Source organism: Bufo bufo, chromosome 1 (assembly GCF_905171765.1).
Source record: "Bufo bufo chromosome 1, aBufBuf1.1, whole genome shotgun sequence".
Lineage (NCBI taxonomy): Eukaryota > Metazoa > Chordata > Amphibia > Anura > Bufonidae > Bufo > Bufo bufo.
The window spans coordinates 71,899,614-71,971,702 of record NC_053389.1 but is presented as its reverse complement, the minus strand read 5'-3'; positions in this window follow the sequence as shown (position 1 = coordinate 71,971,702).

The window sequence follows — 72,089 nt, the reverse complement described above, 5'->3', positions numbered from 1 at the left end:
TTGGTGACTAGCATCTGATTATTACAATATATTTTGAGTCATGCACACCTGACCAGTCAATCTGTCCTGGAGGCTGGTTTTAAAGTCAGTATAAAACTGAGTCTGCTTATATAGAACCTACCAGTAGCCATTTGGCTCCAGGAGAAGTATATGTGGGCTCAGCATGCATGTTGGTACTTGCATCCCTGGATCCGATGAAAGCTGTAATGGCACCGGACGGGGTTAAAAGCAGAGTGTGCTTGGCTTGCATGCTGACCTGCATTTCCTGGACTTTGTGTGGCTGTCATGGCCCATAAACAGGTAGGCACTAGCGTTAGGGACCACTCAAATGAGACGACCTTGACGCGGTGAGTGGCTTATTACGCTTTGGCCAAAATGTACACTAATGTCTCATCCAGCATGGAGGCAGGGCAGAGTGCTGGATGTAGTGTGCGATCACATTTGCATTTTCCGTTTACAATATATTTTTCCCTGACTCCTGGTGTGCTGACCTCCCAGCCCCTCCTTGGGTCCTATTCCTCTCCCTTGTGTTCCACCTTTATGCTGCCTTTTTTATCTTCATGTATGTATTTTACATTGTCAATAAAGTTTATTTATATTTACTATGCAAAGATTTTTGTGCAATTTCTTTGGTGATACAAGTAGTGATGAGCGGCAAATGCTATATTAAAATTTGCGATATTTAACGAATATTTCGGTGATTATTCGTCATATATTCACGAATTTGCGAATTCAAGATTATTTTCTTGATTCCAAAAAATCGGCAATGTAATATTCACGTAATGCGCGTGAAATACAGGCGCGGGTCACTTTTGCTACATTTTCCGGGCCCAGCGGGTGCATCAGTGGGGGTTCAACCCGGCTAAGCCTGCAAGACCCCAGAATTATAACTTACTTCACCTATTGCAAAAATGGCTACAGCCTAACGTGCCGAGTCCCACTGCTATGCTGGATCGTCTGTTAGCCGACATGTTCTGGAGAGCTTTGCCATACTCTCTCCAGCACTGGATCGGTCAGGTGTCTCCTGGCAATGCCCTTATGATGGTGGACCTGGTGGAACGCTTTGAAGGTACCAGGAATCTAAAGGAGGGTTCTGTCAGGAGGGGGGTCGGCAAACCCCTGATCTTGGGGCTCTGCACGGTTTATTGTACCTGACGCTAACATCAACCTGTAAGGCTGAGTTCACACTTGAGTTATTTGGTCAGTTTTGGCCCCGTAACTGCCCAAAGAAGTGAAGTGTGCAGTGATTTTAAGAGCGATGCCTGTCATCTGCATGTCGTACGGACTCACAGTATTGTTTCACTACCACAGCAGACTCAGTATGCGTGTTGCTGCAAGGCACAGTTTTCTACACCACTATACAGTACAGATTCTCTTCAGCCAGGAAATAGCTGTTTTTAACGCAATTCACCACAAATTAATTTGGATCAAATTATTTCGGAAAATTTGGTGAACCGACCGAATCGAACATTTGAGAAATTCACTAATTCTAATTGTTATGTACCCAGCCAGCGGCTGTGAGTTGGGCTCAGACGGCTTCCTGATTTTAGCCCACTGAGAAATTTCCCTGTAGGTTCTATGGCGAGTTCATACCACATTGGAAACTGCATGCCAACTGCACCAAAAACTGCTCTCAAAAACACATGTCATTTTTTGGAGTGGTTTTAACAACACCCAAGCATACCATCTGAATACGTCCTCCCCGCAAGTTATTTGCTCACCATCCTGTTGAAATTGTAAGGAAATTAAATGTGATGTGATGTAGTGGTAGCCATAATTATATCTTTCCAGATCCACTCTAACATGACCCGATCTTTCAGCTACTGTCTTAATCTGAACTTTTGCCATCAGTAATTTTACCAGCTCAGGTTGTACCTGTCATTGCTGTGATGCAGGTCAATTACTGTTTCATATTCCCTGACAGTTCATCTCCAGGGCTGATGGACAAATTGTATTCAGGCTAGTACAACAACCCGAGAAAGGGTATAGAAACTGTGGGAATGGTGCAGAATGAAAATGTATTCAATTTCACAAAAATGCTAAGTTACTTTTTCTGTTGTGCAAACCATATTATGCTATACTATGCCCCAGTAGGGAGAATAGGAAATGACTGGCATTAGTCTGTATAGGGCTCACAATGCTCTATCTAGGCTTATTTAAAGAGACAATCTTCAATTATATGAATGGTAAAAAGTATAAATCTGAAGGTGTTACAGAGTGATGAAGGGGGAGTTTCAGACAGCGATGAGGAGAAAGAAAAGCTATTAAATATTTTTTTCTCCACTGTATTCACTGAGAAAAATACATTGTCAGATGAAATGCAGAATGTAAAAGTAAATTCCCTATTAAAAATGTGCTGTCTGACCCAAAAAGATGTACAGCGGCGTCCTAAAAAGATTAAAATAGACAAATCGCCGGGACCAGATGGCTTACACCTCAGTAACCTAAGAGAATTAAGTAATGTCATAGCCAGACCCTTATTTCTGATATTTAAAGACTCTATATTGACAGGGAGTGTTTCATAGGATTGGCGTCTAGCAAATGTGGTGCCAATACTCAAAAAGGATCCAAAGACAGAGCACGGAAACTGCTTCAAGGTTTTCTAAGAGATGCTATCTTGGAGTACCTCAATGATGCTGTGCGCTTTGTGCCGCCGCCGCTGTACAGTAATACACTTATATACATCATACGAGTATATTACTGTACAGTGGCGGTAGCACAAAGCACACGGCGTCATAGCAACCAATGATGCTGTGCACTCAGCAGGATGGCAGGACGGGACTTCATGAACCGTGGTCTGTGAAAATCCACGTATGTGTGAATGTGGCCTGACAGGCTGAACTCATTGGACAGATGTCTTTTTCCAGCCTTATAAACTATGTTACTATGTTACTAATCCATCACCTCTCCTGAAATGTCTGTTTTAGTGACTACTTGCATTCCCCATGTTCCTTGCCCAGTCTGACACTATCCAAATTTTTAACCAAACATTTAAAAATATGTTGAAAAAGGTAGTGTCTAAAGATGGGAAGGACTGGGACCTCCTCCTGCCCTATCTCATGTTCGTAGTGCGAGAGGTACCCCAGGCCTCTACTGGGTTCTCACCCTTCAAACTGCTGTATGGAAGACACCATCACAGTCTCTTGTATGTGGCAAAAGAGGCGTAGGAACAACAACCCACTCCACATAAAAGTGTCATTGAGTACGTTACCCAGATGCAAGATCAGATAGAGACAGTGTTGCCTCTTGTTAGGGAGCATATGGAGGCAGCTCAGGGAGCCCAGATTCGGGTCTATAATCGGCAGCCTCGGGTCCGGATATTTAACCCGGGTGATCGGGTTTTGTTCTGGTGCCGACCGTGGACAGTTAGTTCCTGGATAGGTGGAAGCGGCCCTACGAGGTACTTGAGAAAATTTTAGATGTAAACTACAAGGTACACCAGCCAGGGCGGCGAAAGCCGGAGCTGGTTTACCATGTGAATTTACTCAAACCGTGAAAAGATAGGGAAACCTGTACAGAAGCCCGCGGCCGGGTTTTCTAGGTGAAGAGGTACTGGCCCCGATGTCTGATTCAAGAGAGGCGGCTGCCACAGTAAAAAATGCTGACAGCCTCTCCTCTAAACAGATTCAGGAGGCCAGGGAGTTCATGAGTCGGAACACGGATGTGTTCTCGGACCTCCCTGGACACGCTTCCATAATCCAGCATGACATTGTCACTGAGCCTCAGGCAAAAGTCCAATTAAAACCATATCGGGTACCCGAGGCTCGGCAACAAGCCATATCGGAGGAGGTGCAGCTAATGTTGCAGCTAGACGTCATTCAGGAGTCAAAAAGTGAGTGGGCCAGTCCTATAGTATTGATACCCAAACCAGATGGGACTTTGCGGTTTCGTAACGACTTTCGAAAACTTAACGAGGTTTCCAAATTTGATATGTATAACATGCCCTGGTTGGATGAGCTCATCGAGAGGTTAGGACAAGCCCGGTATTTTTTTGTTTTGGACCTTATGAAAGGGTGGCAGATGCCCTTAATGGAGGCTGCCAAAGGGAAAACTGCCTTCATCACGCCTGAGGGGCTGTATCAATATAAGGTCTTACCCTTTGGTCTGCATGGCGCCCCCGCCACTTTTCAGCGACTAATGGACATTGTGCTTCGTCCACATTGCCGATACGCTTCGGCTTACCTGGACAATTTTGTCATCCCCAGTGCCGACTGGGAAAGTCACCTACCCAAAGTGCAGGCTGTAGTGGACTCCCTTAGGAAAGCTGGCCTAACCGCTAACTCAAAAAAAGTCCAATATGGTTAAAAGAGACTACGTACCTGGGGTATGTCATTTGGCGCAGAGTCATCAAACCCCAAATGAACAAAATAGAGGCAATACGGAATTGGCCCCGACCTGTCACCACTAAGCAAGTAAAGTAATTTCTGGGAATGGTGGGCTATTACATTAAGTTTGTTTCCCACTTTACGACTCTAGCAGCGCCCTTGACTAGAGTTGAGCGAACCCGAACTGTAAAGTTCAGGTTCGTACCGCACTTTAGGGTTTTCGACACCTGGACGCGAACTCGAACATTTACGTAAAAGTTCGGGTTCGGTATTCGGCGATTTTTATGGAGCTTTTTGAAAGGCTGCAAAGCAGCCAATCAACAAGCGTCATACTACTTGCCCCAAAAGGCCATTACAGCCATGCCTACTATTGGCATGGCTGTGATTGGCCAACTGCAGCATGTAACCCAGCCTCTATTTAAGCTAAGAGTCACGTAGCGCCGCCCGTCACTCTGCTCGGATTAGTGTGGGGAGAGGCTGCAGCTGCTGTGAGAGAAAGATCAGGGAGAAATCTTATCAAGAACTGGTTTATGTACTCAGCGATCTACAGAAAAAGTGTTTTGTGGGTGCAGTGCACAATTTTTTTGAGCCTACCCTGAGCCAACTACTGCTGAAAACAAACTTTTTTTTCTTCAGTTAGTCAATATAAATACATGATCGGCAGCCATTTTATGCAACGATAGTGCACCAGCAGAGGCTATCTGCAAGTCCAGAAATACAGCTTTGGCATACTGGGGTGAAAAAAACCTTCTAATATAGTGCACATCTGGGAATAGACAAGCATAAGTGACTGTCGCATTTAGGACAAAAATACAGCTTTTTGGTTAGGGTGAAAAAACCCTCTAATATACTGCACATCTGGGATTACACATGCATAAGTCACTGTCACATTTAGGACAGAAATACAGCTTTTTGGTTACTGGGGTGAAAAAACCCTCTAATATACTGCACTTCTGTGATTACACGTGCATAAGTCACTGTCACATTTAGGACAGAAATAAAGCTTTTTGGTTAGGGTGAAAAAAGCCTCTAATATACTGCACATCTGTGATTACACGTGCATAAGTCGCTGTCACATTTAGGCCATAAATACAGCTTTGGCATACTGGGGTGAAAAAAGCCTCTAATATACTGCACATCTGTGATTACACGTGCATAAGTCACTGTCACATTTAGGACAGAAATACAACTTTTTGGTTACTGGGTTGAAAAAAACCCTCTAATATACTGCACATCTGGGATTACACATGCATAAGGCACTGTCACATTTTGGACAGAAATACAGCTTTTTAGTTAGGGTGAAAAAACCCTCTAATATACTACACATCTGGGATTACACATGCATAAGTCACATTTAGGCCATAAATACGGTCTTGGCATACTGGGGTGTAAAAAGCCTCTAATATACTGCACATCTGTGATTACACGTGCACAAGTCACTGTCACATTTAGGACAGAAATACAGCTTTTTGGTTACTGGGGTAAAAAAAAACCTCTAATATGCTTCACATCTGTGATTACACGTGCATAAGTCACTGTCACATTTAGGACAGAAATACAGCTTTTTGGTTACTGGGGTAAAAAAAAAACTCTAATATGCTTCACATCTGTGATTACACGTGCATAACTCACTGTCACATTAAGGACAGTAATGCAGCTTTTTAGTTAGGGTGAAAAAGCCTCTAATATATACTGCACATCTGTGATTACACGTGCATAAGTCACTGTAACATTTAGGACAGAAATACAGCTTTTTGGTTAGGGTGAAAAAAGCCTCTAATATACTGCACATCTGTGATTAAACGTGCATAAGTCACTGTCACATTAAGGACAGAAATACAGCTTTTTGGTTAGTGTGAAAAAACCCTCTAATATACTGCACATCTGGGATTACACGTGCATAAGTCACTGTCACATTTAGGCCATAAATACAGCTTTGGCATACTGGGGTGAAAAAAGCCTCTAATATACTGCACATCTGTGATTACATGTGCATAAGTCACTGTCAAATTTAGGACAGAAATACAGCTTTATGGTTAGGGTGAAAAAACCCTCTAATATACTGCACATCTGGGATTACACATGCATAAGTCACTGTCACATTTAGGCCATAAATACGGCTTTGGCATACTGGGGTGAAAAAAGCCTCTAATATACTGCACATCTGTAAATACACGTGCATAAGTCACTGTCACATTTAGGACAGAAATACAGCTTTTTGGTTACTGGGGTGAAAAAAGCCTCTAATATACTGCACATCTGTGATTACACGTGCATAAGTCACTGTCACATTTAGGACAGAAATAAAGCTTTTTGGTTAGGGTGAAAAAAGCCTCTAATATACTGCACATCTGTGATTACACGTGCATAAGTCACTGTCACATTTAGGCCATAAATACAGCTTTGGCATACTGGGGTGAAAAAAGCCTCTAATATACTGCACATCTGTGATTACACGTGCATAAGTCACTGTCACATTTAGGACAGAAATACAGCTTTTTGGTTACTGGGGTGAAGAAAAACCTCTAATATACTGCACATCTGGGATTACACGTGCATAAGTCACTGTCACATTTAGGACAGAAATACAGCGTTTTAGTTAGGGTGAAAAAACCCTCTAATATACTACACATCTGGGATTACACATGCATAAGTCACATTTAGGACATAAATACGGCCTTGGCATACTGGGGTGAAAAAAGCCTCTAATATACTGCACATCTGTGGTTACATGTGCATAAGTCACTGTCAAATTTAGGACAGAAATACAGCTTTTTGGTTACTGGGGTGAAAAAAGCCTCTAATATACTGCACATCTGGCATTACACGTGCATAAGTCACTGTCACATTTAGAACAGAAATACAGCTTTTTAGTTAGGGTGAAAAAACCCTCTAATATACTGCACATCTGGGAATACACGTGCATAAGTCACATTTAGGCCATAAATACGGCTTTGGCATACTGGGGAGAAAAAAGCCTCTAATATACTGCACATCTGTGGTTACATGTGCATAAGTCACTGTCACATTTAGGACAGAAATTCAGCTTTTTGGTTTCTGGGGTAAAAAAAACCTCTAATATGCTTCACATCTGTGATTACACATGCATAAGTCACTGTTACATTTAGGACAGAAATTCAGCTTTTTGGTTTCTGGGGTAAAAAAAAACCTCTAATATGCTTCACTTCTGTGATTACACGTGCATAAGTCACTGTCACATTTAGGACAGAAATACAGCTTTTTGGTTACTGTGGTCAAAAAAGCCTCTAATATACTGCACATCTGTGATTAAACGTGCATAAGTCACTGTCACATTTAGGACAGAAATACAGCTTTTTGGTTAGGGTGAAAAAACCCTCTAATATACTGCACATCTGGGATTACACGTGCATAAGTCACTGTCACATTTAGGCCATAAATACAGCTTTGGCATACTGGGGTGAAAAAAGCCTCTAATATACTGCACATCTGGGATTACACGTGCATAAGTCACTGTCACATTTAGGAAAGAAATACAGCTTTTTGGTTACTGGGTTGAAAAAAAACCTCTAATATACTGCACATCTGGGATTACACATGCATAAGGCACTGTCACATTTTGGACAGAAATACAGCTTTTTAGTTAGGGTGAAAAAACCCTCTAATATACTACACATCTGGGATTACACATGCATAAGTCACATTTAGGCCATAAATACGGCTTTGGCATACTGGGGTGAAAAAAGCCTCTAATATACTGCACATCTGTGATTACACGTGCATAAGTCACTGTCACATTTAGGCCATAAATACAGCTTTGGCATACTGGGGTGAAAAAAGCCTCTAATATACTGCACATCTGTGATTACACGTGCATAAGTCACTGTCACATTTAGGACAGAAATACAGCTTTTTGGTTACTGGGGTGAAGAAAAACCTCTAATATACTGCACATCTGGGATTACACGTGCATAAGTCACTGTCACATTTAGGACAGAAATACAGCGTTTTAGTTAGGGTGAAAAAACCCTCTAATATACTACACATCTGGGATTACACATGCATAAGTCACATTTAGGACATAAATACGGCCTTGGCATACTGGGGTGAAAAAAGCCTCTAATATACTGCACATCTGTGGTTACATGTGCATAAGTCACTGTCAAATTTAGGACAGAAATACAGCTTTTTGGTTACTGGGGTGAAAAAAGCCTCTAATATACTGCACATCTGGCATTACACGTGCATAAGTCACTGTCACATTTAGAACAGAAATACAGCTTTTTAGTTAGGGTGAAAAAACCCTCTAATATACTGCACATCTGGGAATACACATGCATAAGTCACATTTAGGCCATAAATACGGCTTTGGCATACTGGGGAGAAAAAAGCCTCTAATATACTGCACATCTGTGGTTACATGTGCATAAGTCACTGTCACATTTAGGACAGAAATTCAGCTTTTTGGTTTCTGGGGTAAAAAAAAACCTCTAATATGCTTCACATCTGTGATTACACATGCATAAGTCACTGTCACATTTAGGACAGAAATACAGCTTTTTGGTTACTGTGGTCAAAAAAGCCTCTAATATACTGCACATCTGTGATTAAACGTGCATAAGTCACTGTCACATTTAGGACAGAAATACAGCTTTTTGGTTAGGGTGAAAAAACCCTCTAATATACTGCACATCTGGGATTACACGTGCATAAGTCACTGTCACATTTAGGCCATAAATACAGCTTTGGCATACTGGGGTGAAAAAAGCCTCTAATATACTGCACATCTGGGATTACACGTGCATAAGTCACTGTCACATTTAGGAAAGAAATACAGCTTTTTGGTTACTGGGTTGAAAAAAAACCTCTAATATACTGCACATCTGGGATTACACATGCATAAGGCACTGTCACATTTTGGACAGAAATACAGCTTTTTAGTTAGGGTGAAAAAACCCTCTAATATATTACACATCTGTATTACACATGCATAAGTCACATTTAGGCCATAAATACGGCTTTGGCATACTGGGGTGAAAAAAGCCTCTAATATACTGCACATCTGTGATTACACGTGCATAAGTCACTGTCACATTTAGGACATAAATACAGCTTTTTGGTTACTGGGGTGAAAAAAGCCTCTAATATACTGGACATCTGGCATTACACGTGCATAAGTCACTGTCACATTTAGGACAGAAATACAGCTTTTTAGTTAGGGTGAAAAAACCCTCTAATATACTGCACATCTGGGATTACACGTGCATAAGTCACATTTAGGCCATAAATACGGCTTTGGCATACTGGGGTGAAAAAAGCCTCTAATATACTGCACATCTGTGATAAAACGTGCATAAGTCACTGTCACATTTAGGACATAAATACAGCTTTTTGGTTAGGGTGAAAAAGCCTCTAATATATACTGCACATCTGTGATTACACGTGCATAAATCACTGTAACATTTAGGACATAAATACAGCTTTTTGGTTAGGGTGAAAAAAGCATCTAATATACTGCACATCTGTGATTAAACGTGCATAAGTCACTGTCACATTTAGGACAGAAATACAGCTTTTTGGTTAGGGTGAAAAAACCCTCTAATATACTGCACATCTGGGATTACACGTGCATAAGTCACTGTCACATTTAGGCCATAAATACAGCTTTGGCATACTGGGGTGAAAAAACCCTCTGATATACTGCATATCTGGGATAAGACGTGCATAAGTGAGTGTCACATTTTGACCACAAATACCGCTGTCATATAGAGTTAAAAAAAAAAAAATAGAGTGCAATACCCTACATCAGGGTTTATATTGGCGGTTAATTATTTTTAACATACTTAACCACTTTTTGCTTTGCATTGTGAATGCTAACTATGAGGCAAACATCTAATAAGGGACGCGGTCATGGTCAAGGTGTTGGTGGAGCCTCTGGTGCAGGGAGAGGACGTGGACGTTCTGCCACAGCTACACGTCCTACTGAACCTACTACCTCAGGTCCCAGTAGCCGCCAGTATCTACAGCGATATTTGGTCGTGCCTAATGCCGTTCTAAGAATGGTAAGGTCTGAGCAATTACAGGCGCTAGTCAATTGGGTGCCGACAGTGGATCCAGCACGTTCACATTATCTCCCACCCAGTCTTCTGCAGAAAGCGCACAGGTGGCGCCTGAAACCCATGCCCATCAGTCTGTCACATCACCCCCGTGCATATCGGGGAACCTGTCTGAGCCTCAAGTCATGCAGCAGTCTCCTATGCTGTTTGAAGACTCTGCTGGCAGGGTTTCCCAAGGGCATCCACCTAGCCCTTCCCCAGCGGTGGAAGACATAGAATGCACTGACGCACAACCACTTATATTTCCTGATGAGGACATGGGAATACCACCTCAGCACGTCTCTGATGATGATGAAACACAGGTGTAAACTGCTGTGTCTTTCTGCAGTGTGCACACAATGTGCTGACGACAAGACCCGAGTGGTTTGCACGCTGTGCCATCAGAGCCTGAAGCGAGGCGATAACGTTCTGAACTTTAGCACAACCTGCATGACCAGGCATCTACATGCGAGACACGGGCTGCAGTGGAGTAAGCACCTTCAAAACCAAGAAAGGGCTCAGGCCCCTCCTGCTCCCTCTTCTGCTGCTGCCTCTGCCTCTTCCTCCGCCTCTGGAGGAATGTTGGCACCTGCTGCCCAGCAAGCAGAGGATGTGCCACCAACAACACCACCTCCGTCACCAAGCATCTCTACCATGTCACACGGAAGCGTTCAGCTCTCCATCTCACAAACCTTTGAAAGAAAGCGTAAATTCCCACCTAGCCACCCTTGATCCCTTGCCCTGAATGACAGCATTTCTAAACTGCTGGCCTTTGAAATGCTGTCATTCAGGCTGGTGGAGACAGACAGCTTCAAACAGCTCATGTCTCTTGCTGTCCCTCAATACGTCGTTCCCAGCCGCCACTACTTCTCCAGGAGAGCCATGCCCTCCCTGCACAACCAAGTATCGGATAAAATCAAGTGTGCACTGCGCAACGCCATCTGTGGAAAGGTCCACCTAACCACAGATACGTGGACCAGTAAGCACGGCCAGGGACGCTATATCTCCCTAACTGCACACTGGGTAAATGTAGTGGCGGCTGGGCCCCAATCGGAGAGCTGTTTGGCACACGTCCTTCTGCCGCCAAGGATCGCAGGGTATCATTCTTTGCCTCCTGTTGGCACCTCTTCCTACTCGGCTTCCTCCTCCTTTTCTACCACCTCCTCATCCGGTCAGCGACAGACCTTCACCACCAACTTCAGCACAGCCCGGGGTAAACGTCAGCAGGCCATTCTGAAACTGATGTGTTTGGGGGACAGGCCCCAACCGCGCAGGAGTTGTGGCAGGGTATAGAACAACAGACCGACTAGTGGTTGCTGCCAGTGGGCCTCAAGCCCGGCCTGGTGGTGTGCGATAATGGGTGAAATCTCGTTGCAGCTCTGGGACTAGCCGGTTTGACGCACATCCTTTGCCTGGCACATGTGCTGAATTTGGTGGTGCAGAAATTAATTCACAACTACCCCGACATGTCTGAGCTGCTGCATAAAGTGCGGGCCGTCTGTGCGCGCTTCCGGCGTTCTCATCCTGCCGCCGCTCAGCTGTCTGCTCTACAGCGTAACTTCGGCCTTCCCGCTCACCGCCTCATATGCGACGTGCCCACCAGGTGGAACTCCACCTTGCACATGCTGGAGAGACTGTGCGAACAGCAGCAGGCCATAGGGGAGTTTCAGCTGCAGCACGCACGGGTGAGTCGCACTGCAGAACAGCACCACTTCACCACCAATGACTGGGCCTCCATGCGAGACCTGTGTGCCCTGTTGCGCTGTTTCGAGTACTCCACCAACATGGCCAGTGGCGATGACGCCGTTATCAGTGTTACAATCCCACTTCTATGTCTCATTGAGAAAACACTTAGGGCGATGATCGAAGAGGATGTGGCCCAGGATGAGGAGGAGGAGGAAGAGGGGTCATCTCTAACACTTTCAAGCTAGTCTTTTAGAAGTGGCTCAGAAAGAGGATTTTTGCAACAGCAGAGACCAGCTACAAACTTGGCCAGCCAGGGCCCACTACTGGAGGACAAGGAGGATGAGGAGGAGGATGGGGATGAAGTAGGTTCACAGCGGGGTGGTAACCAAGTATCACCATTAACGCAACCAATCCATAGATATATAGATCAATTTAAATCAAAAATTATAACTCCATCAATAATTGGTTTAAATAATCATCAATTTTATTAGTACTTACAGAGTTACAACCATTTCTGGCCTCACAGACATTAAGAACATTTAAAATATTAGTCAGACTTCGGGTGTATGGCAATTGCTATTCATACAAATAAAGTGCAACAGTATATATGGGAGAATACAATCAGTGCATATAAAAAGTGTTATCCTGTCCACAATGGTCACAGAGTCAGACTTCCGACCCTGGATCCTACGGATATTGTCAAACACACTGCCTTACTGAGTTAACATACAATCGGCAGAAAATCAAGCATACTGACCCAAGTATCTGCCACAACACCGTCAGACTGTGCCCCGACGCGCGTTTTGCCGTCAGCTTTTTCAAGGGGTAAATGATAATAACTACATAGCCGGGTATATATGGTCACGGGAGTGGGCGGTCTGGTTTGTATTAGACCAATGAATAATGGTCAAATCGATAGTGGGCCGGGTGATGTAAATCCTCACCTGTATGGATTTAAATTGATGGCATCGTCTGGTGTGGCGCGCGCACCGCCGGTGCCTTCGTACGCGGTCGCAGCGATGACGTAGGACGGCCGCTCTCCTTAGAGCACAGGGCGTCCCACGACAGAGCCACGACCGCGTCAGCACGCACGCGGCTGCGCAGAAGGACGCGTGCACTACGAGCCCCATCTTGGGTGAGGGAAAATACACGGCCCATCTATATACTGTGTGTATCCATCGTCCACATATATCACATTTTCCAATCATTGTATGGATACCTATGTAGAATACCACATGTTTCTCCATAGATGTATATGAAATTCACCAGCTTATCAAATGAGTGCCAATAGATGTATGCAGTGCATACAGTGATAGTGAACATACATACAATATCTCCAATCATTTTCTTACATAGAAAATCCTAAATAGTCATAAGGATCTTAGTACAATAACAATGGTGCATATAATAGTTTAATGATCATGAAGATCTGACAATATTCAATTGTGTTGACATATTATAACTAACAACATACATTGTGTCCTATAAAAATACACATTAAAAATTCATAATTCATTTAAAGTGACAGTGCATATATTAGTTCAAGGTTTTGATTCTTCCATCACATAGTAACAGTTTGTTTTAAGTTTTAGTCCAACACAGAGTAGTTCATCACAAGTGAAATCAGAGAAAGTAATAAATAAAAAAATAAATAAAGAAAAAAGAGGGATAAAGAGGTGAAGAACAAAGAGTACGTGTATAAATGTGACTACACATACCAGCGTCACTATGGTCACTGATATGGGGTGATTATATCGAAGTGACAGAAAAAAAGCAAAAATAAAAAGGTATATATATATAGGTGAAGGGAATACATGTATGAATATAAGGAATCCATGGGGTATGAGAGTGTGTGATCCGATAGAACGGATCACACAGCCCCAATGCCATCCCTACATTCATCATCACATAAAGAAACAAAAAAACAAACAAAAAAAAAACAAACATATTAGTCATATACATAAACATGTGTAATTAAGTAAATTAAGTTAATTAAAACTATTGTGTTCATCACAAATCCCACATAAAGCGGATAGTGGTGATAAAATCATCATGGAGAGGATTGACTTCCAGTATTCATATTCCATGGCCAAACTACACACATATCCTACATATAAGAATAAGGGAGAATATATTAGTGGATATCACACAACATGACCTCAATATTCCGGCTACAAGAACACTAAAATACAATAATCTTTATTAATCAAACTACTTAAAACACCACAATTCAAGGATGATGCTGCACCCTACAAGAAAGAAGCAAATGGGATCTTGTCATTCGGGTCATGTGGCACTTGCGTGTTTAATTTTACAATCCACTTGCTTTCAACCTGCTCCAGCCATCTGAACAATTCTCCGCCTCGCGCACATAGAGAGACCCTATCTTTCCCCCTAAATTTTAGATCTTGCCAGCAATTGTTATGTTTTCGGCGAAAATGTTTCACAATCGGTTTTAGCTTTAAAAGTTTGTCCCTATCTCCATCACCTATTTTGGCTGCCACCCGAATATCTTTTTGATGTTCCTGTATGCGGATCCGTAGTTCACGGGTCGTCATACCGATATATATCAGGCCGCATGGACATGTGGCATGATATACACTCACCTAAAGAATTATTAGGAACACCTGTTCTATTTCTCATGAATGCAATTATCTAGTCAACCAATCACATGGCAGTTGCTTCAATGCATTTAGGGGTGTGGTCCTGGGTCAAGACAATCTCCTGAACTCCAAACTGAATGTCAGAATGGGAAAGAAAGGTGATTTAAGCAATTTTGAGCGTGGCATGGTTGTTGGTGCCAGACGGGCCGGTCTGAGTATTTCCAAATCTGCTCAGTTACTGGGATTTTCACGCACAAACATTTCTAGGGTTTACAAAGAATGGTGTGAAAAGGGAAAAACATCCAGTATGCGGCAGTCCTGTGGGCAAAAATGCCTTGTGGATGCTAGAGGTCAGAGGAGAATGGGCCGACTGATTCAAGCTGATAGAAGAGCAACGTTGACTGAAATAACCACTTGTTACAACCGAGGTATGCAGCAAAGCATTTGTGAAGCCACAACACGCACAACCTTGAGGCGGATGGGCTACAACAGCAGAAGACCCCACCGGGTACCACTCATCTCCACTACAAATAGGAAAAAGAGGCTACAATTTGCACGAGCTCACCAAAATTGGACTGTTGAAGACTGGAAAAATGTTGCCTGGTCTGATGAGTCTCGATTTCTGTTGCGACATTCAAATGGTAGAGTCCGAATTTGGCGTAAACAGAATGAGAACATGTATCCATCCTCTGATGGCTACTTCCAGCAGGATAATGCACCATGTCACAAAGCTCGAATCATTTCAAATTGGTTTCTTGAACATGACAATGAGTTCACTGTACTAAAATGGCCCCCACAGTCACCAGATCTCAACCCAATAGAGATAGAGTATCTTTGGGATGTGGTGGAACGGGAGCTTCGTGCCCTGGATGTGCATCCCTCAAATCTCCATCAACTGCAAGATGCTATCCTATCAATATGGGCCAACATTTCTAAAGAATGCTATCAGCACCTTGTTGAATCAATGCCACGTAGAATTAAGGCAGTTCTGAAGGCAAAAGGGGGTCCAACACCGTATTAGTATGGTGTTCCTAATAATTCTTTAGGTGAATGTATAACGCCTGTGACACTGCAATTAATGAAGTGCCCAATGTTATAACTCACTCTGCCAGAGAAATCCTCAAAGGTTTTAGTCTTTACAATGGCCCTACATGTTGTACAATGTCCACATGGTACTGATCCTCATTTGGGACCCTTGGACTCAAAAATGAATCCAGACTTTGGTGGTATATAGTGGCTCCTCACCAGGATATCCTTAAGATTTCTACTGCGTTTAGCCACAAACATGGGGGTAGGTGTTAATGTTTTGCCCAAATTTTGTGAAAACATCTGTTACTGATCGGAAGATGCGCGACTACAAGCGCACTCTGATGATAGCATTCCTATCTGACAGCGGGGGCACAGTGGAAGCACAAGGTGAAGGCAGAGGAGGAGGAAGAGGTTGCCAACGCACCTGGGGCACCGCCAGCACCTAAAAAGGCAGGGTTAGCATGGCCAAAATGTGGAAAAGCTTTGTCAGCCTTGGAGGTGCTGACCTGCCCTGCTGCCAGTGTATAGTGTGAACGTGTGTTTAGCACGGCAGAGAACATTATCACAGGCCGCAGCCAATGTGGACAAGCTTACGTTTATTAAAATGAACCAGGCATGGATCCCACAGGACTTGTCCGTACCTTGTGCAGAATAGACATTTATACCAGCCTCAACCATCTATTCTTGTACTCAAGTGCACTTATTCTTTGTTTTATTTTGTTATATGTCCCAATATTTTGGGGGATACCCCAATTTTAAAATAAAAAATAACACAAATCAGTGTTGGCTACCTATTCCTCCTTCACCGCCGCTTCCACCTACACTGCCACATCAACCTACATCGGCACATACACCCATCCACCGCCTCGTCAACCTCCTACTCCTAGATCCAGATTGTTATTTTTAGTTTTTCTGTATTTTATGTTATTTTAAGTCATTTCCCTATCCACATTTGCTTGCAGAACAGTTGTCATGCTCTTAAGCACATTTTGATGTCTTTTGCCCTCTAGCCCTTTCCAGGACTATTTTAAAGCCATTTTAGTGCCCAAAAGTTCGGGTCCCCATTGACTTCAATAGGGTTCGGGTTCGGGTTTGGGTTCGGGTTCAAGTTCGGGTCCCGAACCAAAACTTTTTTTTCAAGTTCGGCCGAACCTGCCGAACCCGAACATCCAGGTGTCCGCTCAACTCTACCCTTGACAGGACTCTTGAAGGGACACAAGTCAACGATAGTTCGCTGTGATGATCGGGCGGAAGAGGCTTTCTCCACTTTGAAGTCGTCCCTGTGCGGGTCCCCGGTTTTGGTGATGCCCGACTTCAAAAGGAAAAGGAAGTTTATAGTACAGACCGATGCCTCCGAAGTAGGCCTTGGTGCTGTACTGTCTCAGGATGTCAACTGGGAGGAGCATCCCATTGTCTTCCTCAGCTGTAAGCTCACCCCAGCTGAGACCCGGTATAGTATAGTGGCGAGAGAGTGCCTGGCTATCAAGTGGGCACTAGAAACTCGTTGACTCACCACCCCCCTCTAAAGTGGATGAGCCAGGCCAAGGACAGAAATGCCTGGGTCACTCGATGGTTTCTCTCCCTACAAAACTTTAAGTTTTCGGTGGAACACAGGGCAGGCCGGTTACAGGAAAACATGGATGCCCTGTCCCGGGTACACTGTCTGGCGTGTGTTCACCCCCTCAGGGTTGAACAAAGAGGGGGGTATGTGACACAGTGAGAGGTTTTGTCTGGGAAAACAAGTATTTTCCTCCCAGAATGTGCTGTTGGGCTGATTTACAGCCAGGTGAGGTCAAATACCGGACCGGATTTTAAGTGCCGGTCCGGGTTTTGGCAGCACCTGGCTTTCCTTAAATAGGCAGCTGGGCTCAGAAGCCATGTCTCTGTGTTGGGATCTGGGAGCCTTGTGTCTGGATGAAGGCTTGCTACCTGTTTGGCGTGAAAACAGGTTGGTGCGGCTATGCTGAAGGACACTTTGAGGCAGAATTGCCGCATGGTGTGAATTACCACCAACACCGCAAAGTGACTTTTTGCTTGTTTATGACTGCTTGTTTTGTCACTTGCCTAAAGTGTGAAAAAAACACTGAACTGTTTGATCCAAAGAACTTGTTGTTGCCTCTATACTGCATCCGCTAATCCTGTCTACCAGAGCGAAACCCCACAATATATATTTTTTTACCGCCATTTCAAGAATAATTGATTCGTTACCACGAAGCACCAAGAAATTCAGATTTGTGGCAAATCACATTTTTTTCTGAAATTTATATCGAATTCCACTTTGTTAACTTTGATTCGCTGAAAACTAGCAGCTAGCAATGCAAACTGTCCAACCCCCTTAAAAAAATAAAAAACTCTCAATACACATACTGTACCTGCAGAATTCTTTACTGTTCCTCACCCCCTTCTGACACTGTTCACTTTTCCGCCACTTCCTCACTGCTTGACGACTGTCAGGAGAGCTGCCTGGCGACTCACAGGCTATCACAGAGGAGTACATGATATCATAAGCATGTAAACAAATGCAGTGGGGGAGATAGATAGAGAATCTTATCGTTCTTTTAGGATTTGGAACATTTTTATTTTCTCTGCCCCTGACTACTCTTATTCTCCCTCCTAATGACTGTTACTAGGGATGGATATACAGTACTTTATGTGCAACCTGCTCTGCTACCCAGAGGCCCAGTAGTAAAGAGCTTCCTTCTGCTTATGAGATTGCATGTGAGCCAGGGTTTCTTGATGTTCTTAAGCCGAGCACCCCCTACTCAAACAGATCAAATCAAAGTTCCCCCTACAATTTCAAAATTCACAAGCTGCAGTATGCAGTGGGCTCAATAGAGCAGAGAGGAGTAGAGGACAGTATCTATGGCAGCAATGATGGTGGTAGTAGTTATGGTGGAAATCCTCACTCTGGTGCTCCCTGAGGGTGTGTAGTGATAGGAGGGTACACCCATTGTTTCATCAGGGCACATCCTGTGTTTTGGGGGGTTCTCCTGCCTGGGGTGGTTCTGTGCCTTTGGTGTTGGTGGGAGTTGTGGAGTGCAAGACAGGGTCCCAGATAAAGATGGAAGGAAACCACACAGTAGTGTGGAAATACAGGTGTTGCATGGGCTGGCAGATCTTACACAGGTTGAGTTAATCTTCACAACACTTGTCTCTTAAGCTCAAGCATCCAGACATAGGGGTGCAACACCCTTCTTGCAGCTTTCTGCACTAACAAACTTTCTGTCACTTTATCTCATACTCACAATATGATGCTACAATTTCCCACTGCAGGGTGTAGTTTTTAGCAGTTCTTCAGCCTGCCTGCAAAATATGTCCTGCCTCCTGAAGCTTTACATCTCCTTTACAAGTTAGCATCAGAGTCCAAAAGTTACCTTCACAGTCTTTGTTGTGTGCACCACCTCTTGACACTGGAATGCTCCACCATTGTTTCTTTTTCTCTCTTGTTCCCTCAGAGGCTGGCTTAAAGACGTTTTCTCTTCTCTGGTTGGCTCTGTAATCCAGGGCTGTTCTCTGCTGCACCTGCTCACTTCTCTGGCTCACTCTAAACCAACTCACTCCTCTCTATGGTGAGAGTGGCAGAGCCCCACCTAGCAATGGTTTTCCTATGAATATTATGTACCAGCGTATCAGTGACTTACTAAAATACAGTACGTATATATGTCACGACTGGTGGAACGTTTGTGACAAATTTCTTGAACCTACAGTACAGACCAAAAGTTTGGACACACCTTCTCATTTAAAGAGTTTTCTTTATTTTCATGACTATGAAAATTGTAGATTCACACTGAAGGCATCAAAACTATGAATTACCACATGTGGAATTATATACATAACAAACAAGTGTGAAACAACTGAAAATATGTCACATTCTAGGTTCTTCAAAGAAGCCGAGTGGGTGATTGAGTCAGCAGAACCCTATATGTAGGTGCACATTGCTATGGCGAAATACATATACAAAGAAAAAGACACAAATGCAATGGCACTCTGCAACCAGCATTCTGCCCTGCCTCTATGCTGGATGAGGCATTGGTGTACATTTTGGCCAAAGCGTAATAAGCCACTCACCACGTCAAGGTCGCCTCTATGGAGTGGTCCCTAACACTAGTTCCTACCTGTTTGTGGGCCATGACAGCCACACAAAATCCAGGGAATGCAGGTGCAGCATGCACGCCAAGCACACTCTGTTTTTAACCCCGTCCGGTGCCATTACAGCTTTCATCGGATCCAGGGATGCAAGTACCAACATGCATGCTGAGCCCACTATATACTTCTTCTGGAGCCAAATGGCTACTGGTAGGTGTTATATATGCAGACTGAGTTTTATACTGACTTTAAAACCAGCCACCTTTTGCTTTGATTACTGCTTTGCACACTCTTGGCATTCTCTTGATGAGCTTCAAGAGGTAGTCCCCTGAAATGGTTTTCACTTAACAGGTATGCCTTGTCAGGTTTAATAAGTGGGATTTCTTGCCTTATAAATGGGGTTGGGACCATCAGTTGCGTTGAGGAGAAGTCAGGTGGATACACAGCTGATAGTCCTACTGAATAAACTGTTAGAATTTGTATTATGGCAAGAAAAAAGCAGCTAAGTAAAGAAAAACTAGTGGCCATCATTACTTTAAGAAATGAAGGTCAGTCAGTCAGCCGAAAAATTGGGAAAACTTTGAAAGTAAGGTCTATTTGACCATGAAGGAGAGTGATGGGGTGCTGCGCCAGATGACCTGGCCTCCACAGTCACCGGACCTGAACCCAATCGAGATGGTTTGGGGTGAGCTGGACCGCAGAGTGAAGGCAAAAGGGCCAACAAGTGCTAAGCATCTCTGGGAACTCCTTCAAGACTGTTGGAAGACCATTTCAGGTGACTATCTCTTGAAGCTCATTAAGAGAATGCCAAGAGTGTGCAAAGCAGTAATCAAAGCAAAAGGTGGCTACTTTGAAGAACCTAGAATATGACATATTTTCAGTTGTTTCACACTTGTTTGTTATGTATATAATTCCACATGTGTTAATTCATAGTTTTGATGCCTTCATAGTCATGAAAATAAAGAAAACTATTTGAATGAGAAGGTGTGTCCAAACTTTTGGTCTGTACTGTATATCTGGCGACCCCCTGCCTTCTTGTACCCCTGTGGTATCAGGGTAGGAGAGGGAAAGCTAAGAAGACAGTGGGATCGCCCTTGTCAGGCCTCAGTCCCACTCTCAGGAAGGAGTAGGGAGATTGCAGGGTTTTTTACTGGGGTTAATTTATCATTTTTAGGAATACTATTAAAGGTTACATTTTATGGTGTCATTTTTGTTACTGCTGTGACGCCACTAATTCATTACCTCTGGTTGACATCCTGACCTCACTGACAGTTGACTGGTCAGATATGTGATTTCTACATTATAAATGCCACTGGTTGAAGTGAGACAAACCCCTTTAATTGGTAAAATATAGGTGATAGATGCTACTGGCTGTGGCTGAATGAATGCATGTTGTGCAGTTCCTTTTTTCCTGACTGTTGCCAGTATGATTCAATGAACGAGAGAACATTAAAGGGGTTCTCCAGGAATTAAGAAAATGAAAATACTTAAATATTACTTTATAATAAATATATTTCCAAATACCTTTCATTATTTATTATGGCTCGTTTTGTCGGGGGAGCAATCATCAGGGTTAACAAAGTGGCCCCTGTCCTACCAGTATACACAGATCCTGTCCTAATCAAACAGGAGGACAAGTTACTTCACAACTCTGATGTAAACAGCTGCCTCATCCTCCTCTCTGCTCTACTTGTCAGGGCTTATGATCCTGAATACAGATGATAAGAACTTTAGCTGAATCTCTGGGGAATTTAGTTCATGAGGAGACATGAAGTACAGAGAGGATGGACAGGACAGACTGTAATAATGGAGACTGCATACAAGTGGTGCTGCCCATTACCCCCACCCTCCTCTCTGTACTTCATGTGTCCTCATCATTTCCATTCCCAAAGAGCAGAGAGTAGGTTGAGGCAGCTGTTCAGCTCAGTGTTGTGAAGTAATTTGTCCTCCTGTGTGATTAGGACAGGTTCTGTGTGTACTGGTAGGACGGCGTTGTATTGTCATGCACTATATGATGTCTGACTTACATATACTATTCTATAGTGTTGGTCGGGCACCAAAGTGCATGGGTAGAACACCTCGGGATGCTCGGGTGCTCTACAGAGCACCTGAGCACAATGGAAGTCAATGGGAGGACCAGAGCATTAAACCAGGCAACCCCTGCTCTGAAGAGGGGAGGGTGTCTGGTTCACAGGAAAAGGTCAGAAAATGATGAAAACACCACTGAAATGGTTCGGGAACAGCATAGGGAGGATGTCCGAATGCATCTTGGACTCCCAGGTCGCTGCTGGGAACAATGTTGTCCGAGTAGTACGCCACTTTTACAGACTGACAATAATATGTTCAAAATCAAAGATAAAATCGATTTTAGAGGAAAAATTGTTAGGAAACATTCTTTCCTGTATATTTACTTGTATAAAAAGTGCAAGTGCTGCCAAAAATTACAAGGAAGAGGTACTCCGATACAACCTGTATATCACATAAAGGAGGGCCTCATTCACATTGTGGTACAATTGTTCAGGTAGTGGGACTCCTACACTCATAAAGCCTATGCACTAAGTGAAAGGGCTGCCAAAAATAACAAAGAACCGACAAGGGCATCCTACACACCCTTGAAAAATTATGATTGATGGCCTGCTGGTGACCCTCAAAATAATTGGAGCAAGGGCCTGCTGATCTGACCATCTAAAACATTAAGGGCAAAGGCCTGCTGCTGATCTGACCATCTAAAACATTAGGGGTGAGGGTCTGTTGCTGAGCTGACCCTCTGAAACATTAGGGGTGAGGGTCTGTTGCTGAGCTGACCCTCTAAAACATTAGAGGTAAATGCCTGCTGCTGATCTGACCATCTAAAACATTAGGGGTGAGGGTCTGCTGCTGATCTCACCATCTAAAACATTAGGGGTGAGGGTCTGTTGCTGAGCTGACCCTCTAAAACATTAGAGGTAAATGCCTGCTGCTGATCTGACCATTTAAAACATTAGGGGCGAGGGCCTGCTGGTGACCCTCAAAAACATTATGAACAAGGGCCTGCTGGCGACCCTCTAAAATATTATGGGCGAGGGCCTGCTGGTGACTCTCAAAAACAATATGGGCAAGGGCCTGCTGGTGACCCTCTAAAACATTATGGGTGAGGGTCTGCTGGTGACCCTCAAAAACATTATGGGCAAGGGCCTGCTCGTGACCCTCAAAAACATTATGGCAGAGGGCCTGCTGGTGACCCTCAAAAAAATTATGGGTGAGGGCCTGCTGCTGAGCTGACCCTCTAAAACATTAGGAGCGAGGGCAGCCTAATAAGCATGTTGATATGATGAAGGAGGAGGACGAGAAAAGGGAGATTGAACCATATACCCTTTTTAGTGGTGGAAGGGGTGCATGGGAAAACAAGTGTATTCAATACACCATAAAAGCCACATTTAGAGTTCCTTTATGTTCAGCCGCTTTCCTCTGGTGGAGTAGAGAAGTCAGGGGAAATACAAGCCTTTTTCATTTTTATAAGAGTCAACCGGTCAGCATTTTCAGTTGACAGAGTGCCTGCTGTTAATCTGACCTTCTAAAACATTAGGGGGGAGGGCCTGCTGCTGAGCTGACCCTCTAAAACATTAGGGGCGAGTGTCTGCTGCTGATCTGATCATCTAAAACATTAGGGGCGAGGGCCTGCTGCTGATCTGACCATCTACAACATTAGGGGTGAGGGTCTGCTGCTGAGCCGACCATTTACAACATTAGGGGTGAGGGTATGTTGCTGAGCTGACCCTCTAAAACATTAGGGGCGAGGGCCTGCTGGTGACCCTCAAAAACAATTATGAACAACGGCCTGCTTGTGACCTTTAAAAACATTATGGGCGAGGGCCTGCTGGTGACCCTCTAAAACAATATGGGTGAGGGCCTACTGGTGACCCTCAAAAACATTATGGGCAAGGGCCTGCTGGTGACCCTCTAAAACATTATGGGTGAGGGCCTGCTGGTGACCCTCAAAAACATTATAGTTAAGGGCCTGCTGGTGACCCTCAAAAACATTTTGGGCAAGGGCCTGCTGGTGACCCTCTAAAACATTATGGGTGAGGGCCTGCTGCTGAGCTGACCCTCTAAAACATTAGGAGCGATGGCAGCCTAATAAGCATGTTGATATGATGGAGGAGGAGGAGGAGGACGAGAAAAGGGAGATTGAACCATATACCCTTTTTAGTGGTGGAAGGGGTGCATGGGAAAACAGTATTTTCCATACACCATAAAAGCCACATTTAGAGTGCCTTTATGTTCAGCCGCTTTCCTCTGGTGGATTAGAGAAGTCAGGGGAAATACAAGCCTTTTTTATTTTTATAAGAGTCAACCGTTCAGCATTTTCAGTTGACAGAGTGCCTGCTGCTGATCTGACCTTCTAAAACATTAGGGGTGAGGGCCTGCTGCTGAGCTGACCCTCTAAAACATTAGGGGCGAGTGCCTGCTGATGATCTGACCTTCTCAAACATTAGGGGCGAGTGCCTGCTGCTGATCTGATCATCTAAAACATTAGGGGCGAGGGCCTGCTGCTGATCTGACCATCTACAACATTAGGGGTGAGGGTCTGCTGCTAAGCCGACCATCTACAACATTAGGGGTGAGGGTCTATTGCTGAGCTGACCATCTAAAACATTAGGGGCGAGGGCCTGCTGGTGACCCTCAAAAACAATTATAAACAACGGCCTGCTTGTGACCTTTAAAAACATTATGGGCGAGGGCCTGCTGGTGACCCTCTAAAACATTATGGGTGAGGGCCTGCTGGTGACCCTCAAAAACAATATGGGCGAGGGCCTGCTGGTGACCCTCTAAAACAATATGGGTGAGGGCCTACTGGTGACCCTCAAAAACATTATGGGCGAGGGCCTGCTGGTGACCCTCTAAAACATTATGGGTGAGGGCCTGCTGGTGACCCTCAAAAACATTATAGTTAAGGGCCTGCTGGTGACCCTCAAAAACATTATGGGTGAGGGCCTGCTGGTGACCCTCTAAAACATTATGGGTGAGGGCCTGCTGCTGAGCTGACCCTCTAAAACATCAGGAGCGAGGGCAGCCTAATAAGCATGTTGATATGATGGAGTGGTGGAAGGGGTGCATGGGAAAACAGTATATTCCATACACCATAAAAGCCACATTTAGAGTGCCTTTATGTTCAGCCGCTTTCCTCTGGTGGATTAGAGAAGTCAGGGGAAATACAAGCCTTTTTTATTTTTATAAGAGTCAACCGTTCAGCATTTTCAGTTGACAGAGTGCCTGCTGCTGATCCGACCTTCTAAAACATTAGGGGTGAGGGCCTGCTGCTGAGCTGACCCTCTAAAACATTAGGTGCGAGTGCCTGCTGCTGATCTGACCTTCTCAAACATTAGGGGCGAGGGCCTGCTGCTGAGCTGACCCTCTAAAACATTAGGGGCGAGTGCTTGCTGCTGATCTGATCATCTAAAACATTAGGGGCGAGGGCATGCTGCTGATCTGGCCAGCTACAAAATTAGGGGTGAGGGTCTGCTGCTGAGCTGACCATCTAAAACATTAGGGGTGAGGGTCTGTTGCTGAGCTGACCCTCTAAAACATTAGAGGTAAATGCCTGCTGCTGATCTGACCATCTAAAACATTAGGGGCGAGGGCCTGCTGGTGACCCTCAAAAACATTATGAACAATGGCCTGCTGGTGACCCTCTAAAACAATATGGGTGAGGGCCTACTGGTGACCCTCAAAAACATTATGGGCAAGGGCCTGCTGGTGACCCTCTAAAACATTATGGGTGAGGGCCTGCTGGTGACCCTCAAAAACATTATAGTTAAGGGCCTGCTGGTGACCCTCAAAAACATTTTGGGCAAGGGCCTGCTGGTGACCCTCTAAAACATTATGGGTGAGGGCCTGCTGCTGAGCTGACCCTCTAAAACATTAGGAGCGATGGCAGCCTAATAAGCATGTTGATATGATGGAGGAGGAGGAGGAGGACGAGAAAAGGGAGATTGAACCATATACCCTTTTTAGTGGTGGAAGGGGTGCATGGGAAAACAGTATTTTCCATACACCATAAAAGCCACATTTAGAGTGCCTTTATGTTCAGCCGCTTTCCTCTGGTGGATTAGAGAAGTCAGGGGAAATACAAGCCTTTTTCATTTTTATAAGAGTCAACCGTTCAGCATTTTCAGTTGACAGAGTGCCTGCTGCTGATCTGACCTTCTAAAACATTAGGGGTGAGGGCCTGCTGCTGAGCTGACCCTCTAAAACATTAGGGGCGAGTGTCTGCTGATGATCTGACCTTCTCAAACATTAGGGGCGAGTGCCTGCTGCTGATCTGATCATCTAAAACATTAGGGGCGAGGGCCTGCTGCTGATCTGACCATCTACAACATTAGGGGTGAGGGTCTGCTGCTAAGCCGACCATCTACAACATTAGGGGTGAGGGTCTGTTGCTGAGCTGACCATCTAAAACATTAGGGGCGAGGGCCTGCTGGTGACCCTCAAAAACAATTATGAACAACGGCCTGCTTGTGACCTTTAAAAACATTATGGGCGAGGGCCTGCTGGTGACCCTCTAAAACATTATGGGTGAGGGCCTGCTGGTGACCCTCAAAAACAATATGGGCGAGGGCCTGCTGGTGACCCTCTAAAACAATATGGGTGAGGGCCTACTGGTGACCCTCAAAAACATTATGGGCAAGGGCCTGCTGGTGACCCTCTAAAACATTATGGGTGAGGGCCTGCTGGTGACCCTCAAAAACATTATAGTTAAGGGCCTGCTGGTGACCCTCAAAAACATTATGGGTGAGGGCCTGCTGGTGACCCTCTAAAACATTATGGGTGAGGGCCTGCTGCTGAGCTGACCCTCTAAAACACGGGTGTCAAACACAAGGCCCGCGGGCCGAATTCGGCCTGCCAGACCTCGTCATGTGGCCCGCGCAGCGAGCGAGCTGGCGGCGGCGGCTGGGCACAGGGAGATGAGCGCTTCCATTGTGGAAGCGCTCATCTCCAGTCATCTGTATCGCTGTCCTCAGGACAGCGATACAGATGCCTGCCTGTGCTGCGGTAGGGGAGGGAGAGGCGTGTCCCTTTCCCTTCCTCTGATAGGCTGCCGGCCTAGTGCCTGCAGCCTATCAGAGGCCGGTGCAGGCGGCGCAATGACGTCATCGCGCTGCCTGAGCCATACAGCGTGGGACACAGGCCAGAAGAGGCCTGCATCGCATCACTGACATGGAGGTAAGTATGTGTTTTTTTTAGTTTTTTTTTATTATGTACAATACTTTTACTGGTGGGGGCTGTTATGACTGGCAAAGGGGGGGCTGTTTGTTATTACTGGCAAAGGGGGGGCTGTTATTACTGGCGGGGGCTGTTATTACTGGCAAAGGGGGGCTGTTATTACTGGCAATGGGGGGCTGTTATTACTGGCGGGGGCTGTTATTACTGACAAAGGGGGGGCTGTTATTACTGGCAAAGGGGGGGCTGTTATTACTGGCAAAGGGGGGGCTGTTATTACTGGCACAGAGGGGCTGTTATTACTGACACAGAGGGGCTCATATTACTGGGGGCTGTTATTACTGGCACAGAGGGGCTCTTATTACTGGGGGCTGTTATTACTGGCACAGAGGGGCTGTTATTACTGACACAGAGGGGCTCTTATTACTGGGAGCTGTTATTACTGGCACAGAGGGGCTGTTATTACTGGGGGCTGTTATTACTGACACAGAGGGGCTCTTATTACCGGGGGCTGTTATTACTGGCACAGAGGGGCTCTTATTACTGGGGGCTGTTATTACTGGCACAGAGGGGCTCTTATTACTGGGGGCTGTTATTACTGACACAGAGGGGCTCTTATTACTGGGGGCTGTTATTACTGGCACAGAGGGGCTCTTATTACCGGGGGCTGTTATTACTGGGGGCTGCTATTACTGGCACAGGGGTGCTGCTATTACTGGCATAGGGGGCTATTATTACTGGCACTGGGGGGGGCATTATAGTGGGCTTTATTACTCCCCCATGGTATGACCCCCTAGTAGCAGCACCAGCCTCTCCCTGCTCTGCTATCCCTCTGCACCTTCTCCAAATACTTATTATGAAATCTTTCTCATTAGGATAAAACACCTCATCAGCTCCACCGAGCCCCCGGCCAAAGTGTGGAAGTGGCGTCCGAGATCCCCAAGGGCCAAGCCAAGTAACTGTAAGTTTTCCGGCCCTTTGAGGGTGACCAAACTGCTGATGCGGCCCCCGATGAATTTGAGTTTGACACCCCTGCTCTAAAACATTGGGAGCGAGGGCAGCCTAATAAGCATGTTGATATGATGGAGTGGTGGAAGGGGTGCATGGGAAAACAGTATATTCCATACACCATAAAAGCCACATTTAGAGTGCCTTTATGTTCAGCCGCTTTCCTCTGGTGGAGTAGAGAAGTCAGGGGAAATACAAGCCTTTTTTATTTTTATAGGAGTCAACCGTTCAGCATTTTCAGTTGACAGAGTGCCTGCTGCTGATCTGACCTTCTAAAACATTAGGGGTGAGGGCCTGCTGCTGAGCTGACCCTCTAAAACATTAGGGGCGAGTGCCTGCTGCTGATCTGACCTTCTCAAACATTAGGGGCGAGGGCCTGCTGCTGAGCTGACCCTCTAAAACATTAGGGGCGAGTGCTTGCTGCTGATCTGATCATCTAAAACATTAGGGGCGAGGGCATGCTGCTGATCTGACCAGCTACAAAATTAGGGGTGAGGGTCTGCTGCTGAGCTGACCATCTAAAACATTAGGGGTGAGGGTCTGTTGCTGAGCTGACCCTCTAAAACATTAGAGGTAAATGCCTGCTGCTGATCTGACCATCTAAAACATTAGGGGCGAGGGCCTGCTGGTGACCCTCAAAAACATTATGAACAATGGCCTGCTGGTGACCCTCTAAAACAATATGGGTGAGGGCCTACTGGTGACCCTCAAAAACATTATGGGCAAGGGCCTGCTGGTGACCCTCTAAAACATTATGGGTGAGGGCCTGCTGGTGACCCTCAAAAACATTATAGTTAAGGGCCTGCTGGTGACCCTCAAAAACATTTTGGGCAAGGGCCTGCTGGTGACCCTCTAAAACATTATGGGTGAGGGCCTGCTGCTGAGCTGACACTCTAAAACATTAGGAGCGATGGCAGCCTAATAAGCATGTTGATATGATGGAGGAGGAGGACGAGAAAAGGGAGATTGAACCATATACCCTTTTTAGTGGTGGAAGGGGTGCATGGGAAAACAGTATTTTCCATACACCATAAAAGCCACATTTAGAGTGCCTTTATGTTCAGCCGCTTTCCTCTGGTGGATTAGAGAAGTCAGGGGAAATACAAGCCTTTTTCATTTTTATAAGAGTCAACCGTTCAGCATTTTCAGTTGACAGAGTGCCTGCTGCTGATCTGACCTTCTAAAACATTAGGGGTGAGGGCCTGCTGCTGAGCTGACCCTCTAAAACATTAGGGGCGAGTGTCTGCTGATGATCTGACCTTCTCAAACATTAGGGGCGAGTGCCTGCTGCTGATCTGATCATCTAAAACATTAGGAGCGAGGGCCTGCTGCTGATCTGACCATCTACAACATTAGGGGTGAGGGTCTGCTGCTAAGCTGACCATCTAAAACATTAGGGGCGAGGGCCTGCTGGTGACCCTCAAAAACAATTATGAACAACGGCCTGCTTGTGACCTTTAAAAACATTATGGGCGAGGGCCTGCTGGTGACTCTCTAAAACATTATGGGTGAGGGCCTGCTGGTGACCCTCAAAAACATTATAGTTAAGGGCCTGCTGGTGACCCTCAAAAACATTATGGGTGAGGGCCTGCTGGTGACCCTCTAAAACATTATGGGTGAGGGCCTGCTGCTGAGCTGACCCTCTAAAACATTAGGAGCGAGGGCAACCTAATAAGCATGTTGATATGATGGAGTGGTGGAAGGGGTGCATGGGAAAACAGTATATTCCATACACCATAAAAGCCACATTTAGAGTGCCTTTATGTTCAGCCGCTTTCCTCTGGTGGATTAGAGAAGTCAGGGGAAATACAAGCCTTTTTTATTTTTATAAGAGTCAACCGTTCAGCATTTTCAGTTGACAGAGTGCCTGCTGCTGATCTGACCTTCTAAAACATTAGGGGTGAGGGCCTGCTGCTGAGCTGACCCTCTAAAACATTAGGGGCGAGTGCCTGCTGCTGATCTGACCTTCTCAAACATTAGGGGCGAGGGCCTGCTGCTGAGCTGACCCTCTAAAACATTAGGGGCGAGTGCTTGCTGCTGATCTGATCATCTAAAACATTAGGGGCGAGGGCATGCTGCTGATCTGACTAGCTACAAAATTAGGGGTGAGGGTCTGCTGCTGAGCTGACCATCTAAAACATTAGGGGTGAGGGTCTGTTGCTGAGCTGACCCTCTAAAACATTAGAGGTAAATGCCTGCTGCTGATCTGACCATCTAAAACATTAGGGGCGAGGGCCTGCTGGTGACCCTCAAAAACATTATGAACAATGGCCTGCTGGTGACCCTCTAAAACATTATGGGTGAGGGCCTGCTGGTGACCCTCAAAAACAATATGGGCGAGGGCCTGCTGGTGACCCTCTAAAACATTACGGGTGAGGGCCTGCTCGTGACCCTCTAAAACATTATGGGTGAGGGCCTGCTGCTGAGCTGATTCTCTTAAACATTAGGGGCGAATGCCTGCTGCTGATCTGACCAAGTAAAACATTAGGGGCGAGGGCCTGCTGCTGATCTGACCATCTACAACATTAGAGGTAAATGCCTGCTGCTAATCTGACATCTAAAACATTAGGGGCGATGGCCTGCTGGTGACCCTCAAAAACATTATGAACAAGGGCCTGCTGGTGACCCTCTAAAACATTATGGGCGAGGGCCTGCTGGTGACCCTCAAAAATAATATGGGCGAGGTCCTGCTGGTGACCCTCTAAAACATTACGGTGAGGGCCTGCTGTGACCCTCAAAAACATTATGGGCGAGGGCCTGCTGGTGACCCTCTAAAACATTATGGGTGAGAGCCTGCTGGTGACCCTCAAAAACATTATGGTTAAGGGCCTGCTGGTGACCCTCTAAAACATTATGGGTGAGGGCCTTCTGCTGAGCTGACCCTCCAAAACATTAGGAGCGAGGGAAGCCTAATAAGCATGTTGATATGATGGAGGTGGAGGAGGAAAAGGAGATTGAACCATATACCCTTTTTAGTGGTGGAAAGGGTGCATGGGAAAATAGTGTATTCAATACACCATAAAAACCATATTTAGAGTGCCTTTATGTTCAGCCGCTTTCCTCTGGTTGAGTAGGGGCAATCCAAGCTTTGTTCATTTTTATAAGAGTCAACCGGTCAGCATTTTCAGTTGACAGGTGGATGCGCTTATCAGTTATTATGCCCCCAACAGCACTAAATCCACGCTTTGACAAAACGCTGGCATCGGGGCAGGCCAGCACCTCAGAGGCGTAGAGCGCCAGTTCATGTCAAGTGTCCAGCTTGGACACCCAATAGTTGTAAGGCACAGAGGGATCACTGAGGACGCTGACACGGTCTTCTACGTATTCCTTCACCATCTTCAAAAAATTTTCCCTCCTGGTAACACTAGGCCGCGCATCAGGTTGAGGGTGCTGGCGGAGTGTCATAAAACTGTCCCAGGCATTAAAGAGTGTTGCCTTGCCTCTGTTGGAATGGTGTGTGTATTCCTCGTGGCCCCCGCCTTGGTTGGCCAAGGAACTACGTACTCTGCATCCAGCGTTAGCTAGAAATTTTTGGAGCAATTTTTCCACAAGGACCTTCTGGTATTGCACCATTTTGCTCATCCTCTCCACCACAGGAATGAGAGATGAGAAGTTCTCTTTGTAGCAGGGGTCGAGAAGGGTGAACAACCAATAATCTGTGTTGGCCAAACTGCGTACAACGCGAGGGTCATGGGAAAGGCAGGGTAACATAAAGTTAGCCATGTGTGCCAGAGTCCCAACACACAAGACTTTGCTGTCCTCATCAGGAGGATCACTCTCAATCTCCTCATCCTCTTCCTCCTTTTATACACATCCACGCTGAACAGATGGAATAAAACTTCCATGGGTACTACCCTCTGTAGCGGAGGCAACTGTCTCCTGCTCCTCCTCATCATCATCATACAATTTGCGCTGAGAAGACGAACTGAGGGTGGTCTGGCTATCACCCTGTGTAATGTCTTCCCCCATTTCCACCTCTTCCACATGCAAAGTGTCCACCTTAATTGTTTGAGCATTTGAGTAGACACAGAAGTGGGCTGGTTATGCTGATAATAGCGTTATCGCCGCTCACCATCTGTGTTGATTCCTCAAAGTTGTGTAAAACCTCACAGAGGTCAGACATCAAAGCCCACTCGTCGCTTGTGAAGAGCGGAAGCTGACTGGTGAGGCGACGACCATGTTGCAGCTGGTATTCCACTACTGCCCTCTGCTGCTCACAAAGCATGGCCAACATGTGGAACGTCGAGTTCCAGCATGTGCATACGTGCTCGCACAACAGTCGGTGAGCTGGCAATTGCAAGTGCTGCTGTAGCTTTGCCAGACCGGCAGAAGCTGTCGATGACTGGTGAGAGGAAGGAGTATCAGGGTGAGGATTCTGTTGACCAGACTCTTGGCTACTGAGACTGGACTTTATGGAAGACAGGGTGGTGCTTAACCGATTGAAAGCATTATCTGCTGCAATCCAACCGACAACCTGGTCGCACTGGTCTGACTTCGAGAGTGGTGTCCTGAGCCGCCGTGCAAACTGGGACATGAAGCTAGGTATCGTGGATGAGTGTGTTTCTTGTGCTCTGGCAGCAGGCACAGTTTCACTGCGCCCAGGGCCACGGCCTCTGCGTGCACCATCAGCAGCACTGCAACTTCACCGTCCCTTACTGCTCTCCTTGCCCATATTAAATGGCATATATGCCTGCAAGTGTGTCACACGTATAGTAGCGCATGTTTTCTAAGTGTATGTGCAAATAAAGTACACAGAATGTCAGAGATATTTAGGATGTGCACACGATAAACAGGAGATGTAGCACAGATAATGTCACTGTCTGCAGCGTTTATGAAAAAAGTACACTGAATGTCACAGATAATTTTAGGATGTGCAAACGTTATACAGGAGGTATAGCGCAAGTAATGTCACTGTCACCAGCGGCAAATAAAAAATTACACTGCAATAATGTCACTGATATTTAGGATGCGCAAACGTTATACAGGAGATGTAGTACTGGTAATGTAGCTGTCACCAGCAGCCAAACAATTGCGCTGAATGTCACAGATATTTTTAGGATGTGCACATGTTAAACAGGAGGTATAGTGCAGGTAATGTAACTGTCCACAGCGTCTATGAAAAAAGTACACTGAATGTCACAGATAATTTTAGGATGCGCAAACGTTATACAGGAGGTATAGCGCAAGTAATGTCGCTGTCACCACTGGCTAATAAAAAATGACACTGACTTAATGTCACTGATATTTAGGATGCGCACACTTTAAACAGGAGGTATAGCGCAAGTAATGTCGCTATCACCAGCGGCTAAGAAAAAATTACACTGAATCTCACTGATATTTAGGATGCGCATACGTTACACAGGAGATGTAGCGCTGGTAATGTCGCTGTCACCAGCGGCCAAACAGTTGCATTGAATGTCAAAGATATTTAGGCTGCGCAAATGTAAAAAAGATGTGGCAGAGGTTGTGTCACTATCAGAAGCGCCACTAACAATTGAACGCAATTTAGCGCAGGTTGCGCTAATAATATATATTGCAGCCAGATACAACAATAGTCCTTAAAAGGACTTTTGGGTCTCTAACAAGTTTTTTCACTAAAATACTACTATTTCAATCTCCCTACACTACCTGTCCCTTCTTCAGCACAGCTCTCCCTGACTAAGACTGAGCCGAACACGTGTCATTGCGTGCTATATAGCAGCCGATGACGCGTTCCGGCCAGCCAATCACTGTAATGCCAGTAGCCAACATGGTTACGACATTACAGTGAGTGCCAGAACCTCGGCGCACGTTTATTGGCAACGTAGCTCGCCCAAGACTACTGTTCTCTCATGTATAACCTCCTATACCTTCATCTTCTCTATTACTGAAGAGACAAGAACGTACAGTAGAGCTGTCTCAACCTGTCTATGGTAATCCTCAGCCAGCAATAACCTAAAATGAGATAGAAATCTTCAACTAGCAAGTCAGAATACATTAGATATGAACCCGGCATTGTTTCAGCATGTCCCTGCAATTCTGCGCTCAGGAGGTCGCTTTGCATTTGTTAAAAACCCAGGAGGACTTCTCTTTATTCCAGAATCCAGTTTTCCTCGGGAAGAGTGTGAATAGGCATTGGGCAACATTAAACACTAGTCATTCGACAGCGGTGTGTGTAATTTGCTCTATACAAAGTCTCTGCCTACAAGAAAACTGACAAAATGATACCAGCTGCCTTTGTATGGCTGGCTTAATGATTTAACTCCTTCATGTCGCTCTCGCTGTAAGAGCCTATATTAATGAACTATCTACAATTAATTCCTGCAGTAATAACCAATGACACAGTGATCATTACCGGGAGGTAATTTACTGTGTGTTGGCGAGTGTCCTGTAGGAGTTTAATTGTGACATGGTTCATTATGTAACTGTAATGACCTCTTTGTAAGGTATTAATGTCTTTATAACACGCTGTCAGTAATAAACCGAGTGATTTACTTATAAGTGTTTAACCTTACGCACAGCGAGACGTTAATAGAGTAATGTAACTTTAAATGGAGGAGGCGGAGCCTGAATTGCAAAAGTGTTTCATCTTTTAGGCCGTTAGTTAGATTTTCCATGTTATTCAGACGTGGGGTCTTGTATCCCTGCATTGATGGCGTTAGCTGTGCCATGGAAAATCTGCGTAACTTCCTCGGAATGGAAAGATTCAAAGGGAACCTGTCACATTGGACATGAAGTCTGATCTGCAGACAGATGGAGCTAGGGTTGCCACCTTTCCAAACAAAAAATACCGTCCAGGTTCAGCCACACCCCAAAGGGGGTGTGGTAGGGGGAGTGGCTTAACACAGGGTGTTAAGTTGCTTCGTCATAATGTGGCACCCAGTATTAAAAATGTCCCTATTAGTGCCCCCCAGTAATGCTTCCATTAGTGCCCCCCAGAATTAATAATGCCCCGATTAGTGCCTCCAGTAATAGTAATGCCTCCATTAGTGCCTCCCAGAATTAACAATGCCCCAATTAGTGCCCCCCAAAATTAATACTGCCCCCATTAGTGTCCCCCAGTAATAATAATGCCCCCATTAGTGCCCTCGATATTAATAATGCTCCCATTAGTGCCTCACAGAATTAATAGTGCCCCAATTAGAACCCCCTAGTAATATTAATTGCCCCCATTAGTGCTAGGGGGATCAGAATCAAGGATATAAGGGACAAATTAGACAGTGCAACTCCTATGTTAGTACAACAAAAATAGATCCAAATCCCTTTTGTAGTGAAGTATCAACCCTGGATCAATAAATTCAGAAGTGTTATTAATAAACATTGGGGCATTATGAAGAAGGCATATCCAACAACACAAGAATTCCAAAATTTACCAATGGTATGTTACAAAAGGTCAAAGAATATCAGAGATACCATTGTTAGGGCTGATATAGGTAGTAACAATACCCTATCAAGACAAATAACTATGTCCACACCCAAAAGGGGCACATTCCCCTGTTTGCAGTGTATTTATTGTTCCAGCATCATAAAGGGAGACTATTTCTTCCATCCACATACAGGAGAAAAATTCCCTATCAATGGTTTCTTCACTTGTAATAGTAATTTTGTAATTTACATTCTAAAGTGTCACTACTATGGGACTTCTGAAAACTTACTGCCATTTTTGGAATGGAGAGCACACCACACATGTGCGGTGTACTGTTCTTCATTTCTGGGTGCTTCATTCTGGAGATAAAAATGTATCCGAGAGGTGGGACCCTCACCTAGCGATATGCCATCAATGTCTGAGATGGGCCACCACCTTTAACCATTTTTACACAGAGGAACCACACCTATCTGACATTGATGGCATATTCTACACGTATGCCATCAATGTCTGAGATGGGCCAACTCATTCAACCATTTTCACCTGGGGGGTAGGTGATGTACACATTCATTCTATCTCCCAGTTAAAAATCCAAGTCATCAACTGGTTTACATCTCTTCTAAAAAACTGTCAGAGACTTCACCTCCAAGCACTGGTCCATCACTGCAGAACACTAGGGGCTCTGACTGCTCTCCTTATATACCATTTCTATCTAGACTGGAAACTTCTAGTGGGAGGGGTGGAGTGGAGACGCTCAGCAGAACAAATACAACGTTTCAAATCCGGTCTGTCATAGATTTACATTAGAGCTTCAGTGTTACTCAATGGCAATGACACAGCAGTTTTTCCAGATAAAAACAAGCTTCCAGACATAACAACGTAACTAAACCAGACATTCAAAAGCTCAGTCTGTCTGGTCTTGGTGGTAAGCAATGTATGGCTTTTTCCCTACAAAACATAGTAACATAGTATATAAGGCCGAAAATGTTCTTCTTTAAACCTTATGGTAGCTGTGGAAAATTACTAGCTTCTCCTTATTAGCTAGAAAGTTCAAAAAGTCTCTTGGTGTTCATTAACCCTTTCCACCGAGCCTCGCTAATACAGTGCAAATAAACAGGATATACATATCACAACATATAAAATGCAATTGCACAGTTTTAAACCGTGCAAGTTAACAATTTCAAGTGAAATAAAGTACAGCGTAAGAAGTTTATAACTTTGCATAGAGGGAACAGACAAATGTCCACAAATGTCCAGACTTCAAAGTTCCCCTGCTGCAGGGCACTACACCTATGGTTCTACATAGATCTGAATAAAGATTATTTTGGTCAGAAAATACCGTACATTTTCTTGTGACAGTGCGCCTTGTGGATAGGCATGTTATTACAAGTAAGATGTTGAACTTAACACAAGAAATCAGATTATTTTAATGCAAGAACCAAGAACAAAAAGTGACATATTCTGAAAGTATGCAAATATAACAGGTTAAAATTAGAATGTACCCAACATATCAGTTAGCCTTTTAGAGGGAATTCACAACTCTGGGTAGAAAACCCTGCTGCTTTGAGCATTGCCTTCAAAAACAAGTTAGCTACATTTCCTTTTGCTTCAGTCATCTCCTAAGGAATTAATGAATGTGACTTAAATGGCCATAACTAAAGGTCAGACTGTGATAATGTACCGTCTAAAATTTTGTTCACACTTTTCTCTAAAAAATAAAATGTATCTAACATAGCATTTGCTTGGCCGCATATGATCCGCCTGAGTAATGCAGATGGCAGTGAATCTCCAGAGCGTCTAACTTTATCAGGCTTATAGTGTATGAACAAGAGGAATGGTTGTCATAAGGATAATGGACCTCATGTATCAACATGTATCAAAGAGAAAAAATAATCCTTGCATCCCATAGCAAGCAGAGCTTAGCTTCTGTCCTCCAAACCGTACTGGAAAAATGGAGTCTGTGTGGTTCCTAGAGCTTCCACAAGACTTGAATGGGTTTGAAGCATAAAAAAAAGGAGGCATCACATGAGAAAATAACTACATGTTACATAGCATTTTGTACCTGTTACATAAGTTACACAGTGGCAACTAAATCGGTCTTTCGGTAAATGGACCTGCATGGAATCGTAACTTGAAGCTCTTGGGCCCTTGTATAAGTTGACACTTTCACAACTTAAAGGCAAAAAGCAACACTTTCTCACTCCTCACCAAACTTGGTTGGGAAAACATAGAGATTAATCCTACATCGGTAAACATGTATGTGTGTGTGTGTGTGTGTCAAATAATATGAGGTCCATCTTGCCCTGTAGATGGTGCACTCATCAGCTGTGGGGAAATAGAGATACATAGCTTTAATGAAACCTTAATTGTTAGAGCTGGTGGGGTTTGGGTTTAATTAGTGTAAAAAAATGCAAGCCAGACATCATACCGTACATGGCAATCACTTTCTAACAAAGCTAGAACCAGCTTTGCACCTCACATGGATCCAGAGATCTCCCCATTCATTGCTCCAATTGCTCTGCTAGATTTATTTTGAAGCTGGTAGCTCAGGGCATGTCTTTTCTACTGCAGCTCAGAGGGCATGTCCTTTCTGCTGTAGCTCTCTCCTTGTAACTGTCACAGATTGTCACAGTAGATACAGCTCTTGGCAGTTAAAGGATGAAACTGAGCATGTACGTCCACCTCTGCAATGGACGCACAGACAGAAGGTGCCACTATAGAGATAGATTTAATTGAAAAACGCATCTTGAAATGTGTGCAATTGCAATAGTATTCATAGCCAGGTGTTGGTTTTAAAAATGTAGAATATTTTTTTGTGGGACAACCCCTTTAAATGCTATTTTATGACATACTCAAATTATTTAGTCATACTACTTAGTAGAGAAGAATTATCGTCTACCTCTGTCCCAATTATAAACTGAAAAAGAATTACATTAGAATGATGATAATAATAATAATGATCGAGGCTTGTACAGAGAAACCAAATTAGGCTCTTTCCTTCCGTTGTGAAGGAATCCTGATGTGCACTATTGTTGCCTTGTTCTTTCTGTCCATTTTTCTCAAAGACAGCAAGCATGGGAGCCTCCCGTCCTGTGTATTAAAGTTATGAATAAAAGAAATGATCATATTTAGAGATCGAATTATCTCATGGTAATTACACCTTTCGGAATAGGAATCCATCATTGGGGCATCTATTATTTATGCAGATACCACCATGAGACTAATTGGTTTCAGCTCAGTCACTGAAAACAGAGGAAATAAAAGCTATGAGCTTATGTACAGCTGCTAAATCAGGTCTGTGATTATAGAAATGGGCCTCATCATAGAAAGTGGTTTGGCTAAACGACACGAGGGGCCCTGGCCTGAGGGTACATTCACATGACCATATTTTCAGTCCGCTTCCGATCTGCGCTTTTGTGGATTGCACGCGGACCCATTCATTTCTATGGGGCCAATGAGGATAGCAAATGGATGGCATCCGCGTGCTACCTGCATTCGCGCGGCTGAGCCACAAATGATAGAAACTCTCCCATTCTTGTCCATTTTGCGGACAAGAATAGGCATTTGTTTAATGCTATATATACTATACTATATCACAATTCATTATTTATTTTTTGGACTCACAGGGATGAGGTCTTCACTAGTACCTCAGTGTATTGTCTAAGTGATCAGAGTATCATATGGTCAAGTTCCATAGTGGAACAGAATTTTATTTTTTTTAAATAAACTCAGATGCAAACTAAGCTGTATCCTTAAAGGGGTATTTCCTTCTGGAATATTGATGGCATATCACTAACATATGAGATCAATCACAGATAGGTACGAGATCCCACTTGGTTATTTCCAGAAGTTTCATGGTAGTGAATGGAAGGCAAGCCGGACATGTTCGATCTCCTCTCCTTTACTTTGTGGGCCCCATTCTGGAGATAGCAGCAAGTTGCAGAGGTGAGACCTGCACCAATTTGACATTGATGCCATGTTCTAGCGATAGCCATTAATGTCCCAGATGGGAATACTCCTTTACCCATTTCCAAACCAGGCCATTTACCCCCTTCCTGGTCAAGCCTAATTTTACGTATTGTCACTTTATGTGGTAGTAACTTTGGAATGCTTTTACCTTTACACATAGTACATCATGTTAACGATATGTTTTACCCAAAATTTAGAAAAATTCACTATTTTCTAAAGTTTAATCTCTCTACTTTTAAGACAGATAGTGATACCTCATAAAAAATTCACCATATGTCTATTTTATGTTGACATCATTTTGGTAATGTTATTTTAGTGTTTTAAGACGTTAGGCGGTTTAGAATTTCAGAAGCAATTTTTGAACTGTTCAAGAAAATATCCAAAATCAACTTTTTTAAGGAACAATTCAGTTCTGAAATCAGGAGCTAATATAATAGAAACCACCTAGAAATTACTCCATTTTATAAACTATCACCCTAAAACTATTCAAAACTGATTTTAGAAATGTTGTTAACCCTTTAGGTATTCCAAAAGAATTTTAAGCAAAATAGAGGTGAAATTTCAAATTGTCACTTTTTTGCAACACATCAAGGGTTAACAACTAAACAAACCTCAATATTTTTTACCCTGATTCTGCAGTTTACAGAAACACCCCACATGTGGTCGTATACCGCTGTATGGGCACATGGCAGTGGTCAGAAGGCAAAGAGCGCCAAATGGTTTTTGCAGTGCAGATTTTGCTGGAATGGTCTTTGGGGGTGCAATGTTGCATTTTAAGAGACCCTGAGGTACCCCTACAGTGAAACCCCCTAAAACTTTACCATATTTTGGAAACCACAACACCCAATGAATTTTTAAGTGGTGTAGTGAGCACCTTGACCCAACAGGCGTTTCACAGATTTTATAGCACTTGGCTGTTAAAATGAAAAATTTCTTTTCTTTTTTTTTTTACAAGAAAATTGTGCTTTAGGCCCAAACTTTCTTTTTTCACAAAGGATAATGGGAGAATATCACCCCACAATGTGTTACCCATTTTCTCCTGAATACAGTAACACCCCATTTGTGGTCATAAACTGATGTTAGGGGATACTCCAGAGCTCATAAGGGAAGGAATGGCATCTGAATTTTCTAACATGGAATTTGCTGAAATGGTTATTAGGAGCCATAACTTTTTTATTTCTTGTTGACTAAGCAGTGTGAGCGCTTATTCTTTGCACGCAAGTTGTAGTTTTTTATTGGCATCATTTGTACCATTGGGTACATTTGGCTTTCTGATTGCATTTATCTAATTTTTTTGGGAGGCGAGGGGGGCAAAAATTGAAATTTTGTGAGTGTTTCTTATTTTTATTACATTTTTATATTTCTGCCAACATAGATGTCTGAGGTCTTGCCATTTGCAGGACAGACTGTACTTTTTATCTCAATTTTCAGATACATAAGATTTTTTGATGACTTGATATTATGTTTTTTGGGAGGCAAGGTGACAAAAAAGCTGTTTCAGTGCAATTTTTATTCGTTTTTTTACAGCGTTCATCTGATGGAGTAGATCATGTGATATTTTAATGGAGCCAGTCATTATGGATGCAGAAATACCAAATACGTCTATTTTTCTAATCAAGTTTTATACAATAAGAGCATTTTTGGGGGGAAAAAACACGTTTTCGTATTGCCATTTTCTTAGAGCCATATTATAAAAATGTTTCTGGTTATGGTCTTGTGTGAGGGCTCATTGTTTGTGGGATGAGCTGTTGTTTTCATTGGTACAATTTTTGGGTACATATCAATTTTTGATCGCTTGATATTATGTTTTTTTGAAAGGTGAGGTGACAAAAAAAGCTGCTTTGGCATAATTTTAATTATTTTTTTTGCAACATTCATCTGATAGGATAGATCATGTGATATTTTTATAGAGCCAGTCATTACGGATACGGTGATTCCAAATATTTTATTTTTATCTATTTTTAACAATTTGTTAATGACTTAACTGTAGAAAATGATGCTTTTTTACATGTGAAACTTTTATTTTTTTAAGTACTTTTTTATTTTTCATTTCATACTTTGTGCCCCCTCCTAAGGTCATACAAAACCTCTGGGGGATATTTAACATCACATTATTATATTTTTTTATTGATTTCTCCTGTAACTGACATAGTAGCCCCAGTTACAGGGGGAATACAACCCCCCAGAGAGGCTATACAGCGGTATGCAGCTCTGTACAGCCTCAGTGCAGGGCTGATCGCGATCTGAGAAAGACTCAGCAGCTCCTGCAGTCTCCTGGCCCTTGCGGTCACATGACCGTCGAGCAGGAACAGGAAGTGGCACATTGCTTCCTCAGCTGTATACACAGCACTTGTTCATTGCTGTGTATACAGCGATCTAGAAGGCAGAGGCACAGAGGAATGGTCCCTGCGTTCTCTATGGGGTGCCCTGTTGTCACTGACAGCGAGCCCCCCACTCAGCAGCTTCACAATTAGCATGCAGCTGTGATCTTTGAATGGACGTTCCAGAACGTCCATTCATAGATGTAAGTCCCGGCCGCCATAACGTTTATAGCGTATGGGCGGTCAGGAACTGGTTAAGCCAAGCATGCATGGCTTTTTTAGATTACAATATAAGTGAATTGTCCTGGAAGCGTAACTCGATACCAACTTTGAGGTTTAGATAAGTTTTGCACATTGTCAAACTAAGCCAGTGCCATAAGCTTGTGTGTTAATGCGCTAGGAAATACTTTAAAGAGGACCTTTCACTAGTGTACAAACTAAAAACTAACTATATCAGTGGGCAGAGCGGCGCCCAGGGGTCCCCCTGCACTTACTAGTATGTCTGGGCGCCGCTCCGTTCGTCCCGGTATAGGCTCCGGTGTCTGCGCTCCCTCTGTTGTACTGGACTGATTTTTTGTATGAGGCGTGTCCCTTGCTGCAGCGCTGGCCAATCGCAGCGCACAGCTCATAGCCATAGCCAAATTACTATATAGGGAAGTGTGGGGGCAAATTACTATGTGGGGGCAGTGTGGAAAACTTGTGTGGGGGCAGTGTGGGGGAAATTGCTATGTGGGGACAGTGTGGGGTAATTTCTATGTTTGGACAGTGTGGGATAATTTCTTTGTGGGGACAGTGTGGGGAAATTGCTATGTGGGGACAAATTACTATGTGGGGGCAAATACTATGTGGGGGAAAATTACTATGTGGGGGCAGTGTGGGGGAAACTATTGTTTGGGGGCAGTGGGGGGGAAATTGCTATGTGGGGACAGTGTGGGGTAATTTCTATGTGGGGACAGTGTGGGGAAATTGCTATGTGGGCACAGTGTGGGGAAATTGCTATGTGGGGACAAATTACTATGTGGGGGCAAATACTATGTGGGGGCAAATTACTATGTGGGGGCAGTGTGGGGGAAACTATTGTTTGGGGGCAGTGGGGGGGAAATTGCTATGTGGGGACAGTGTGGGGTAATTTCTATGTGGGGACAGTGTGGGGAAATTGCTATGTGGGGACAAATTACTATGTGGGGGGAAATTACTATGTGGGGGCAGTGTGGGGAAAACTATTGTGTGGGGGCAGTGTGGGGACAGTGTGGGGAAATTGCTATGTGGGGGCAAATTACTATATGGGGAAATTGCTATGTGGGGGCAAACTACTATGTGGGGGCAGTGTGGGGGAAATTACTATGTGGGGGCAGTGTGGTGGAAATTACTATGTAGGGGAAGTGTGGGGAAAATTACTATGTAGGGGAAATTACTGTGTGGGGGCAAATTATGGGGGGATTACTATATGGGGCAGTGTGGTGGAAATTATTATATGGGGGTGTTGCTATTGGGGAGGCACTGTAGGGGCAATTCTATTATTTTTGGGGACACTATATGGGGATTATTGCCTGGAGCACAATAGAGGGTGGTATTATTACTAGGGGCACTCTAGGGGACATTATAGCTGCTGTGGACACTATAGGAACATTTGGGGTAATTTATCAAACTGGTGTAAAGCAGAACTGGCTTAGTTGCCCATAGCAGCCAATCAGATTCCACCTTTCATATTTGATAGCTCTTTTGGAAATCCAGTTCTACTTTACACTAGTTTGATAAATGACCCCATTATGTCTATTAGGGTCACAATTTTTTCAGCAGTATAGTAGCTTGGACATTGGGGAGCAAAACGGGCACAGTATTGGAAGTGGCAGCAGGATGACACTGTGGGGACACCAGGATGAGGAGGTTGATGGAAAAATGTAGCAATCTAACGTGTCTGTGTTACAATCTGTAGAGACGAGATGTGGCTGAAAGAATTTGCCATGGGGGTCTGGGTCAAATGGAGGAGAAGAGGAAAGAGAAGGTCTACATGACAGGAGATGTCACTGGATGTAAGAGGTATGTGGTGCTGTATTCTCCTCCATGTCTTTTTTAATATAATTATATGTATTTTAAATTTGGCGACCAAATTTTTCAGTTTAGGACCCAATTTGGGGTATTTTTTTTAGTATGAAGATGTCATATGGCCTAGGAAGAGACTGTGGCGCTCATGAAGCACCGCAGCCTCTTCATACAAAAAAGAAAACTAAACTAAAATGGAGGGAGGGGCCCAAGTTGGATAGACAGCCACGGGCCTATCATGCACTTAATCCGCCCCTGATACAGTATGTTTACTATGTTGAGGTTGCATTATGTACAGCATAATAACTATGATCCTTAGTGGCTTGTGAAGACCCCTTAGTGGCTTGTGAAGGCCTAGACCCCTTCAGCACACTTATACTTTAGCATTGCGTAGCTTGCTCTAGCTAAGAACACGTTTCACTATTGTGACTCGCTATGGAAAAGGAGTTTGCTACATTAATTTCTGAACATAAGGTGGCGCTGTTGTTCATTCTTATACTGTGCATGTACCCCAGGTTAATAGATGCATTGCTGGCTGTGGATGCAAATGCAGCACTTTTTTTTTTCTGCACAAGGCAAACTGAATACATTGCCTTAGTGGCATTCTAATACACTGAGCCTTTGGCTTGGAGCATGAGTAGTAAATTGAAGCACCGATAATGATATTTCAAATTAGCCTTAGGCCGAATGCACACGGCCGTGGAACACGGATGTGAGCGGTCCGTGGTATCCCGGCCTGGACTCCTGCTGAGTGCAGGAGCGCACGGCGTCATTGGTTGCTATGACGCCTTGCGCTTCGTGCCGCCGTTGCACTACAGTAATACACAATACGAGTGTATTACTGTAGTGTAGTGGCGGCATGAAGCGCACGGCGTCATAGCAACCAATGACTTCGTGCACTGCTGCTGTCAGCAGGAATCCAGGCCGGGAAACCACGGACCGCTCACGTCCGTGTTCCACGGCCGTGTGCATTCGGCCTTATTGATAGACATGGACAGTGTGCAAGGTTGATTTTCCTTGGGTTCTTAAAGCAATAAGGGTTTCCTAATAAAGGCCAGAACATACCATGAATTATTGAAATTGAGGTTTATTGCTACTGGTAACTGATGCATGTAAATCACTATACATTATGTGAAAATTATGTGAAATTAAGTTAATCTTTTCTCTTAATTAGAGATAGGAAATTGCAGGAATGAACTGCTTATCTGGAGAAATATGGGCCCTGCAGTCAGTATAAGGTGTTACCTGTGCTAAACTTCTCACCTAGACTGACAGATCCTGCACCTCTAGATATTATAACCAGATGTCAGAAGGAACGTGCCAAATTTTGTATTATATAAGTTATGGTCAGATACCAGTATGAGGACTCTCTAAGGCCTTAGGCCTCTTGCCCACAAACGTAAGGGTTCCGTGCCCGTGCTGCGGACTGCATATGGCGGTTCCGAAATACACGGGTCACCAGCCATGTGCATTCCGTATCACTTGAATGGGTCCGCAAGTCCGGAGATGCGAGACGGAACGGAAGTACGGAACGGAACCCCACTGAAACACTACGAAGTTCTATTGTTCTATTATTTTGCGGAACGGACGGATCGTGGACCACATTCAAATGAATTGGTCCGCGATCCACATGTGGCTGCCCCACGGTCGGTGAGCCCGTGCATTGCGGACCGCAATTTGCGGTCCGCAGCACGGGCACAGAGCCCTTACAGTCGTGAGCAAGAGGCCTTATTCACATGGTAAGTGTTTGGTCAGGGATTTCTATCAGCGATTGTGAGCCAAAAGCAGATGCTGGTTTAAACACAACAATTCTGCTTTTGGCTCACAATCACTGGTGAAAATCACTGACAGGACACTGAGGTGTGAATAAAGCCTTAGGCTACTTTCACACTATACAAAAAGAAGGAGCAGGGAGGATGGAGGTTCTTTTTGCCTCATTCTGTTTCTAGCTGTAGTGGCTTCTAGCTGGGATCGGGGAGCGATTCAGCTTATTATGGATCGCTCCCTTATCATAGCAACAATAGACGTCACCAATCACCTTTTTTCCAATGGTTATGTGCGCTCCAGTCGCGCACTAAGCTTGGCGCATGCCCAGTCAGGATCTGAGTACGCCGGGCAGTGGTGCGTGTCCTTCAGTACAGTGCCGGGTTACACATGGGAAGACCACCACATGTGAGTTATTCATATACATTAGATGTATATCGCTATTGAATATATGCCACAAATGCCAGGAATGCTGATTTCTGTATAGTAATGTTAATATATGAATGAAGTGAAAAGGAAATGTTTCCTTGTAAGTTTATTTGTACGTTTTATTGGGTTTACACCCCCATTAGGGAGAAGGTGTGGGACACACCCCTATTTGCACTATTTAAAAGACTGGAGGCGGTCGAAACGTTGCTGTATTATGCTGCAGGTTTAAATTAAAGACCAAACTTTGACCCATGACACATCCATACGTTGGGACAGGACAGCCAATTGAGACATTTCAGCACATGGACACACCCCCAGCCTATCAAAGAACCCGATCTGGCAGCCATTTTACATTCAGTGTTTTGCCAGTGTAGGGAGAGGTTGCTGTGTGGAGCAGGGACAGACTGTTAGAGACACCAAACGCGAGCTAATAGTGCCACAAAAGTCATTTTAAGGACTGGTATAAGTGTGCTATCAATAGGAGTGATATACTGAGGGGTGTGATATACTTAGAAATTGATATTCTAACATAGAAAGTATATTGTAGTGCATTTTTATTGTGCAGCAGATGTGTGCGGCTCTGCTGCTATATAGAGGGACAAATGCTATTGGAACAACTAATTACAAAGGGTGTGATATACCTGTTGCCCCAAAAAAACAAATTAAGGGGTGTGATATACCTTTTTCCACAAAATACTGATTGAGGGCTGCGATATACGCATTGCCACAAATAAACAGGGTGGTGTGATCTAACTGTTGTGGCAAAAAAAATAATTGAGGGGTGTGATATACCTGCTTCCACAAAATATTGATTAAGGGGTTTGATATACCTGCTTCCACAAAATACTGATTAAGGGGTTCGATATACCTGCTTCCACCAAATATTGATTGAGGACTGCGATATACCTGCTTCCACAAAATACTGATTAAGGGGTTTGATATACCTGCGTTCCACTATTCATACTGGCTGTCACTGCAGCTCTACAGTATATAGCGCACGCACCTATATGCAAAAGAATAAACTTCGCACAGAGACAGAGAAAACAAAAAGACAAAAATGGCACCACGTAGCGGAGGATTACCAGCGAGGCAACATATACAGATGGCAACAAAAGGATCAACCATCAAGGAGAAGATCAGGAAGAAAGGGACAACGAAGAACAGGTACTACGACAGCAGACTCCGATTCTTCAGATCAAGCCGCGTCTCAGGGGAGAAAACCGGACAACGGACAGAAAACGTCCTTGGAGAAGAGGAGGACGAAAACATAGAAGGCAGAACGGGACAATTGGCACAGGCCAGGACCACAGTTCAGACAGTATCCGGCAAGACAGAAGAGGACAACCTAGTGGTTGTGAATATATCATCTTGTACCCTGACGCACACTGAGACAGCCCTACTGAATAATGATATGTCATTTGTTCCTGATTCTAGAATCGATTGGTTCTTGTTAGAGATTGAACTTAAACATTTTTTTCACCTACTGAGACTAAAAATTTCTTTTCTGGTAAAAATACTCTTGAAAACTCAACACTTACCAGGGAGGTCACACAATCAAAGGAGGTCACATTAAAAGGTTGTGGCTTAAAGAATAGGAGCTTTTTCACACCTCCAACTACTGACCATATCGTAGAAACATATATAAACATAGTCACATCCCAGATGCAAGAATTAAAACGTAATGATTTACATCAGATACATCAAAGAAATATACCAAGAGGGGAGGAAAAAGCATTATATGACTTGAAAAGGAACAGAGCAATTACAATCAAGTCGGCTGATAAAGGAGGGGCCGTTGTGATTCAGGAGACCACAGACTATATGGCCAAGATTTATCATCAATTAAAAGACACGGTGGTATACAAATTACTTATAGGGGACCCTAAATTTAGGATCATGAAAGAAATTAGGACAATTTTGAATGAGGCATTAACGAACAATAAAATTGATTAGAATCTATTTGACTATCTATTGGTGACCAATCCCATGACTCCAGTGATATACTGCCTACCTAAAATCTATAAACGGTTACAACATCCTTCTGGGTGACCGATTGTTTTGGGCAATGTTTCCCTATTTACACCCATGGCAACTTTCCTTGACAAAATATTCAGAGAGTTTGCAATACAGTCAAACTCCTATATACATGACACTACAGACTTTGTAAATATGTGGGGATTCAGTCAGCACAACCCTGTATGCAGGTGCACATCGCTATGGCGAAATACACATACAAATGCAAAAACACAAACGCAATAGCACTCTGCAACCAGCACTCTGCCCTTCCTCTATGCTGGATGTTGAATGAGGCATTGGTGTACATTTTGGCCAAAGCCAAAGACTTTGTAAATAAGATACGAGAACTGGAAGACACCACTACTGCCATCTAAGGCTACTTTCACACTAGCGTTGTTTTAATCCGGGGTTCAATTCCGACACCGGAACTGCCCACCGGATCCAGAAAAACGTGTGAAAACGGATTACATTTGAATCCTGATCAGGATTTTGATCACAATGAAAAAATGCATTGGAAAAAACGGATCCGCCATTTATGGACTTTAACATTTTTTTCACATTGTTAGGGTTTAACATGCAAAAGCCGGATCCGGTTTGACTGAACAAACAGCGCCGGATCCGGCATTAATGCAAGTCAATGGGAAAAAGACCGGATTCGGCGTTCAGTCAAAGTGTTCAGGATTTTTGGCCGGAGGTAAAAAGACAACATGCTACGTTTTTCTGAAAAGCCTGATAAGTCAAAAAGACTGAACTGAAGACATCCTGATGCATCCTGAATGGATTACTCTCCATTCAGAATGCATTAGGATAAAACTGATCAGTTCTTTTCCGGATTTGAGCCCCTAGGACGGAACTCAGCGCCGGAAAAGAAAAACGCTAGTGAAAGTACACTTAGTATCCTTTGATGTGGTGAGTCTATATACATCAATATCACACAGAAAAGGTATACAAGCTGTTAAAAATGTATTGGAAAAGTCTGATTACTCCCCCCTCTTATGTGAACTCCTTTTGAATCTTCTGAACATTGTTTTGACAGAAAATTACTTTTTATTCCGGAATAATTTCTATAAACAACTGCGGGGTACCGCCATGGGGTCAAATGTGGTGCCCACTTACGCTAATATCTTCATGAATAACTTTGAAGAAGCAGCAGTATATAAATCGGGGCATTTTTCATACTTACAATGTTGGTGGCGATATATTGACGATGTCTTTGTAGTCTGGAACGGCGATATACCCACCTTGCAACTATTCTTGAATGAACTTAACTGATCTCCAAATCACTATGGTGTACTCACTTGTGCAATTACAATTCTTGGACGTCCTTGTGCACAGAACCGCGGAGAACACTTTGACTACAGATTTATTCATTAAATCGACAGACAGGATTAACCTCTTACAATTTGAAGGTTTCCATCCAAGGAGGATGATTAACTCTCTTGGATTTATTTTTCACATCAATGGGTCTATTTATATAGATTTATTTGCCCATCATCTTCACTAACTTATGAACTGGAAGTGATCTCCTGGAACGCAGATGCGTTCCATTCATGTAACCAGGACTACGTTTATCATATTTGCCTGCTGTGTATGCATGCTTGACAAAGGCTTCACTGGGCGAAACGTTGCATCTGGATTAATCTTCCACCTTGGACAGCACATATCCACTTTTTTATTTTCTTTGCTTTGATTGTTATATTATTGATGGGACCTTACCAATCCCAAGCGAGACGTGCACCCAACTCTGCTACATCTAAGGAGTGTTTTTCATCCACTACTTTTGAAAGACATGATGAGATGCTGCTGCAGGTTGCAATACGCAATACGTCACATATACTGTATTTGTTCTGCTCCTCAATACACCACTATTCACCTGAGAAATTAACTGAAAGCCAGGTTACATGATACTTATGAGGGTCACACGATGGCTCACATGACTGACACCATGTTTTGTCCTATCCAGCTCTCCATGTAAGCATTTTACAGGACTAAAATGGGCCATACAATTCTTTTTTCTTTAGGTTGAGGCTACTGTATGGATATAGTAAAGGTCTACAAGCAATCATAAAATTGTTTAATGTCTTATTCCCTAAAGAAATAAAGGTAATTATAAAAAACGGAATAACTCTTTAAAGAAAAAAAAATCATGTCGAAAAAGCAGGTTATAGTGTAGCAGATGCTGAGCAGAATGATGTATAGTTTTGTGGGAGAAGATTCTTTATAGCTTGTATTTTTTTCATTTAAAACTCTGCTCTTTCTCTGCTCAGGAGTGATTGACAGCATTTCATGTGTGTGTATATATATATATATATATATATATACACACACACACAACTCCCACATGCCTATAAATCAATCTACTTCTCTTCTACTTCTACTTCTTCTCCTGCTCTATAGCATTTTGCCTGCAAGATGTGCTGCCATATTAATATGACAGGTTCCCTTTAAGGAAATAGCCATACATTTTGTAATTAAAGATATGAGTAAGGCCCTGTGCACGCATTACAGATCTTGTGATGTGCACATCCACAATACAACACCTGTAGAAATCTATGGGCACATACTTTATGATACATATTTCTCCGATTTCATACTTTTAAACAAGGATTCATATGAAATCTGTTGAAAAGAATTTGTGGCATGATCTGCTGAATGCAGTGATATGGAGGTATTGTGGATAAAGCAGTGCCACATGCAGGCACAATGCGGTGGCACATAAAGTACTTACAGAAGCTTAGAGAATGTAAGTACCACTGTACAAGATCCATACAGAGGACACTCTCCAAAGTATTCTTTTTGCCCATGAATTTCTGTATTTCAGTAAAGTATAGACAGTCCAGGCAAAACGTTAACATTATTGGCCAATGACGACCTTCAACAGACAATCAGACTGCTTTAAGTCACACAGAGAACACCCAGTGTCGGTCTTTACCACCACACGAACCATGCAATTTCATGGATTAGACAGCGCTACAACTTTTGTGGACAGACAGGAAACTGCTGCCAGGAATAGCCAGCCAGAAATCACTATTTCCACCAGCAGTCCCCTTAAATAAAAGCCTAGGCAGCTGCACCTGTCACTCTGTCACCTGTCATAATGTCACTCTGCAATTTACAGAGACACGTTGTGTGCATGCTCAAGTATAGTCTGCATAGGACTGGGAGCGGCTGACAGAAAGACAGTGTTGAACCGCCTGATGACTACTCGTATTACAGGTGGTGGAGGTGCACAGGACATACCTCAACTGTAAAAGATACATGGAAAATTGACTGTTTGGAGGGTTACGAAGTTCTAGGCTGACCATGAAAGCCCAGATGGTTTGACCAAAGTTTGTGGAAAAGGTCATGGCTAATGTCAAGAACAGTTGCAGTCTTGCAGATAAGGAGCTTAAAATTTCTATCTGATAACATAGCTCTGCTGTCTGGATGAGTATCCAATAGAGTTCGTACCGAACTTTAGGATTTTCGGCACCCGGACCCGAACCCGAACATTTACGTATAAGTTTGGGTTCGGTGTTCGGCGATTTTTATAGCACACCAAAAGGCAGCTTTATAGCAGCCAATCAACAAGCGTCATACTACTTGCCCCAAAAGACCATCACAGCCATGCCTACTATTGGCATGGCTGTGATTGGCCAACTGCAGCATGTCACCCAGCCTCTATTTAAGCTGGAGTCGCGTAGCGCTGCCCGTCACTCTGCTCGGATTAGTGTAGAGAGAGACTGCAGCTGCTGTGAGGGAGAGATCAGAGAGAAATCTTATCAAGAACTGTTTTTTGTACTCAGCGATCTACAGCAAAAGTGTTTTGTGGGTGCAGTGCACAATTTTTTTAAGCCCGCCCTGAGCCAACTACTGCTGAAAACGAACTTTTTTTTCTTCAGTTAGTCAATATCAATACATGATCGGCAGCCATTTTATGCAACGATAGTGCACCAGCACAGGCTATCTGCAAGTCCAGAAATACAGCTTTGGCATACTGGGTTGAAAAACCCTCTGATATACTGCACATCTGGGATTAGACGTGCATAAGTGACTGTCACATTTAGGACAGAAATACAGCTTTTTGGTTAGGGTGAAAAAAGCCTCTGATATACTGCACATCTGGGATTAGACAAGCATAAGTGACTGTCACATTTAGGACAGAAATACAGCTTTTTGGTTAGGGTGAAAAAACCCTCTAATATACTGCACATCTGGGATTACACGTGCATAAGTCACTGTCACTATTAGGACAAAAATACAGCTCTTTGGTTACTGGGGTGAAAAAAGCCTCTGATATACTGCACATCTGGGATTAGACAAGCATAAGTGACTGTCACATTTAGGACAGAAATACAGCTTTTTGGTTACTGGGTGAAAAAACCCTCTAATATACTGCACATCTGGGATTACACGTGCATAAGTGACAGTCACATTTAGGCCATAAATACGGCTTTGGCATACTGGGGTGAAGAAACCCTCTAATATACTGCACATCTGGGATTACACGTGCATAAGTGACTGTCACATTTAGGACAGAAATACACCTTTTTGGTTAGGGTGAAAAAACCCTCTAATATACTGCACATCTGGGATTAGACAAGCATAAGTGACTGTCACATTTAGGCCATAAATACGGCTTTTTGGTTTCTGGGGTGAAAAAAGGCTCTAATATATTGCACATCTGGGATTACACATGCATAAGTAACTGTCACATTTAGGCCATAAATACGGCTTTGGCATACTGGGGGGGGAAAAGCCTCTGATATACTGCACATCTGGGATTACACGTGCATAAGTGACTGTCACATTTAGGACAGAAATACAGCTTTTTGGTTAGGGTGAAAAAACCCTCTAATATACTGCACATCTGGGATTAGACAAGCATAAGTGACTTTCACATTTAGGACAGAAATACAGCTTTTTGGTTAGGGTGAAAAAACCCTCTAATATACTGCACATCTGGGATTAGACAAGCATAAGTGACTGTCACATTTAGGCCAGAAATACAGCTTTTTGGTTAGGGTGAAAAAACCCTCTAATATACTGCACATCTGGGATTACACGTGCATAAGTGACTGTCACATTTAGGCCACAAATAAGGCTTACACGTCCTACTGAACCTACTACCTCAGGTCCCAGTAGCCGCCAGAATCTACAGCGATATATGCTCTTCTAAGGATGGTAAGGCCTGAGCAAGTACAGGCGCTAGTCAATTGGGTGGCTGACAGTGGATCCAGCACGTTCACATTATCTCCCACCCAGTCTTCTGCAGAAAGCGCACAGGTGGCGCCTGAAACCCATGCCCATCAGTCTGTCACATCACCCCCGTGCATATCGGGAAACCTGTCTGAGCCTCAAGTCATGCAGCAGTCTCTTATGCTGTTTGAAGACTCTGCTGGCAGGGTTTCCCAAGGGCATCCACCTAGCCCTTCCCCAGGGGTGGAAGACATAGAATGCACTGACGCACAACCACTTATGTTTCCTGATGAGGACATGGGAATACCATCTCAGCACGTCTCTGATGATGACGAAACACAGGTGCCAACTGCTGCGTCTTTATGCAGTGTGCAGACCGAAAAGGAGGTCAGGGAGTAGAGATGTCGCGAACATAAAATTTTCCGTTCGCGATCGGTGAAATTTTTCGTTCGCGATCGGTGAACACGAACTTCCGCGAAAGTTCGCGAACGGGCGAACTGGGCGAACAGCCATTGACTTCGATAGACAGGTGAATTTTAAAACCCACAGGGACTCTTTCTGACCACAATAGTGATGGAAAAGTTGTTTCAAGGGGACTAACACCTGGACTGTGGCATGCCGGAGGGGGATCCATGGCAAAACTCCCATGGAAAATTACGTAGTTGATGCAGAGTGTGGTAAGATGAATTCGCAATGCGATTAATATAACCTGCATTAATTGCATTGCGAATTCAACTTAGAGCTAAGTTCCTAATGGTTTTATTGCTATAATTGACGAATATAACGAATATAGCACTATATTCTCAATCTTCGTTATATTCTAGCAATACAACCATTAGGAACCCAGCTCTAAGTTGAATTCGCAATGCGATTATTATAACATAGTAACATAGTACAAAAGGCCTAAAAAAGACATTTGTCCATCCAGTTCGGCCTGTCATCCTGCAAGTTGATCCAGAGAAAGGCAAAAAAAACCTGTGAGGTAGAAGCCAATTTTCCTCACTTTAGGGGAATAAAAAATTCCTTCCCGACTCCAATCAGGCAATCAGAATAACTCCCTGGATCAACGACCCCTCTCTAGTAGCTATAGTCTGTAATATTATTACACTCCAGAAATACATCCAGGCCCCTCTTGAATTCCTTTATTGTACTCACCATCACCAGCTCCTCAGGCAGAGAGTTCCATAGTCTCACTGCTCTTACCATAAAGAACCCTTTTCTTGTGGGGGTCCCCTCGTCACAGTCACAGTCCTGGGGATAAATAGATGATGGGATAGATCTCTGTACTGCCCCCTGATATATTTATACATAGTAATTAGATCTCCCCTCAGTCGTCTTTTTTCTAACGTGAATAACCCTAATTTTGATAATCTTTCAGGGTACTGTAGTTGCCCCATTCCAGTTATTACTTTAGTTGCCCTCCTCTGGACCCTCTCCAGCTCTGCTATGTCTGCCTTGGTTACAGGAGCCCAGAACTGTACACAGTACTCCATGTGTGGTCTGACCAGTGATTTGTAAAGTAGTAGGAATATGTTCTTATCACGGGCATCTATGCCCCTTTTGATGCAACCCATTATCTTATTGGCCTTGGCAGCAGCTGCCTGACACTGTTTTTTGCAGCTTAGTTTGCTGTTTATTAAAATTCCTAGATCCTTTTCCATGTCAGTGTTACCGAGTGTTTTACCATTTAGTATGTATGGGTGACTTGCATTATTCCTTCCCATGTGCATAACTTTACATTTGTCAGTGTTAAACCTCATCTGCCACTTATCTGCCCAAGCCTCTAATCTATCCAGATCCCTCTATAGTAGTATACTGTCCTCTTCAGTGTTAATTACTATTTGTTGGACTGCTGAATACTTACCTGATCCTGTTCCTTGACCATCCTTTTGCCTGATCCTCCTGTACTGCGCATCCGTCCTGGTATTGTGACCTCGGCTCCCACCTGACTACTCTCTTAGGACTCCTCTTGTACTTCTCTGCTCTCCTGGTATTTATGACCCCGGCTTCTCCTGACAATTCTCTGCTTGCTCCATTTGTACTTTGCAGCTTTCCTGGTATTGACTCGGTCCGTTCACGTCCTGTTGTTTGTCTGTCTGTCATCCCTGCACTTACTCCAAGTTAGGGATTGCCGTCCAGTTGTCCCCTGTCATTAGGACTCGCGAGGCAAGTAGGCAGGGCCAGGGGTAAGGGTGGAGCGCAGTGGTCACTTCCCTCCCCCCTGTGTGTACGCGACCGTTACACTCAACCTCCTACTCCTAGATCCAGATTGTTATTTTTAATTTTTCTGTATTTGATGTCATTTCCCTATCCACATTTGTTTGCAGAACAGTTGTCATGCTCTTAAGCACATTTTGATGCCTTTTGCACCCCTCTAGCCCTTTCCAGGACTATTTTAGAGCCATTTTAGTGCCCAAAAGTTCGGGTACCCATTGACTTTAATGGGGGTTCGGGTTTGGGTCAAGTTCGGGTCCCGAACCTGAACTTTTTTTTCAAGTTCCGCCGAACCTGCCGAACCCGAACATCCAGGTGTCCGCTCAACCATTCCAAGGCTTTATGTAGGGAGGAAAAGAAGGCTACTTTACTGTCTGTGAGGGCTGGATACAATGTAGTGTATTTGTAACCTCTTTCTCTAAGTTTTCCTCTGACAGTAGTGAGTAGTGCTCTCTTCTGAATTTCTAAAGAGAAGTTTGGATATGCAGAAATATTGGAATTGGCACAGTGATAGAGTACTTCTCTCTGGTTAATGGAAGTATAATGGGCTAATACCAGTATTTTAGGAGTTTAGCAATTAGGTAGCATGGAGGAGCTCCTGGAGGTGGAGGCTTGATGTTGATTATTTAGGTGAATGTCACGGGGTTCCGAAGGTGCACTCGGTCCCCCATTGCCCGCAGAACTGTTGCTTAGCTTTTGGAATGAGGTTCTGTGTTTGACCTCATTCCCAGGGCGGCTTTACTAGCTGGGTGGCTCCCTGCTCCTAGTCTGCCTTGAGTGCCGAGCTGATCACTCGGTGCTCGACTGGTTGGTCTGTCGGTCATGTGACGCTGGCCACGTCACATGACCCTCACTCCCCACTATAAATACAGGCAGCCTGCTGGCTACAGGTTGCCTGTTAATTTCTAGGTTCCTGGCTATTTGTTGGACTGCTGAATACTTACCTGATCCTGTTCCCTGACCATCCTTTTGCCTGCTCCTCCTGTACTGCGCTTCCGTCCTGGTATTGTGACCTCGGCTCCCGCTTGACTACTCTCTTAGGACTCCTCTTGTACTTCTCTGCTCTCCTGGTATTTATGACCCCGGCTTCTCCTGACAATTCTCTGCTTGCTCCATTTGTACTTTGCAGCTTTCCTGGTATTGACTCGGTCCGTTCACGTCCTGTTGTTTGTCTGTCTGTCATCCCTGCACTTACTCCAAGTTAGGGATTGCCGTCCAGTTGTCCCCTGTCATTAGGACTCGCGAGGCAAGTAGGCAGGGCCAGGGGTAAGGGTGGAGCGCAGTGGTCACTTCCCTCCCCCCTGTGTGTGTGTGTGTGTACACGCGACCGTTACAGATTAACAGGCCCAATAACCACTGTATTATGAATCCTCTGGTGACCCTGACTGACCATGTCTCTAATCTGACGCAGAGGGTGCAGGAGTTAGGGGAAAAACTCAGTTCTTTTGAGTTAGGGCAAGGTTCTTCCACTCCTCAGGCCTCCAGTCCGCATTTTGAGCCCCAGATTAAGCTCCCAGAACCCTTTTCTGGAGACCGGAGGAAGTTTCTCTCTTTTAAGGAGAGTTGCAAACTTTACTTCCGTTTGCGCCCCGTGTCCTCTGGGCCCGAGAGTCAACGCGTGGGCATTATCATTTCCCGATTACAGGGTGATCCCCAGGACTGGGCGTTCTCTTTACCTGCTGGCACCAGTTGTTTATATTCTGTGGAGGGGTTCTTTCAGGCCTTGGGTACCCTCTATGATGAACCAGACAGGGCTCTAGTAGCCGAGACGGCTCTAAAGGCACTGGTTCAGGGCAATTTACCAGCGGAGGATTATTGCACCCAATTCAGAAGGTGGTGTGTCCCCTCAGGATGGAACGAACCAGCCCTGAAGAGTCAGTTCAGGTCAGGTCTGTCTGATAAATTAAAGGATCTTCTGGTCAGTTATCAACTTCCAGAGACCTTAGAGGAGATGATGACCCTTGTTGTCCGACTTGACCGACGGGTTAGAGAGAGACGACAGGAACAACAGTTCTCTTCTCAGATGGTGGTCCAGCCAGAGGCCTATCCCAGAGACAATGCTGAGGTCTCCACCGAGGAACCCATGCAGGTTGGCATGACCCGAGGGAATCTTCGCCGCAGACGTGGAGAATGCTTTTACTGTGGAGATCCTGACCATTGGATCAACCAGTGTCCTAAGAAGGTCCTCTCTGTCAAGTCTCCTAAAACAAGGCAACCTAAAGACCAGGTACACCCTGAATTTTCTAAATGTAAGCTTTCGGTACCCTTTACGATTTCTCTGGGAGTAGATAAATGGCCGGGTAAGGCCTTTATTGATTCTGGCTCAGCGGCTAGCTTTATTGACTCTGAGTATGCTGTAAGATTGGGTATTCCTATGTTTGCCTTACCAACTCCTATCCATGTCATGGCTATTGATGCTACTCCTCTTATTGGTGGTACGGTGAGCTTATGTACCTCGGAGATTTCTCTAACCGTGGGTGTGTGCCACTCAGAGAGATGTTCGCTTCTAGTCCTGGAGAACCTGCCTGCTGAGGTGGTACTAGGGTTGCCTTGGCTCCGACTACATAACCCCACTATAGATTGGTCCAATGGGGAGTTGGTGAGATGGGGGCCTAAGTGTGACTCGTGCATGTCCGTGGTACACGCTGGGGTCTCAGTAAAGTCTGATACTTTACCCTCTGTTGTTAGAGAATATTCTGATGTATTCTCATCACCAACCCCGGAGGTTCTACCCCCCCATAGACTTTATGATTGTACCATAGAGCTAGTAGAGGGGGCCAAGTTTCCTAAAGGACGAATTTATAATCTTTCTATGCCCGAACGCAAGGCCATGGAAGATTAATTGCTATTCGGAATTAGTGACTTTTAAAAATACCTTTATTTTGTTATAGTGCGGGTATAGGTATGTTCATACCAAAAAAGGTGTACTACAATTTCAAAAGGATTTATATATAAAATTCTTTTGACAGGGGAGTAGTGACCCCTGGTTAACACATATGCTAGTGACACAAAAAAACTGTCAATCGATTCAGGCGGATCGAGGATTAAATCGAAAAATAGTACACGGTCTGAGGAGGGCAGGGCAGACAGGATGCTTACCCTAAAAGCCCTAAAAACTGCTCAGCCCAGGGTAACCCCCTGATGGTGGAGGTTCCCTGTCCCCGAACCTAGGACTGTCAAATCCCTAGATTAACCCTAACCAGGGAAAGATAATAGAAATACAGTGACAGTATCAAAAAATATAATTATACACCGGAGGGGACCGGTGGTTAAGATGGCCAAGGTCACCACCCCTCCTCTCCGGAATCCAAGAATAAATATAAACAAGTGGGTGGCAGGGGGTCCAGATGCTCTGTGGATCACCATTCCACTCCAATACACAGTACGCACGTTTTTAAAAAATATGCCAATCTTATAACACAAACCTCAACGCGTTTCACCTGTATAGAAACAGGCTCATCAGGAGGTAGGTAAACATTTGGACAGAGTCCAGCAAAGATGTAGATGTGACCAATGATACAAAAAAATGACAATATAATTAAACCGATACTTAGCTATAGATGGTCAATGGAGGGAGCGTAGATATAGTATTACCAAGGGCAGGATAACTACATCAACACGTGATACCTAGAAAAAAATTAGTATAAAGGGGACACTTCAGTATAAGATATAATAATCAATCACAGCTCAGTAGATAACTCTCAGGAGATTTAAAAAGTATAGCAAGACTTACATAGTGCTGGTGCTGGCCAAGACTCCCCCAGTAGCCTGCTTTGGGCCCAGGTAGAATGCCAGTCAATATAAAACCCATTTATAGGGTCTGGTCGATGCGTCCGGACGCCGGAAAAAGCACTTCCGGTCTCCTGGAACGCATAATGGAACGCAAAGGACTTCCGGTCCGCGTCACTTCCGGTGCCGTGGAACGCATCGTGAGCCGCATAGGGCCCGATGCCGGCGCCGGAGGACAGCAGAGGCCGTGCTAACGATGCAGAATTTGTAATGGGGGTTTAGATGGGAAGAATGGCCAGCATGTTAACACTGAGAGTGACGGCTGTGAGAAAGTATGTCCACAATAAAACTGTGCTGACGGATCAGCAAAAATATACCCTGGGGGCACAGTTGTTAAAAGAAACCCATAGTAACAGCCCCCAGAGAGGACAGACAAGAATCACAGAGCAGACAGGATGTATAAGATATCTATCATGATGGGTGACAACCTGCCTCTTTATTGATATTGATAAAATTTAGGAGGTAACAGGTAGTATTTACAGATATGGGGGAATCAGTCTTGAGTACCCCCTTTTTTTAAATAAAATGTGGTGCTTTTCGCACTGATCGGCACAGAGACCATGGGTCACATACCAGTGATACTGAGAAAATAAACTTACTGAGGAGCGTCATGGATTTAAACACAGGACAAGGAGGATATTAAATAAAGCAAGCGAAATTGAGTCTTTCATTGAGACCGAGGGGGGACTGGGATTGGAAACGGTAAATCCAGGAGGACTCCTTTTGAAGAATCCTTCTGTCCCAGTCGCCCCTCCTCTCAGGAAAGGGGACCACCTCCAACACCGAGAAAAGAGCAGAGCTCACATCTCCTTTGTGGCAATTATTAAAATGATGAGCCACCGGGGTATCCTTTAATTTTTTAATATCGTTCAGATGTTCACAGATTCTTCTCCGTAATTCCCTCTTGGTTTTGCCAATGTAGTCCAGGGGACAGCTACATTGGCAAATATATACTACGCCTTTGGTTTTGCAATTGGCGAAATCACGAATCGCAAAGGATCGATTTTCTTCTTCCAAAAACCCCTCAAACGGCCACCTTCTATTGTCTTCCAAAAATCCACAAGGGCGTCCCATTGTCTCGGGTATCGACTCCCTGACGCATCACGGTGGAATATACCTAGATAAGGTACTCCGTGATTTCGTCTCTACCCTTCCATCGTTCACCCGTGATACAATGGATTTTCTCCGTAAAATTGAAACCCTCACGATAAATCCGAAAAGCATTTTGGCGAGCATCGATGTGGAATCGCTTTACACCTCGATTCCACACGACAAGGGAATTTTAGCTGTGAATTACTATCTGAATACGAGAGGAACCCAGTTTAGTGCACATAATGGTTTCATCTTGCAACTACTGGAATATATTCTAACACATAATTTTTTCCTTTTTAAGGGCTCCTTCTACCACCAGCTCAGGGGGACCGCGATGGGGAATTCCTGTGCCCCCACGTATGCGAATCTCCTCCTGGGCTGGTGGGAGGATACCGTCGTCTTCCCAGATCAGCACCCATGGTGGAGTGAGAACATCTCTTTTTGGACTCGTTATATAGACGATGTCTTCCTGATCTGGGAAGGAAGTATTCCAGCTTTCCACAGTTTCATTGATACCCTCAATCACAATGAGATCGGCTTGAGCTTCACCTATGAAACCCAATTAGAGCAGATTACCTTTTTGGACGTGGTGGTGAGTAAAATAGAGGGTACCTTAAATACATCTGTTTTTCGGAAACCCACGGCAACTAACAGTATCCTCCATTGGGAGAGCCATCACCCCACCGCGGTCAAAAAGGGTATCCCAAGGGGACAATATCTGCGAGTCCGCAGAAATTGCTCGTCGGGAGGCAACTTTTACCAAGAGTCAGCAAAGCTCAGGAAGAGACTGAGTGAAAGGGGTTATCCTGCCAGGATCCTTAGGGACTCCTTTCAGTTTGCAGAGTCTAAGAAAAGAGACGAGCTCCTGATACCAAGATTGAGAGATACAGACGACCACCTGATACGTCTCATCTCTACTTTTGACTCTGGTAATGGTGAAGTGGTGTCTATACTTAGAAGGCACTGGGCAATTTTAACTATGGACCCTGACCTCACACAGGTAATTAGGGACTATCCGCAGGTAACTTACCGTAAAGGGAGAAGCCTGCGAGATCGTTTAGTCCATAGCCATTATGAGGGCCCAAAGAGAGAAGGCACATGGCTAGACCGTAGGCCCCTTGGTGTCTTTAAGTGTGGTTCCTGCAAAGCGTGTAACTTCATAAACCCATCTAAAACAATAACGTGCTCGGTAACCCAACGATCCTTTGCGATTCGTGATTTCGCCAATTGCAAAACCAAAGGCGTAGTATATATTTGCCAATGTAGCTGTCCCCTGGACTACATTGGCAAAACCAAGAGGGAATTACGGAGAAGAATCTGTGAACATCTGAACGATATTAAAAAATTAAAGGATACCCCGGTGGCTCATCATTTTAATAATTGCCACAAAGGAGATGTGAGCTCTGCTCTTTTCTCGGTGTTGGAGGTGGTCCCCTTTCCTGAGAGGAGGGGCGACTGGGACAGAAGGATTCTTCAAAAGGAGTCCTCCTGGATTTACCGTTTCCAATCCCAGTCCCCCCTCGGTCTCAATGAAAGACTCAATTTCGCTTGCTTTATTTAATATCCTCCTTGTCCTGTGTTTAAATCCATGACGCTCCTCAGTAAGTTTATTTTCTCAGTATCACTGGTATGTGACCCATGGTCTCTGTGCCGATCAGTGCGAAAAGCACCACATTTTATTTAAAAAAAGGGGGTACTCAAGACTGATTCCCCCATATCTGTAAATACTACCTGTTACCTCCTAAATTTTATCAATATCAATAAAGAGGCAGGTTGTCACCCATCATGATAGATATCTTATACATCCTGTCTGCTCTGTGATTCTTGTCTGTCCTCTCTGGGGGCTGTTACTATGGGTTTCTTTTAACAACTGTGCCCCCAGGGTATATTTTTGCTGATCCGTCAGCACAGTTTTATTGTGGACATACTTTCTCACAGCCGTCACTCTCAGTGTTAACATGCTGGCCATTCTTCCCATCTAAACCCCCATTACAAATTCTGCATCGTTAGCACGGCCTCTGCTGTCCTCCGGCGCCGGCATCGGGCCCTATGCGGCTCACGATGCGTTCCACGGCACCGGAAGTGACGCGGACCGGAAGTCCTTTGCGTTCCATTATGCGTTCCAGGAGACCGGAAGTGCTTTTTCCGGCGTCCGGACGCATCGACCAGACCCTATAAATGGGTTTTATATTGACTGGCATTCTACCTGGGCCCAAAGCAGGCTACTGGGGGAGTCTTGGCCAGCACCAGCACTATGTAAGTCTTGCTATACTTTTTAAATCTCCTGAGAGTTATCTACTGAGCTGTGATTGATTATTATATCTTATACTGAAGTGTCCCCTTTATACTAATTTTTTTCTAGGTATCACGTGTTGATGTAGTTATCCTGCCCTTGGTAATACTATATCTACGCTCCCTCCATTGACCATCTATAGCTAAGTATCGGTTTAATTATATTGTCATTTTTTTGTATCATTGGTCACATCTACATCTTTGCTGGACTCTGTCCAAATGTTTACCTACCTCCTGATGAGCCTGTTTCTATACAGGTGAAACGCGTTGAGGTTTGTGTTATAAGATTGGCATATTTTTTAAAAACGTGCGTACTGTGTATTGGAGTGGAATGGTGATCCACAGAGCATCTGGACCCCCTGCCACCCACTTGTTTATATTTATTCTTGGATTCCGGAGAGGAGGGGTGGTGACCTTGGCCATCTTAACCACCGGTCCCCTCCGGTGTATAATTATATTTTTTGATACTGTCACTGTATTTCTATTATCTTTCCCTGGTTAGGGTTAATCTAGGGATTTGACAGTCCTAGGTTCGGGGACAGGGAACCTCCACCATCAGGGGGTTACCCTGGGCTGAGCAGTTTTTAGGGCTTTTAGGGTAAGCATCCTGTCTGCCCTGCCCTCCTCAGACCGTGTACTATTTTTCGATTTAATCCTCGATCCGCCTGAATCGATTGACAGTTTTTTTGTGTCACTAGCATATGTGTTAACCAGGGGTCACTACTCCCCTGTCAAAAGAATTTTATATATAAATCCTTTTGAAATTGTAGTACACCTTTTTTGGTATGAACATACCTATACCCGCACTATAACAAAATAAAGGTATTTTTAAAAGTCACTAATTCCGAATAGCAATTTATGTTAAACTTCTGTGATAAATTAATCCAATAAAAATCAAATTATTAGGCAATTATTGTTTGAAATTAAGTATGGCCAGTTTCTTGACGGGTACTATCTTTACTGAGGACCTTATCAAAGAAGTTAAGGAAATTTTCTCAGACAGGGAGGTTGCTGGACTGACGTCTTCAGCCAGTTGCAAAATTGTTTTCAAAGATCTTTACCAGGGGTATAAGGATAACATCAAATCGTGGTGGGAAATCAAGTCCCTAGAAAATTATTTGGAAAATAAAATCGTGCCAAGAGGCCTGCGTACCCCCTTAGACCGGCAGAACGTGTCCAGTCCCCAGAATTTGTGACTAAGTGGGAGGAAGAGATCACAACTAGTTCCCTTAGACTGATGTCACTTCTCCTTGGTGAGGAAAAACAAATCTTTGAGAGCACAGCATCCAAACTAAAGGGACTTATTGAGTCAGCATTAAAACTTAAATCGGATCCCGATTTTGATAAACGGGAGTCCTCATTACAATCAGCCGTTGAAAGATTTCAGAACCTCATCAAGGAGAGGAAACATCGACAGTTTATTAAGGATCTGGGTGAATTTAGAGACAATAGAGCCTACACCTCTTTGAGCACAAAAAATTCAGTGACTGAGTCAGAGATATCATCCTCAGATCAGGAATTTTCTGACTCAGAAACTATTGGTGTGTCCTACACACGAGGAACCATCAGAGGAGGTCGTTATTCCAAAGGGAGAGGGTCTGGTCAAAGATGGAGAGGTCCAAGAGGGCAGAGGGGCAACTACTGGGGAGGACGAGGATCCGGAAACAGAGGATCCGGACCATCAGGGCCACAATACCGTACACAAATGGACAATCACTCCCAGTGTATTCCGTATCAAGGCCTACCTGTAAACAATACTGCTTCTGCCGCCCCATTAGTGGATCTCAATCCTCCTTCAGCTTCCTCCTCATCTTCCTCTTCTTCTTCTTCTTTTTTAGCCAAGGGCCAGGCCGCATATCAACTGAGGGACCGCAGTCGAAACAACTGACTGATCAGCTGCAGGTAATCAACCTGTCAGAGTATCATCTGACCCCCGCTGAGACCATTTTACTCCAGAAGGGTCTGTCCTTTGTGCCGACAACCAAACATGATACCTTTACTTGGGTAAAGGATTTGAATTTATTTGCCAGAAAATTGAAATGGCATAAATTCTTTAAAAATCACAACAAAAAAACATGTTTAGACTTGGGAATCGATCCTGATGATTTCGGAGATTTCCAAAATCTAATGGAACTCAGCGAAGAGGGAACCAGGGTCCCAGGAAAAGGCCCCTTTACTGAATTGCGGCCACGAAGTACTAGGTTGCCACCCCCCGTCAGTACGGAGCATATTGACATTTTCTTACGCCTTGTTATTGCCGATATCGAGAAAATACAGGGTTTGCCCCTTCATTCAAACCTCTCGGCATCAGAGTTCCAGGCTCTGAGGAACCTAGAAAATAATAAGGACCTGATTATCAAACAATCAGATAAGGGTGGGAACCTGGTACTTCTGGACCACCATAAATATCAATCCATGTGTTTGACCTTGCTGAACGACAAAAATAATTATAAAAAAATCCCTGTGGACCCGACGGAGGTATTCCGTACTGACCTTACTGTGATCCTCGGTCAGGGTCTCCAACAGGGTGTCATCAGTAAGACTGAATTCGATTTTCTTCTTCCAAAAACCCCTCAAACGGCCACCTTCTATTGTCTTCCAAAAATCCACAAGGGGATACACCCCTTGAAAGGGCGTCCCATTGTCTCGGGTATCGACTCCCTGACGCATCACGGTGGAATATACCTAGATAAGGTACTCCGTGATTTCGTCTCTACCCTTCCATCGTTCACCCGTGATACAATGGATTTTCTCCGTAAAATTAAAACCCTCACGATAAATCCGAAAAGCATTTTGGCGAGCATCGATGTGGAATCGCTTTACACCTCGATTCCACACGACAAGGGAATTTTAGCTGTGAATTACTATCTGAATACGAGAGGAACCCAGTTTAGTGCACATAATGGTTTCATCTTGCAACTACTGGAATATATTCTAACACATAATTTTTTCCTTTTTAAGGGCTCCTTCTACCACCAGCTCAGGGGGACCGCGATGGGGAATTCCTGTGCCCCCACGTATGCGAATCTCCTCCTGGGCTGGTGGGAGGATACCGTCGTCTTCCCAGATCAGCACCCATGGTGGAGTGAGAACATCTCTTTTTGGACTCGTTATATAGACGATGTCTTCCTGATCTGGGAAGGAAGTATTCCAGCTTTCCACAGTTTCATTGATACCCTCAATCACAATGAGATCGGCTTGAGCTTCACCTATGAAACCCAATTAGAGCAGATTACCTTTTTGGACGTGGTGGTGAGTAAAATAGAGGGTACCTTAAATACATCTGTTTTTCGGAAACCCACGGCAACTAACAGTATCCTCCATTGGGAGAGCCATCACCCCACCGCGGTCAAAAAGGGTATCCCAAGGGGACAATATCTGCGAGTCCGCAGAAATTGCTCGTCGGGAGGCAACTTTTACCAAGAGTCAGCAAAGCTCAGGAAGAGACTGAGTGAAAGGGGTTATCCTGCCAGGATCCTTAGGGACTCCTTTCAGTTTGCAGAGTCTAAGAAAAGAGACGAGCTCCTGATACCAAGATTGAGAGATACAGACGACCACCTGATACGTCTCATCTCTACTTTTGACTCTGGTAATGGTGAAGTGGTGTCTATACTTAGAAGGCACTGGGCAATTTTAACTATGGACCCTGACCTCACACAGGTAATTAGGGACTATCCGCAGGTAACTTACCGTAAAGGGAGAAGCCTGCGAGATCGTTTAGTCCATAGCCATTATGAGGGCCCAAAGAGAGAAGGCACATGGCTAGACCGTAGGCCCCTTGGTGTCTTTAAGTGTGGTTCCTGCAAAGCGTGTAACTTCATAAACCCATCTAAAACAATAACGTGCTCGGTAACCCAACGATCCTTTGCGATTCGTGATTTCGCCAATTGCAAAACCAAAGGCGTAGTATATATTTGCCAATGTAGCTGTCCCCTGGACTACATTGGCAAAACCAAGAGGGAATTACGGAGAAGAATCTGTGAACATCTGAACGATATTAAAAAATTAAAGGATACCCCGGTGGCTCATCATTTTAATAATTGCCACAAAGGAGATGTGAGCTCTGCTCTTTTCTCGGTGTTGGAGGTGGTCCCCTTTCCTGAGAGGAGGGGCGACTGGGACAGAAGGATTCTTCAAAAGGAGTCCTCCTGGATTTACCGTTTCCAATCCCAGTCCCCCCTCGGTCTCAATGAAAGACTCAATTTCGCTTGCTTTATTTAATATCCTCCTTGTCCTGTGTTTAAATCCATGACGCTCCTCAGTAAGTTTATTTTCTCAGTATCACTGGTATGTGACCCATGGTCTCTGTGCCGATCAGTGCGAAAAGCACCACATTTTATTTAAAAAAAGGGGGTACTCAAGACTGATTCCCCCATATCTGTAAATACTACCTGTTACCTCCTAAATTTTATCAATATCAATAAAGAGGCAGGTTGTCACCCATCATGATAGATATCTTATACATCCTGTCTGCTCTGTGATTCTTGTCTGTCCTCTCTGGGGGCTGTTACTATGGGTTTCTTTTAACAACTGTGCCCCCAGGGTATATTTTTGCTGATCCGTCAGCACAGTTTTATTGTGGACATACTTTCTCACAGCCGTCACTCTCAGTGTTAACATGCTGGCCATTCTTCCCATCTAAACCCCCATTACAAATTCTGCATCGTTAGCACGGCCTCTGCTGTCCTCCGGCGCCGGCATCGGGCCCTATGCGGCTCACGATGCGTTCCACGGCACCGGAAGTGACGCGGACCGGAAGTCCTTTGCGTTCCATTATGCGTTCCAGGAGACCGGAAGTGCTTTTTCCGGCGTCCGGACGCATCGACCAGACCCTATAAATGGGTTTTATATTGACTGGCATTCTACCTGGGCCCAAAGCAGGCTACTGGGGGAGTCTTGGCCAGCACCAGCACTATGTAAGTCTTGCTATACTTTTTAAATCTCCTGAGAGTTATCTACTGAGCTGTGATTGATTATTATATCTTATACTGAAGTGTCCCCTTTATACTAATTTTTTTCTAGGTATCACGTGTTGATGTAGTTATCCTGCCCTTGGTAATACTATATCTACGCTCCCTCCATTGACCATCTATAGCTAAGTATCGGTTTAATTATATTGTCATTTTTTTGTATCATTGGTCACATCTACATCTTTGCTGGACTCTGTCCAAATGTTTACCTACCTCCTGATGAGCCTGTTTCTATACAGGTGAAACGCGTTGAGGTTTGTGTTATAAGATTGGCATATTTTTTAAAAACGTGCGTACTGTGTATTGGAGTGGAATGGTGATCCACAGAGCATCTGGACCCCCTGCCACCCACTTGTTTATATTTATTCTTGGATTCCGGAGAGGAGGGGTGGTGACCTTGGCCATCTTAACCACCGGTCCCCTCCGGTGTATAATTATATTTTTTGATACTGTCACTGTATTTCTATTATCTTTCCCTGGTTAGGGTTAATCTAGGGATTTGACAGTCCTAGGTTCGGGGACAGGGAACCTCCACCATCAGGGGGTTACCCTGGGCTGAGCAGTTTTTAGGGCTTTTAGGGTAAGCATCCTGTCTGCCCTGCCCTCCTCAGACCGTGTACTATTTTTCGATTTAATCCTCGATCCGCCTGAATCGATTGACAGTTTTTTTGTGTCACTAGCATATGTGTTAACCAGGGGTCACTACTCCCCTGTCAAAAGAATTTTATATATAAATCCTTTTGAAATTGTAGTACACCTTTTTTGGTATGAACATACCTATACCCGCACTATAACAAAATAAAGGTATTTTTAAAAGTCACTAATTCCGAATAGCAATTTATGTTAAACTTCTGTGATAAATTAATCCAATAAAAATCAAATTATTAGGCAATTATTGTTTGAAATTAAGTATGGCCAGTTTCTTGACGGGTACTATCTTTACTGAGGACCTTATCAAAGAAGTTAAGGAAATTTTCTCAGACAGGGAGGTTGCTGGACTGACGTCTTCAGCCAGTTGCAAAATTGTTTTCAAAGATCTTTACCAGGGGTATAAGGATAACATCAAATCGTGGTGGGAAATCAAGTCCCTAGAAAATTATTTGGAAAATAAAATCGTGCCAAGAGGCCTGCGTACCCCCTTAGACCGGCAGAACGTGTCCAGTCCCCAGAATTTGTGACTAAGTGGGAGGAAGAGATCACAACTAGTTCCCTTAGACTGATGTCACTTCTCCTTGGTGAGGAAAAACAAATCTTTGAGAGCACAGCATCCAAACTAAAGGGACTTATTGAGTCAGCATTAAAACTTAAATCGGATCCCGATTTTGATAAACGGGAGTCCTCATTACAATCAGCCGTTGAAAGATTTCAGAACCTCATCAAGGAGAGGAAACATCGACAGTTTATTAAGGATCTGGGTGAATTTAGAGACAATAGAGCCTACACCTCTTTGAGCACAAAAAATTCAGTGACTGAGTCAGAGATATCATCCTCAGATCAGGAATTTTCTGACTCAGAAACTATTGGTGTGTCCTACACACGAGGAACCATCAGAGGAGGTCGTTATTCCAAAGGGAGAGGGTCTGGTCAAAGATGGAGAGGTCCAAGAGGGCAGAGGGGCAACTACTGGGGAGGACGAGGATCCGGAAACAGAGGATCCGGACCATCAGGGCCACAATACCGTACACAAATGGACAATCACTCCCAGTGTATTCCGTATCAAGGCCTACCTGTAAACAATACTGCTTCTGCCGCCCCATTAGTGGATCTCAATCCTCCTTCAGCTTCCTCCTCATCTTCCTCTTCTTCTTCTTCTTTTTTAGCCAAGGGCCAGGCCGCATATCAACTGAGGGACCGCAGTCGAAACAACTGACTGATCAGCTGCAGGTAATCAACCTGTCAGAGTATCATCTGACCCCCGCTGAGACCATTTTACTCCAGAAGGGTCTGTCCTTTGTGCCGACAACCAAACATGATACCTTTACTTGGGTAAAGGATTTGAATTTATTTGCCAGAAAATTGAAATGGCATAAATTCTTTAAAAATCACAACAAAAAAACATGTTTAGACTTGGGAATCGATCCTGATGATTTCGGAGATTTCCAAAATCTAATGGAACTCAGCGAAGAGGGAACCAGGGTCCCAGGAAAAGGCCCCTTTACTGAATTGCGGCCACGAAGTACTAGGTTGCCACCCCCCGTCAGTACGGAGCATATTGACATTTTCTTACGCCTTGTTATTGCCGATATCGAGAAAATACAGGGTTTGCCCCTTCATTCAAACCTCTCGGCATCAGAGTTCCAGGCTCTGAGGAACCTAGAAAATAATAAGGACCTGATTATCAAACAATCAGATAAGGGTGGGAACCTGGTACTTCTGGACCACCATAAATATCAATCCATGTGTTTGACCTTGCTGAACGACAAAAATAATTATAAAAAAATCCCTGTGGACCCGACGGAGGTATTCCGTACTGACCTTACTGTGATCCTCGGTCAGGGTCTCCAACAGGGTGTCATCAGTAAGACTGAATTCGATTTTCTTCTTCCAAAAACCCCTCAAACGGCCACCTTCTATTGTCTTCCAAAAATCCACAAGGGGATACACCCCTTGAAAGGGCGTCCCATTGTCTCGGGTATCGACTCCCTGACGCATCACGGTGGAATATACCTAGATAAGGTACTCCGTGATTTCGTCTCTACCCTTCCATCGTTCACCCGTGATACAATGGATTTTCTCCGTAAAATTAAAACCCTCACGATAAATCCGAAAAGCATTTTGGCGAGCATCGATGTGGAATCGCTTTACACCTCGATTCCACACGACAAGGGAATTTTAGCTGTGAATTACTATCTGAATACGAGAGGAACCCAGTTTAGTGCACATAATGGTTTCATCTTGCAACTACTGGAATATATTCTAACACATAATTTTTTCCTTTTTAAGGGCTCCTTCTACCACCAGCTCAGGGGGACCGCGATGGGGAATTCCTGTGCCCCCACGTATGCGAATCTCCTCCTGGGCTGGTGGGAGGATACCGTCGTCTTCCCAGATCAGCACCCATGGTGGAGTGAGAACATCTCTTTTTGGACTCGTTATATAGACGATGTCTTCCTGATCTGGGAAGGAAGTATTCCAGCTTTCCACAGTTTCATTGATACCCTCAATCACAATGAGATCGGCTTGAGCTTCACCTATGAAACCCAATTAGAGCAGATTACCTTTTTGGACGTGGTGGTGAGTAAAATAGAGGGTACCTTAAATACATCTGTTTTTCGGAAACCCACGGCAACTAACAGTATCCTCCATTGGGAGAGCCATCACCCCACCGCGGTCAAAAAGGGTATCCCAAGGGGACAATATCTGCGAGTCCGCAGAAATTGCTCGTCGGGAGGCAACTTTTACCAAGAGTCAGCAAAGCTCAGGAAGAGACTGAGTGAAAGGGGTTATCCTGCCAGGATCCTTAGGGACTCCTTTCAGTTTGCAGAGTCTAAGAAAAGAGACGAGCTCCTGATACCAAGATTGAGAGATACAGACGACCACCTGATACGTCTCATCTCTACTTTTGACTCTGGTAATGGTGAAGTGGTGTCTATACTTAGAAGGCACTGGGCAATTTTAACTATGGACCCTGACCTCACACAGGTAATTAGGGACTATCCGCAGGTAACTTACCGTAAAGGGAGAAGCCTGCGAGATCGTTTAGTCCATAGCCATTATGAGGGCCCAAAGAGAGAAGGCACATGGCTAGACCGTAGGCCCCTTGGTGTCTTTAAGTGTGGTTCCTGCAAAGCGTGTAACTTCATAAACCCATCTAAAACAATAACGTGCTCGGTAACCCAACGATCCTTTGCGATTCGTGATTTCGCCAATTGCAAAACCAAAGGCGTAGTATATATTTGCCAATGTAGCTGTCCCCTGGACTACATTGGCAAAACCAAGAGGGAATTACGGAGAAGAATCTGTGAACATCTGAACGATATTAAAAAATTAAAGGATACCCCGGTGGCTCATCATTTTAATAATTGCCACAAAGGAGATGTGAGCTCTGCTCTTTTCTCGGTGTTGGAGGTGGTCCCCTTTCCTGAGAGGAGGGGCGACTGGGACAGAAGGATTCTTCAAAAGGAGTCCTCCTGGATTTACCATTTCCAATCCCAGTCCCCCCTCGGTCTCAATGAAAGACTCAATTTCGCTTGCTTTATTTAATATCCTCCTTGTCCTGTGTTTAAATCCATGACGCTCCTCAGTAAGTTTATTTTCTCAGTATCACTGGTATGTGACCCATGGTCTCTGTGCCGATCAGTGCGAAAAGCACCACATTTTATTTAAAAAAAGGGGGTACTCAAGACTGATTCCCCCATATCTGTAAATACTACCTGTTACCTCCTAAATTTTATCAATATCAATAAAGAGGCAGGTTGTCACCCATCATGATAGATATCTTATACATCCTGTCTGCTCTGTGATTCTTGTCTGTCCTCTCTGGGGGCTGTTACTATGGGTTTCTTTTAACAACTGTGCCCCCAGGGTATATTTTTGCTGATCCGTCAGCACAGTTTTATTGTGGACATACTTTCTCACAGCCGTCACTCTCAGTGTTAACATGCTGGCCATTCTTCCCATCTAAACCCCCATTACAAATTCTGCATCGTTAGCACA